The 72,089-nt window shown below is 40.2% G+C and overlaps 4 protein-coding genes across 6 annotated transcripts; 3 read left to right on the forward strand and 1 right to left on the reverse strand.

Moving 5' to 3' along the window:
- Window positions 1-4,561: 4,561 nt before the first annotated feature.
- Window positions 4,562-6,124, reverse strand: cebpb (CCAAT enhancer binding protein beta). Its single transcript, XM_040007728.1, has one exon. It carries the CDS (start codon window positions 5,941-5,943, stop codon window positions 5,065-5,067), a length of 879 nt encoding a protein of 292 aa, XP_039863662.1. The 5' UTR covers window positions 5,944-6,124; the 3' UTR covers window positions 4,562-5,064.
- Window positions 6,125-11,406: 5,282 nt separating this feature from the next.
- Window positions 11,407-20,289, forward strand: peds1 (plasmanylethanolamine desaturase 1). The gene is made up of 6 exons (XM_040007729.1): window positions 11,407-11,629; window positions 14,348-14,467; window positions 14,564-14,655; window positions 14,734-14,878; window positions 15,017-15,229; window positions 16,408-20,289. The coding sequence occupies exons 1-6, from the start codon at window positions 11,494-11,496 to the stop codon at window positions 16,527-16,529; spliced, it is 828 nt and encodes a 275-aa protein (XP_039863663.1). The 5' UTR covers window positions 11,407-11,493; the 3' UTR covers window positions 16,530-20,289.
- Window positions 20,290-24,978: 4,689 nt separating this feature from the next.
- On the forward strand, window positions 24,979-29,283 carry LOC120718956 (ubiquitin-conjugating enzyme E2 variant 1-like). Of its 3 annotated transcripts, none has more exons than XM_040007732.1 (4): window positions 24,979-25,073; window positions 26,062-26,210; window positions 27,159-27,284; window positions 28,690-29,283. In XM_040007732.1, exons 1-4 carry the CDS (start codon window positions 25,052-25,054, stop codon window positions 28,834-28,836), a joined length of 444 nt encoding a protein of 147 aa, XP_039863666.1. In that variant the 5' UTR covers window positions 24,979-25,051; the 3' UTR covers window positions 28,837-29,283. The 3 variants fall into 3 exon arrangements, with proteins under 3 accessions (XP_039863666.1, XP_039863667.1, XP_039863665.1); XM_040007733.1 differs by lacking the exon at window positions 24,979-25,073 and adding an exon at window positions 25,095-25,707; XM_040007731.1 differs by lacking the exon at window positions 24,979-25,073 and having other exon boundaries at window positions 25,911-26,210.
- A 5,714-nt stretch (window positions 29,284-34,997) lies between these two features.
- slc52a3 (solute carrier family 52 member 3) lies at window positions 34,998-45,038 on the forward strand. The gene is made up of 4 exons (XM_040008258.1): window positions 34,998-36,014; window positions 37,622-38,637; window positions 39,730-39,853; window positions 40,080-45,038. Exons 2-4 carry the CDS (start codon window positions 37,649-37,651, stop codon window positions 40,290-40,292), a joined length of 1,326 nt encoding a protein of 441 aa, XP_039864192.1. The 5' UTR covers window positions 34,998-36,014; window positions 37,622-37,648; the 3' UTR covers window positions 40,293-45,038.
- Window positions 45,039-72,089: the final 27,051 nt, after the last annotated feature.

Here is a 72,089-nt window from a genome sequence, read left to right on the forward strand (position 1 = left end):
CTTGCTCAGTCCTCTCCATCACTGAGTTAGTTTGTTAGATATATATATATATATATATATATATATAAGAAGGTAATACATAAGAATACAAAGTGCAGTGCATGGGTGAATGTGGCTCATAGTTTAAACCTCTTATACTGGTCAATAAAACAGAAAAGCTCTATATAAATGTCCTGTTTTTTTTCCATTTCCAATCTCAGAAGCTTTCGAGTCTCAGCATTTGTCACTCGTGTCAAAAGTGCCGTGTGGCATTGTCCTTCAGTAATAACTTCAGTTCCTCAATTTTGTGGACACTTTTGTAAAATCAATCCTTTTTTTAAGGAAATGTGTTGCGATAGTAGTATAGATTAATGGATACATGTTTTTTAGGATTAAGTTAGACTAAAACTAGAAGGATTGCCTAAGGTACAGATATTTCGGCAGGAGCGATTTCTCAGTATTTAAGAGTCCCACATTACTCAAACGTTGCTCAATGAACCAACTGCAAGTCAAAGAAAGTTCTCCAAACTGGGTGTTACCTGAATCTTGATTTAGTTGTACTTATGGTTGGCCGCATTGTGAAATGAAGCAACACTTTGAAACATGGGAACAACTTCTTGCAAATTTAAAGTACAGGTCTCATAATACAGAAGAAATATGGTGGGGTTTTTAATGTAAAAGTATTTTCTGTTTAGTTACTAGATAGTAAACTTTAGAAAGTGTATGAAGAGCAAGAAAGTAAAATTTTATACAGCTTCATTTGAAGGACACACCTGGAAATGAGATTCATATCAAGGGCCCAAAAGAGCACGTACTTTACACAGCTAATCAATAATGTGTGTCTCATACAGCCCTTTCATATACAGTTTGGTCCATATAGCGCCCTCAACATTGAGCCAGGAAAAGTAAAAGCTCTTTGATCTTTTGCCATAACTCTGACTGATGCCTACCCGATCTGTGACTCACTGCTTGCTGCTGTGTGGATTAAAACAGCAAAACAATAGCAGAAAAGATGTTTCTGAAAACAAAAATTCTCTCTTCACACTCGGTACAGATAAAAGATACTCATTCTCCCTCTTTCTCATTGAACTTTTCTTTCTGTTGCAGTCTTTGTTAGCTTGCAGGCACAGTGGAAGTATAACTGTTTGTTTAGTTTCATGCGTACAGACCACAGCTTCGACTAGGTGGTCCAAATTTTAAAAAAAGCCAGATTTGTTCCATGGGCATATTGTCACATGTACTTTAGGGTCACCGGGTTCAAGATACTCAGCAAAGGTGCGTCTGTTTTAAGGTAATTAACTCATTCACTGCCATTGACGTCTATAGCCGTCAATGGCAGTGAATGAGTCAATGGGTTTAACTCATTCACTGCCAATGGCTGGCAGTGAATGAGTTAAATTTTAAAAAAAAACACACAAAAGATGTGCCTTGAGATACTTCAGTGCTCATATATAGGTTAGCTATATTTTTGTACCATAAAGCTTCAATACTAAAACTAATGTTATAGAGCCACACATGCATTATCCTGCTGCCATAAATCAATAGCTGGAAATATTGGTTAACAAATGATGATCTGCTTGAATTATTTTGTTGCTAAAAACTATAGTATCCAGATGTTTTAGGGAATTATTGAGCCTTTCACGTTAAAAAAGCAAACAAAGATGAAACTACAGTTTTCAAGGTGTTGTTTAAAAGAACCCAAAAGCTTCAGCCTGATTTCTACTCATAGTCAGAAACATATCAAGCATATCATTGTTATGTGTTGTTTTGTGTTTTGTAACTCAATGACAAAGCTGATTATGATGGATACTAATATGAAGCAACATCTGCAGGCAGCAGCAACAATACTAGACTTAAAAAACATCCTTCTATCCACTTACTTATCCAGCTTGGGCGGCTGGCTCTTATGAAACTGCTGACATAGGACGAAAGGCAGGGAATGTGCTGAACAAGTTACCAGTCTGTGAGATAATATGACAGAATTAAAACTATTAATCTAATAATACGATTAATATTTTTGGTCTGCTCAGTTCTGACGGTAGAAAAGTGAAAAATTAACACAAATACTTTAACTCTTCCACAGAGAGTCGACTAGTTTTCTAGTTAAATGTTTTCACATTAAATCTGCTGCAAGATCAATGACTCAATGTGTATTGCAGCTTTTTACTCAGTCATGCACTAAAAGGACTTTCTGTAACAAGTCTCATTCACACAGACACACAGAGATTTTATCTTTGCTTCAACACTTTCTAATTCACACGAACTATGATGGTTGCATCGGAGGCAACTTCGAGTTCAGCGTCTTGTCCAAGGACGCTTTAGTGTGTGGACTGGAGGAGTCAGGGATCGATCTACCAATCCAGTCCTGAGCCACAGTCACCTCCTTATATAGCTGAACACATATCATGTCATAAAATACCTCGTTTGTAAAGGTATTTCATTCAGCAAACACTGCATCACAATCATAATCAGTAGTTTTTGAAATGTTGTTTGTTCCTTTTTGCTCCATTATAATGTATTAAATTCACTCTGACAACCTTCTGTGTGATATAAAACATGTAGTGTGCGCTTGCTGCAGTCAGCTGAGATTTTAAAAACAAATGAGAAAAAGGGATAAATTAAAGATAAATTAAATTTTAAGAGTTCTTCAAGTTTATTTAAGGAAAAGCACAATCTGTTACAACATTATAACAAATTGTTCTGAGGAACAAATAACTGCTAACATATAAGAATGACTCACATATGAGAAAAATTCTTCAATTTCACAACAACTAGTACAAAGTGAGCAGTGGGATAACAGGTGTGTGTGTGTGTGTGTGTAATGTGATTGTGTCCTGTGTGTTTGTATTGGATTATAGGAGACCAATTGGAGGAGCTGTGATGCAATGAGGAGTTTACGGTCAGACACTGCCCATTGACGGTAAAATGCGAACATGGGGGGCCGGGCTAAACACTGAAGCACAGAGGTCATCCTGTGTGGGAATTTCCCTCTTGCCTGTCAGCATGTGAGCCAGAAGCAGGGAAAGACTGAGTGGGGCTCCAGTAGAAAACGAAGGGGTCATCGAAGAAAGTATGCTGAGAATGTTTGAAGGAGTCTGTGCCAGCGCTTGCAGAGAGAACGAGAGCAACGGGAGCAAAGAGCCCTGCTGACAAACAATGGAGAGCTTCTCTGAAACATTGCTTTGTTTCTCTGATTGGCCTTGGGGATTAAAGCCAAACCACAACCACTTAAAGCCATTGTCGTGAACATAGAGTACAACAATGTCTTATTTAAATGTGGGTGTAGCATTCTTCGTGGGGTGATGTGCTGGAAAGGGAGGATATTGCACAACAGTTAAAAGCTAAACTGTTCATCATGGAGTGTGTTGAAATATCCTAAATGTCATCTCTCACTGCACACAAACAGCATCACATAGTTTTTATGCTTCATTAAGAGAAGATAAAGTGAGCTTTTCCCCTCGTTTTTCTCTTCACTGTCAGTGTAGTACATGTGTCACTTCTTAAAAAAGAGAAAACCTAACAGGGGCACTTTTTTTTTCGCTGTTTGAGGAAAGGGTTGAAAAACATTCCCCACCCTGAATTGTCATAGATATCCTTTAAAATCCCACCGTGCTCCCTTTTCTTTATCTGCTCAGTCTGGGATTTGCTTGCTTGTGACAGATATGTTTCATATTGCGCACACAGTGAACTGCCTTGTCAGGGCTTGGTAAATTCCACTGCAGACCATTTGTCAACTTATTGTGTCTGTTGTAGCTAACCTACTTCCATTTTTAAAAAAAAACTTCTACATTTTTCCTTTTTCCTGACTTGAGGGTTAAAATAAGGTTTGCGCTCGCTGCCAGCCAGATCTTGGCTGTTGAAGCGTGACCTCAGGTTGTGCGAGGAGGTTAGTTGCTGATTAATTTCCATGCAACCTTGAACCCCTCTCTGGGGCAGTGGACCCTGCAGACTATTGACAGAGCAGTGTGCTAAAGATAAAGCCAACATTTCTGTGCTGCGTGCAGTGTGACCTGGTCTTTTTTTATGCTTTTTGCTGCCCTCAGCAGTATCGTTTCATCATAAATTGCCTGGATGTATTTCAGGATATGAGAACTTTTCTGCCAATCATTAAGTAAACAGAAGCACTACAGCTTTCAGATTTACTCAAAGAGCATTTTTTTTCTTAATTTTCAGGAAGAAAAATCATCTTTCTATTTTATTTGTCAATTTTTCTCTATTTACCTTCTGATCAAACCACTGGGTGCCATTTTCTGCTTCATGAATACACCACATGAGCAAATACTGTACATATAATGTAATGTTTCTTTCTTTTTTTTATGTCCTCCATCTCCAAGGAGAAACGTCAAATTCCTTCCATGTTTCTTTTGGGGTGTATTTCAGTACGCAGGCCTCAATTAAAAGATTAGGAATATGCTTTGTCGCTGAGCCAGTTTCTTATCTGCAATATGTTGTAAGAGAAATATGTGGTATTACACAGTCAGTCTATGATGAGTGTAAGCATTAGACAAGCAAACGCCCCTTTCTGTCTGTCTGAGCCTTCACCTGCCTCAAAGGGACAAAAAAAGAAGATTTACAAGTGAAATTGTTTAAACAAAGTATAAATCTGTTTAATTCAATAAAATATCAAGTACAATTAAAGCATTTCACCTTTCAATATTAAATAATTAGACTTATTTCATTCATTGCCAATACTATTACAAAGAGTTGCATCATTTCACTGCAGCACAACTCTTCCCTTGACAACCACTGCTCCAGATACACACAAAAAATGTAGAAATTCACTCGCATGTACGTAAAACCTGCACAGAAATACTGCATACACACACACAAAAAGAAAACAAAAATCACATCTGAGAATAAAGCTAAGGTGACATGTGAAGAGTCGTGAATGATTGCGCAATACATGCACCCACTCCTTCAGTCCCATTCAAAGTGTCCTTGTAAACTGGTGGTCGCCGTCTTCACCTGTGAAGCGTACCGTTTTCAGCACAGTGGATTCCCTTTCGGCTCTAAAGTCCACCGATGATCAGACAACAGCACGGAGATCCGTGCAGAGTCTCCGGTGTGTGAATGTGTGTGTGTGTTTTAACACTGTCCGGTGGCAGAGAGCAGGTTGCGCAGGGTGGCCAGCTCTCTGGACAGCTGCTCCACTCGCTTTTGTAAACGATCGTTCTCAGCGGCCAGTTCCAGCACTTTGTGTTGAGTCTCCAAGTTGCGCATTTTGGCTTTGTCCCTGCTCTTCCTCACGGCGAGGTTGTTCCTCTCCCGCCTCACCCTGTACTCTTCACTGTCCTTGTCCAGACGTTTCTTTGCCTTCCCGCTTGACATTTTGCCGCTGTGCGATGGTGACCTGCTTTTACCTGACGGAGCAGGTGTGCCGGGCGGGCTGGAACAAGTCGAGGACGCAGTGGAGATGTTTCCGAGACTGCCACTAGTGGACTGGTAATGAATGTAGGACCTCATGTCAAAAGCAGACGAGCCGTTCTCCATCTTTGCGTCTTCCTGACTGTCTTCTCTGTCGGCGGCAACAGCAGCAGCAGGTCTGTAGCGGCTCCCGAGTTCAGGGCTCAGCACGCTATCCACGCGGGTTTCCTGCAGCTCCGGGTAACCTAGCGCGTAGGGCTCCCTGGGGTCCCTCAGGTTGTCGCACTGGCTCGTCTCCAGCTCGTTCAGTAGCGAGTAGTTCTTGTAGTTCTGCAAAGCTGCAACTCTTCTCTTGTTCTCTGCCAAGAAATCTGTGAAAACGTCCCCCTGCTGCTGCTGCGTCTGCGCCGCCAGCTGCGGGTAGTGCAAAGCTGAGTCCAGGTAAACACTGAAGTCTATCGCTCTCTCCCGCTCTTCAATGCCCAGCTCCGTCATCGAGTCACCGAGCCTCCAATATGAGCCGCCGCCGATGGGGCTGATAACGCTGTCTCTACTGTGGATAGCAAAGCTGCCCTCCTCGTAGAAGCCGGCCACTTCCATGGATCTTAACACCCGCCGGATTGCAGAAGCATGGAGGGCTGAGGTGAGACGCCCTGAGTGTTTTGGGTTGAGCTGTGAGATGCGTCTGAATGTGGTGAGTCTATAGCTCCCGTGACAACATGCAGCAAACTACTTTGAAGAACTTGTGCTCTGGGAGTGAGAGGAATTGACAGGTTCTTCCTGTCTCGAGGGGTTTTATTTTTTCTAGCGAGGGGCGGAGCTCAGGTATGTGACGCGCAACGCAAGTGGACAACCTGTGCTGTTCTTCGAGGATCTTTGGCACACTGAACTGCGCTTGAACACAATAAAAAGCAAGTTTAAGCACTTAAGCGGTTTTTTCTGTCTTTCTCCCCCTTCCCTGTTTGTTTGGTGGTATTGTAGCATTTGGCTACAACAGGAGTGTCAAGATAGGAAATGCAATCATTTGTATGATTTTAAAACAAACGAAACTTAACTTAAAAAGCAAAATAAAAGTGAAAATATTATCGCACAACGGTGAGTACTTAACCAAGAGCGCAATAACGAAAACAAAACCATATGTTAGGAATTATTTTAAACCAGTTCTGACATCGGGTCCCATCACGCCCTCTACAGTCAGATCTCATCAACTCGACAATAATGGAAAAATTCCACTCGGCATGTTTACCATTTTCTAACTTCGTGCGTAATCGTCTCATAACAACGATACTCATGAGCGCAGCCCCTGACAGCTGTTTCCTTTGAGCTGACTAGATTAAACCAGTATGCTGTTCTGTGGTAGACCCCTATAAGATGATACATCTCTTCCAGCACTGTATCAGGGTCAAGGTGGGTGTAATGAGAAATTTAGTGAATCTGGTCTATGTCTACCTATGACAGTCCAGTGGCTCCACGTCTGAACCCAGGCTCACTGCGCAAAGATAACAATTCTCCCAGAACATACAATCTAGAATAAAGCCCAACATCCCAGTGTTACCAGTCACACGTGGCCTCTGAATTGGATTTACAGTCAGCACTATCTGTTTTCTTAGACATGCAATTCCGATAAGGAAAGAATTCCCAAAAAAGGTCCTTTGATGGAGAACCGGAGATGGTGGTAGTGGTGGGTGTGTGTGGTGGGGGCGACTTGTAAGAAACCCGAGATGCAGCGTGAACAGCGAAGTTAAGAGACATAGTTATGGATTAAGTCTTACTGCCACCTGCTGGTGACAAGAGTCATTATAAGTTCTTACTCTTATAAGTTCCTGGCCAACATCCAATCTGATTTCAAGTAGACCTGAGCTGTTAAATCACTGAATAATAACGTATACACATTTTCTCTTTTTTACATTTAAAATAACTATCCGCTTGTTTCAAGTTTACTAAAATGAGATTTATGTAAAGGGACAGACTCTTACACACACCCACAGCTGAGCGGTTACTAATTTGTGAAACACTTTGGGTGCCTCTTTTTCAAAACCTTCTATCACCGTTTCCCCACATTATTAGGTACACTTCTTCTACAGCTAGGACAAATATTTAATCTGCCAATCACATGGCAGAAACTGGGCGCATTTACCGTACAAATCTCACTTGTGTCTGTTTTTCTGATTAAAGGGAACCTGTTATACTAATTCCCAGCTTTGTGTTTTCATGTTTGGACTGCTACTAGAGAAGCCTCCCTTCGCCCACTGTCTGAAACAAGCTGTTTAGCTTCCTTCTCGCTCGACTTAATCCAACTTTCTTCTGATTGGCTGTTCCTGGTAAATATTTGAATATCAGGGGTGAGGTTGTTGCGCCCACTGCGAAGACCATATAAGGATTTCCCCTGGCACTGACGTCATCAAGAGTAAGAAGAACTGTCTGAAGTATGAGCTTTTGGCTCCCAGTGACTGTTTGTGCATACACTGACCTATTTGTAGCAGAATACACACTCACTGACCGCTTTATTAGGTACACCTGTTCAACCGCTCGTTAACGCACACATCTAATCAGTCAGTGCATTTATGCATGTAGACATGGTCGAGATGACCTGTTGAAGTTCAAACTGAGCATCAGAATGTGGAAGAAAGGTGTTTTAAAATGACTTTGAATGTGGCTGGTCTGAATATTTCAGAAACTACTGATCTACTGGGATTTCCCAAACAACCATCTCTAGGTTTTAATTTTTCCTCTTTGGGGATCAGAGGGATTACCTGCCACATGTTGTTTTAAATCTTATAATGTGTCACATTATTTTTTAAATAACCAATGAACCGTTAAGACACCTTACCTGAGCATATACTGGCAACCTTATACGCAGCTGAAGCATCACAGGTGACAGATATCACTGTAACACCTGTTCCTGTTTTCAGCAGTGATGTGGCACTTGCTCAAGATTTGGGGTCAACACAGGAATACCTGAAGGATTTAGCAGCTTAACACTTCTGTTGATAATGGTTGCCAAGTTGCTGTCTGTGATTACACATAGTTGCAGTGAAGGCTTAAACGTGATGAAAAAACAGATGACAAAAGGTCAGATTTGTCAGAGTGCCTAACATACAAGACAAAAAAACAAACACATAGATCTACAGTGCATGATGTGATAATAGAATATCAACATGATCATCAAAACTGAGAACACTGGTAACATTGCTGTTTTTCACGCTGTATTTCAGAGAAAGGGATGACAAATATGACCACATTTTTCTGTCTCTGACTTTTTGGATCAACAACAAAGTTTCTGTTTTGTTTCTGTTCTAAAAGGTTTGGAGGCATCCAGCAGTTAATGTCATCAGTGCAGGTAAGATCATCAGAGGAAAATGCTGAGTACAAATGTACATCATCTGTGTAGGAATGGCAGGATATATTATGATTCCTTATGATAGTAACAAGCAGAACCATGTAAAGGTTAAGGAATAGAGGACCGAGGACAGACCCTTGAGGAACCCCAGTTGAATTTATCTTATTCTGTGGATCTAAAACCACTAACTGATCCATAAAATGTTCTATAGGTGTGAAGTTTTTATGACCTGTTAAAACCAACTGAGTCATGAAGGTTTTGGTTTAAAATTTCACGATGTGTCAAAAAAGTGAGATGACACAACCCTCTTTCTGAAAAATGAACTCATTAACTCCCTTTTACCTTCCATGTGATCAACCACTCCCCCAAAGCCTCAGGTCTCTAGCTGAATATAAATAAATGTGAGATACTGGCTCTGCATGAGTCCCCTCTGCAGTCAATATGTAATACACATTTAAAAGGAAGTGAAATGTCATGGAATTATACAGATGAGATAGGAACAGAAAATAGGAATATTTGTGTTGGTATAAGAAATATAAACCAGTTCAAAATATTCATTTTAAACTGATTGCTGCGGAGGGACATAGCAAAGCAATAAAAGCAGCTTTCAGCTACTCCGTTGCCACATAGCACCACGTGTTTGATTTAGCATAGGTTTTTAATGCTTATTTATTTATTTAATTATTACAACAACAGATGTGCTTATGGACACACACTCCAAAATGGATGGCTGTGTCTGGCTTTAATAGAGCCAGCCAAATTTTCTTGCTAAGCAAACGTGTTAACCACTACACCATTGGAGGCATAAATGTAACATGTGATATGGTTAAAAATTATAAAGATGTTGGGGCTAATGCCATTTTTTTTTATAATACGAATAGTACTTCAAACTGAGATGGTTTAGAACCTTCATTCTGAACAGACACTACTTTTGATCGTTATTCCCAGCGTGATTTTTGGAAAAAGGGCTCAAACAGACTTTGTTTGCAGCTCTTTATCAGTTAAACTCACAGATTTCTATCAGCAGGTCATTCTCTACTGGAAATGAATCTATAGCCATACCTTTTGTCCACACAACACACCCGTGTGGAACTCCAGATGCATTAGACTTGGTATGATATCTGTGTACGGATGTAGCTCATTTTATGGATTAGAACGGTAATCTATTACAGCCTGAGGTGTACTGAAAAAAAAAATTCAAGTTAGTATGCACTGCTAAGAGTTATAAAACATTGACAAGAGCCATCTGGGTCCCTCTGAGATCAATGATTAAAGAAGACACTGTGTACTCTAGGACTTCTCCCAGACTGACAATAATTGACTTTTGTGATAGCAGGTGCACAAACAAAGTTATCAGAAATATTTTATTAGACAAAATGTATCATAACCCAGTAAAAAGGAATTATATCCTGAGGAAGCTCAGGTGTTGCAGAGAAATATGTTTCACTTCCTCTCCTAAATGAGATTTACCCAACTAATGAATACATAAAGCTGAAATTTTATTTGGATGTGAACTCTGGTTTACAAAAGATATTGAAAGTGTGGACCTCATGATTCTATTTTTATTAATTTAATTTCTAGAACAACGTGTGAAGCTGGCTGCAGTCCAGGCTGCTTCAATGCCCACATTTAACAATGACTTAAATTAAATTTGAAATTATTATCAATCAATCCTAAATTGGATTCCATTATCTGGATTGTGGTATTATTAGGGATGTCTTTTATTCACAAATACTTGCATTCAATTTTTAATTTAAACCATGCATAAACATGGCTGGTTATTTTAAGTTTAATGCACTGTTTGAGTGTCTAGTTTCTTTTTTTTTGTACACTGGTTTTGTACATAAACATTCTTAGTGCCTTATTTGACTGTGTGGTTGTTCATAAAGAAAGTTGTCTAAAAACTCCGCTTCCCGTTAATTCCATTGCACAGATATTGACTGCAACTCACGTAGAACACCAGGAGAGGGCGCTCAAGATAGTGTTGAGGGAACAAGTGACTGGAAGTAAAGGCATTTACAAATACTTCTAAGACAGAAAATGCCACATATAATTTCAGTTTTCACTAAACGGTATCGATAGTGCGTTCGCGTTGAAATAAAAGTTGATTTTTTTTCTTACAGGAGAGTATAATTTGCAGATAAAATTCTAGCATTCTGTCAATGTTGCTGATTGGTTAGTTAAGGGTTTACGACAAGCTAAACTCCCTTGACGATACCCTTACTCTACTAGTAATGAATATTTGATTTAGAAACATATTTATATTAACACAGGAACTTAAGCGTGTGTAAAACAAAATAAAACAAATAAGTACTTTTTTCTTGTGGTCTCCGTGGCTGCAAGCTTCATGCCTGAAATGAAAATGTCATATACCGTACCGTAAAGTGGCACATAGTGCGGTGACCTACCCAAAGTAGAAAGAAATGTAAGATTTTTTTAAGGAATAGCTGTAAATTGTATCAGCGCCTTAAAACATTATTGGCCCTAGTGAAGGTTACTGTTTACTGCACTAAATTTGCGTTTCCTGCTCATTCTGGACTATCGCGGGCACGAGCAGAGCGGGTTCTAGACAGCACGGGTGGGGTCAGGAAATTCGATCGCGCCCCTCGCAGCCCCCTTCCCTATTGGTCACTTGGCTGCCTGTGAAGTAACCAAGCAGCCAACTGGCTGTTGATTGGTAGCTGCGTTCAACGGCTTGCACCTCATTGGCTGAAAACGTTACGCTGTCTGTGGGCTGAGAAGTTGGTGATTCTGTTGGTTCCTGGTGGTGAGTAGAGAGATTGAAGGGGCCGGGCCCATAGCGGAAAGAAATGGCGAGTATGGTTAACGAGAACGAGTGTGGAGGGGAAACACAGAGCCTTGAGCCACAGGGACCGGGCCGGGGAGCGGCCAGATGGGGTCCACAACACGCCGGTGCCCGAGAACTGGCTAATTTGTACTCGCCAGGTGAGTCGATCCTCTCCGCTGCAGCTCCGTCTAATGGGCATGTTCACCGAGTGGCGGTGTGACATAACGACGGTCTTTATTCAGTCACCAAGAAACAAACTGCTAAAACTACTAAACGAAAAGAAGCAGATTGTATTTAACTGCTCCACTTAAATGACACCGAGCAGTCGTCGGCAGTATGGGTGTATTACAGCCACGGTGCTGTCGTGACACAAGAGGAAATTATGTCAGAGTGGCTGAATTTGTTTTCGAGTGGCTGTGCTGCTTTGACATTTCGAGCATCAGGGAGAGAGGTTATAGAAGAATCCACTGCCTCTGCTTTAGGCTCAGAAACCTCGTCTGGTCACGGAGCTGCTGTGACCTTTCGTATCTGAGCTGTTGTTGGTTGCCAAGTCAGCACACACGGGCTGCAAACACAACCAAAAACTCATGCTCTGAATTGTTTGGAGAGCTCCATCGGTCACCCTGTCAAAACACTCAGTGGTGTTTCACGCCCATCATAAAAATGCATTTTCACAATGGCAACTGAAACTAGGTTTTGCATGTGACTGATTAGAAACTTATTTTAGTTCCTGGGCCACATGCAGCCCCCGTTTGATCTTAAGTGGGCCAAACTGGAAACACTGCATTAAAAACACCCAGGAAGTCCTGTGATAGTGGTCATCTGGGCCAGAGAGAAAGACATCCTTTATCCCAGTCCATTAGACATTTGCCACTCAAGAGAAGATATTTGTAATGCCTTAAGAAAAATGTGCAACTTCAAAAATATTCTGCTTTTCCACATTTCTTTGAGTCTACTGTCATTACACGCGGATTACATTTCTACACAGTTAAGTCACAGCAGGTAGCATGGTTTCTCCTGCATATTAAAAACCTCGTTACCATGTGATTTAGTTTATCTAGATCTTGATTTCATTTGATGTTTTCAAACATCAGGGATAGATGTTCACATGGACAAAAAAAAAAACCCTGTCTAGAGTCTTAAAAAATGCCCCAAAAGTAGAGGCTAATGCGTGTTTATTGGGTTATTGGGTGCTGTTGATTGCTCCTGTTTGTTTTAGGATACTTTTTCATGGCAGGTTTTGGACCTTCAGTGAGAGAATATGAGGAATAATAATCATAGTATCAGTATTCGGACTCACAAATGTCAGCAAATTCCTGGAAGGAGATTTGACGAAACTGACCAAAACAAAGGCTGATGTCCGCAGGAGGCAAGAACGTCTCATCATTTTATTTGTATCTGGCAACTGGCACTGGATACATTATTAACACATAATGCACCAACACAAATGCTGGCAAACACTTAACATAGGTAATGTCGGTTAGGCAAAAGTCTAAATCAGGCCTTAGAGAGAGGGTGAGGAGACATGTGAAGGGAGTTGGGAGCAGAGCAGCTGCTCCCCTGAAAGAGCCAGCTGAGGTGGGTCAGGCATCGTTTCCTAGGTGCCTTCCCTTGGAGGTTTTCCAGGTACGTTCCTCTGGGAAGAGACCCCGGGATAGAACCAGAATTCACTATGTCATCTGTATTGGGAACGCCTTGGGGACCTGGCAGGAATGAGATATGTTACTGGAAACATAATGATGTTCTGGAATACCCAGTGCATGTCTGGAGCCACAAAAATTTGACTTAAGCAGAACAAAGCTGATGAATGTTTCTCAACGTTAGGGCTTTCTTAACAGCTCAGCAAAGAGCACCAATATCACTGACTAACATTTCTGACCAAAAGCAATGCAAATTCACGTTAGGCAAGGAAAGTGATAAAACCACAGACTATGATGGAGCGGGTAGATAAGCTGCCATGTTCAGCTGTGTGTCTGGTCAATAACACAGCTGGCTCATGTTTCCTGCTTCGGCTGTTGAGTGACTCTTTGGTGGCAGAGTGGGTGAGATAACCACCATCTTTAGTGTTGCAGAATTCTCCAGTGGATTTCTGTTCATCATTTGTTGTGTGCATTAAATCTCATGCTTATAGTGTCTCTGGGGTGTGCATTCGACTGGTGGATGATAGGGCCACGGCAGACAAGATCTGCTGAAAGCTGAATTAATCAAATGTTTTGTGGGCTAAATTATCATCACATCATTCTAATTGTTTTTAATGTTTTGGTAAAATCGTTATGGTTTCACAAGTGGGGCATGACAGAAAAAAATAAGCACCACAGTTTAATGGAACATACATTTGTTCGGGACAGATTTATTGGAGCGTAAGCTGATGTAAATATAAAACAGCCAGTAACAATGAGGTCACACGTTAATGAGGGTTAATGCAACAAACTAGTGTTATATTTTTTAATGAATAAATCGAAATGCTTCAAAAATGTGAGTTGGTTCAAAATGAGTTGGCGCATGCTCAAAATTTCCCCTTTGACAAATATTAAAATCTGTGGGATAAGCACTAAACTACTGAGTTTTTTAAAAGGAATAAGTCCTATTCACCCACTCCTTTTACTAAGATCTAGTCTTGTGGTTTCACACTGTGTTTGCTGCTTTTTTGCTGTTTTGTTTCTAGGTCACTAAATTAGTCTTTGTGCTGTAACATGTGGACAGGTATTTCAGGCCCTGCTGCTCATTATTGTCAAAGAACAGAGGAATGCTGCCACATCAGACAAACACGCAGAGTCGTTTGCTAACCTTTGAACATCACTGGAATTTCTGCACTGAAAATGCTGCACAAGTGATTGAATTTGTCACTAAAAAGCTCCTGTTTCTTGTTCTTTAAGGCAAAAGATGTCAAGAATGGATCAGTGTCATCCTCTGCTTCTCTCTCATGGCCTTCAACCTCATTTACCTCCTTGCCAATTTCCATCAGGGACATATATGGTCCATCCTGCTGGGCATTGGTAAGTACTAAATAAAAAAAAAAAACGATGTAGTCTTCTTATGTGTTATTATTTGCTGTCTCGTTTAACAAGCTTCTCTTTTTTTCTTCTTTTCAGTGGCAGGTATCCTCACTGCAGACTTTGCATCAGGATTTGTTCACTGGGGGGCTGATACGTGGGGATCGGTAGATCTACCCATCTTTGGAAAGGTATGATTTCCCATCATTTACCTCCAAATAGTCATTTTTCAAAGGGAGCATTTTCCTTAATTTGCCACATATATGCAGGCCTTTATACGTCCATTCAGAGAGCACCACATCGACCCCACAGCCATCACCCGTCACGACTTCATTGAGACCAACGGTGACAACTGCATGCTGACCATAGTCCCTCTAGCAAACATGGCCTATAACTTTCTCACCTTCTCACCTGGTGAGTTTCGTATCAACAAAGCATTATCTCCACCGTGAAAATGCTCTAATCTGATAAAAAAATAAAACGGTTTCTTTAAGAAAAGGGCAGGAAGGCAACAGCAAACAAACTACCATGTTTGTCTTCTTTTACCTGCAGCGGAGATTTACCATATCTACCCCCTGTACTGCTACCTGTATGCACTGGCCATCTTTGTGACTCTTACCAACCAGATTCACAAGTGGTCTCACACATACTTCGGGCTGCCTCGTTGGGTCGTGTTCCTGCAGGACTGCCACATCATCCTTCCCCGCAAGCACCACCGCATCCATCATGTCTCTCCTCACGAGACCTACTTCTGCATCACTACGGGTTTGTAGTATTATTTCGTCAGGATTACCCAGACCTTTTCTCACACTACCCAACCAAACTCTGTCTACCCACTTCTACTATGTTTGCATGTTCACATGGAAGATTTGCTACATTAGGGCTTAGTCATACAGGCCCAGAGACTGGTTGTTGACCCTTTGGCAACCGCTGTGCGCTAAGGAAACGTGTATTCCCTGACGTGTAAAGGTTGCTGGCTGTTGTAGGGTGAAAACGGTTGCAAAGAGGGTGCTTCATGTCCAGGCTTGCATGACTGACTTTGGGTTGTAGTGCTTTACAAAACCTCCCAACAATGAAGCTGCACCTGTGCTGACTTACTGACAATGTGTTTGTCATGAAAACTGCTCCTTGCGCAGTTAGATTGTGTGTAAATACATGTACATTTATCTGCCAACTGCTCAAAATAAGATCAGTACTCTGTATTTAGGCCCATACTAAGTGTGTAATTAAAAATTAAAAATTGTCCTAAAGTTCTGTATTTAAACAGGCTGGGTTAATAATTAAGTTAATAATCTTTTTTTGTTCCACACTTGGGTCTTAAAAGTGAGTGATTATTTCACCTTGCTGTAATGCCTGATTTAAGGTATCTTCGGAACCTGTGGGCAAAAGAGAGGCTTTTTTTGATTGCAGCCCGCCTGTAGTCTGAGCAAGCTTTAGTAACATGTTTATAAACTGTCTGAGTGGAGAACAAAAAAGGAACTTATTGACCTAAATTCAATTTAGAAACCACTGGTTACCCAGAGCCCGGTCATTAACAGGAAGTTTTGATGCAGGTATAGGATATCCGGCTGCACGTGCAGCCCGGAGACATTGGCGGTTGATCGCAAAAGCAAAGTCACAGAGTAGCTGAGGGATTCTCAGTAGTAGAAATATCGGATATGGTTAGTTAGTGGAAAGGGTTATATTATTACAGATTTCCAGAGCTTATCAGAGTTAAAAAAATAAGAATATGTTTCAAAGGAAGAAGGTTAGGGCAGGTTTTATAGTTTTCCATTGTGTGTTTATTTCTGTTGAAAGATGGGTTTTGACCCTACATCTTCATTAAGAGTGCTTCGCTCAGTGTTATGCACTGAGTGAGTGGGTCTGACTTAAGAAAGACAGACAGAATAAGGGATGTACTTAAAGATGATTTGAGAGTTAATGTTTGTTTTTTAATTTTCCAGGTTGGCTGAACTACCCTTTGGAGAAGCTGGGTTTCTGGAGATACTTGGAGGATCTCATCCAGGGTGTGACAGGAGAGAAGCCGAGGTCGGACGATCTGAAATGGGCTCAGAAAGTCAAGTAACACAGCGGGCTAACTGCACCCTACCTCAGACAACACTGGGTCCGTCCAGGCTTCTCATCCCTTTTTTTCCCCCCCACACTTAGTTTTTCTTCCTATGGACTTACAATCTAACACTTTCTGATGCCATAGCTTTAACTATTGCACATTGTTTTTCTTTTTTTCAAAAGGAGGGCTTTGTTGGTGGAATTTTTCATCACTCTCACACAGATAATATGTAAAAAAAAAAATGCAATATATCCTTGAAACTTTATATATTTAACACAGCCCATCACTTTTTAGGGGTTTTGCTAAGGAAGAGCGATCATATACATTTGAAATCACTTTCTAAGGAAATCAAATATTTTCTCCACATAAAAAAAATCAAACTCAACAAAAAAAAAATACTTGAAAGGTTAAAAACTCTTTGCTTCTCCAGAGCCACAGCTGTTAATTTGAAGTGATGATGAATCACATTATATTTAGCTCAGCTTTATTTTCTGTGGATCTGTTTCTGCATCTCCACTTTATCAAGGATCTACTTGATGTGCAAGTGATTTTAGGCTTGAATTTTATTTAGGTCACGGTGCGTAGTCAGGCTGCAGTGATGTAGGACTTTTTGGAAGCTTTACCAATTTTGATATCTAAAGATTAAATTGATAAATATTACTGTTACATTTATTGTATACTTGCACATTTGGGTTCAGCTCAGCCCACTTTTGACACTCTTTAAAAGCGAGGTAAAGATGCGTTCAAGGATGATTAATATAAACAGTTTCTAAAACACAGCCATATTTAATTGTTTAATCTGGGGCGTGTCAACCCCCCAAAAATGACTCCAAAAATACTGAGAAACATAGACGGTGTAAAAGATGGACGTAGCCACAGCGAGGTCACCCAGAGGTCAGTGAACTGCACACTTGTTGGTTGACGACTTGTCAATCACAAATGGTCAGCTAATGGATTATTATCCTTTCTGAAACTTAGAATGAGCAAAATGTATTTAATATTTTATCTAATATGATCAGATCCATAAAAGCATTTCTTGGAGGCCATTAAAAAGAACGTATATTTAAAGCACTTCCATGTTGGCTTCATGTCCTAGGAGCTGCGTCCATCTTTTATACTTTCCTAACAAAGAGGAGATGTTACCACGAGATGCTAAAGGAAAAGAAACCCTCCCCTAAAAAAAAATCAAAAGAAAAGCTAACTGCTCCTGTCGGATCATAGTGGTATTTTCAATTTCATTTGTGGATCTTTGCATGTGATCCAACCATTGAAAAAGTCATTTTCAAGCAAAACCATTTGATTTGAAAGGCTTGTAAAAATTTACAAAACTGCAGTCATCACTGATGTTAGGTCATTATAAATTTGGGGCAAATAGAAATAAATTCGGTTGTTGTATCTGCTGGGTTAGTCTGGCCCTAAAATCAGACGATCATGTGCCCTCCACGCAAACGAACCAGTTTTCAGGAAAGAGGCACATGCAGTTTTTTTGTCAAGCTGCCTTACACGCCGCATATGCAGTACTTCTGTTTGTTTTTGGTTCAGCTGCAGCTCTTTTTGTTGTGATGTTGCATTGTTCTGTCATTCTGGGGTTTGTATCTCGCATGGTGAGACGCAGACACTCCAATGTTACGTGTCAGCTTTGTGTGATACCGTTTTCACTCCGTGCTTCTCGCTATTGCTTGTATCGTGGAAGGAGACTGTCAGGTTCAGAGCATAACATTCCCGCTGACCAACGTTGCCACCGTGTACCTTCTCGGTAACTGACGAGCAGGCTCGGTGATTGTTTCAAGGGCTTCACTGAAGGGTGACGATCTTGGAGTTTCCTTTAAAACGTCTAGATGAGATTAATTGGTTGAAAGTTTTAATGTTTCAGTCATTGATTTGTAAATGTATTGTACAGCAATTAACTATGCATTGTAATAAGAGGCCCTTAATTATATGTCTTAACTCATCTGATTAGGTTCAAATGCCTTTCTTTTTCTATAGTTTACACATATTTGCTAAATCAGAAGAACTGGAGTTTAAAAATTTAGCTACTTAAGAAATTGCATGACAATTTTTCTTTTTTCTAATTAAGATGTCACACAGACGAAAGAATGCATGCATGCATATAGCATGTCGGCTTGTGCAAGCAATGCACTGGGTCACCAGCTTTCCTTTGAGTTTGTGCAAAAGCAGTCATGAATGGGGAGGATTGCGCTCGCTCCAGAGGAAACTAATTGTACTGCTTTTAAGAAATGACCCCAAACTTTGACCAAATGGTCCCATGTCTGAACCACCAAAGTGTTATCTTCATTCCAAGGAAATCCTGGCAAAGTTTTTCAGGCGGAAATGGGAGAAGGTAACCTTCTTAGGTTGACCAGGTTAAAGGCTTACTTGTTAAGCTTAAAGTAGACAGATTAATGATCATTACAGTTACGTTTGCAGCCAAAGTTCTGCTTTATGTTACGTGATATTCCACTTTTAGAATCCTTCATACTTGATTATATAGGATTATTTACCATAGGTCAGCAGCAGGAGTACACTGCAGACTGCATCGTGCTTGTAGAGTATTGTGAGAAGCAGTTTTGTGTGCGCTTGGTAGTGTCATTTTGCTGGTAGATGGATGGTGTGACTGCATTAAAGTTTAAGGCCCGCTTGAGTTCTACTCCTGTAGTTCTTCTTGGTCAGTATTAGGCAAAATGTTTGTGCACTGTTACACTGCGGGGAGTGAACGCGTTAGAGCCTTTGCAGACAACTTTCCAAGTGGGAATCTTGGCGTTGGCTTTGCTGGATGTTTCAGTGCTTCAGCAAGTTGCTTTTTGTGATCTTATAAAGGTAATGGCAGTTTAAAGGATGCTTTGTGCTTTTATAAATCAGCAGAATAGAAAAAATTAAGGATAGAGGGTGGAAATGATAGATATGACATGTCGTCATTCATTTGGAAACTGACAACTTTATTTTAAATATGTATGATGAGCTCAGAAGGAACCCAAACCATAATAATCTTTGCTTGGAGAAAGACTGGACATCTGTTGGTGTGTACGGCTTTCATGGTGAATAACCTGGTTGTGAGTGTGGCTCTAACATGCATAAGCTTTCTTCTTACTCTCCAGATGATCTCAGGATTGTGGTTAGATGAATTAAAGTAATTGTGAAAAACAAATTCCTTTTTTTGTGAAGTTAAAAAAGGAATGAGTAAAAGTCATATACATCTGATTTTTTTTTTTTAAATCCAGAGTAGTCACATTATCGTAGATGCTTTCTGGGATCTATTGTTACCATAAATCAGTACAGTTAACTTGGCCACTTGTTATTGAGGTAGAATTTGTGATCGAGCTGTATTTGGATTTTCTGCTTGGAGACAGTGAACTTTCAGCAGTGGATTTGAACGGTGTTTTGCGACAGTATGTGGTCAATTAAGTATTTTTTTTTTTTCGCACCTGAAAAATTTAGTGAGAGCAAATGAAGATGTTAGTAAGTGAGATGGGCAGTCGGAATCTCTCCTGTAATGGTCCTCGGACTTTATTGAATCGCCTTATCCTCTTGCCAACAATGTGGGAAAAGAGTTCATTGACTGACTTTAAATTGCTCATGATTTGACTCTTGCTTCTTCTGAGGTAAGGTCCATGTGGATGTTGTTGTTGTTGGTTATGTACACCGGTGGTGGGGATGGAGTTTTAGATATCAGATTAATGCCTTGATGCCTTTTTGTTGTCTTCCAGTTGGAGGACTTACAGTGTAAATAATATACTGTATTTATAAATAAACTAATAAACATATTTCTGTGTTTTTCTTTCTGTTATCATTATTATTTTTATTTAGTTTAAGGCTGGGGAAAAAAGTGTATTATTTAATCTGTTTTAGGAACTTGTGACTATTTCACAGGGTAAATGGTTAATGGTCTGTATTTATATAGCGCTTTACTAGTCCCTAAGGACCCCAAAGCGCTTTACACATTCAGTCATCCACCCATTCACACACACATTCACACATTGGTGATGGCAAGCTACATTGTGGCCACAGCTGCCCTGGGGCACACTGACAGAGGCGAGGCTGCCAGACACTGGCGCCACCGGGCGCTCTGACCACCACCATTAGGCAACAGGTGAAGTGTCTTGCCCAAGGACACAACGACCGAGACTGTCGGAGCCGGGGCTCGAACCGGCAACCTTCCGATTACAAGACGAACTGCCAACTCTTGAGCCACGATCGCCCACGTACACAAGTACACAGAACACCACCTTCTCATACATAATAATTCTATTTTTTAACCTTGTGATGAAATTTTAAAAAGCTAATTTGTATATACAAGTTTTAATTTGAGTTATATTAGCAAATCTTTTTGCAATGCATTCTTTCAAAATGTATAGGGCAATTTATTTATTTTTTACATGGGGAAAAAATCACACCGATAAATTCTCTAAAACTTGCAAAAACTCACATATCAAACATGATACACTGAGCATTAAAGGGTTAAATCAACTGCTTGATTGTGTTTATATTTGACTAAGTAAAGACTTTCTCACCATAACTTTTTGCAAAAAAGGTACAATAATCGGCAGCATCTGATGGTCTTCTGCCGCTGCTACAGGTACTTGCATCAGTGGTTAAAACATCCACAATGAAAAGCGTATTAATAATTAATGACCCTGTCTGTACCTGGAGCCTGGCCCTCGACACATTTACTGCTAATCGATGCACTTCTCACAGACGCAGCTGTCATGTTACATTCCAGGCTTCTGTTTATTCCAAGTAAAACAAACACTTTAAATTCACTTATTCAATTAATCCTGTTCAAGCAGAACAGACAAATTATTCTGCACTCAGTTCGACTACACCATATTGAGGAGATTCTACAATAACAAAAGCATTCAGCAGTCATTTCATTAGGCACACCTGTTCTGCTGCTTGTTAATGCAAATGTTAACCAATCACATGGTACAAAGACAAATCTATTTAAGTGTGGAGACATGGTCAAAACGGCCTGCTGAAGTTCAAACCAAGCACCAGAATGGAAAAGAAAGGTGATTTAAATGTTGATGCCTGACGGGCTGAGTATTTCAGAAACTGCTGATCTGCTGGGGTTTTCCTGCACAACCATCTCAAGAGGTCACGGAGAACGATCTGAAAAAGAGAGAATATCTTTGCAGAGCTGCAATTTTCTGTGTGAAAATGCCCTGTTATCTCAGAGGTTAGAGGAGAGTGGCCAGACTGCTTTGAGCTGGTAGGAAACTAAGTCAAACAACCGTTTTATACAACCAACGCACAACACGTCAAACTTTGAAGCAGAAAATAACCCAGGTGCCACTACTGTCAGTTAAGATCAGGAAACTGTGACTACAATTCACACGGGCTCACCAAAATTGGAAAACAGAAGAATGGAAAAAGAATTTGCCTGATCTAGTTTCTTGATTTTCTGCTGTCACATGTCAGAATTTGGTAGAAACAGCTTTCAAGCATGAAAGCATGGATCCATTCTGCCTTGTCTCAACACTTCAGGCTTGTGACGGTGATCTAATGGTGTGACGAATATTTTCTTGGTACCCTTTGGACCCTTTAGAGCCAAATGAGCATCTTTAAAATGCCACAGTCTGCCTCATTATTGTTGCTGACCATGTCCTTCCCTTCATGACCACATTGTATCCATCATCTGATGTTGGTTTTCCAGCAAGATAAAGCACAAAGCTCACAATATCTCAAACTGGTTTCTAGAACATGACAATGAGTTCACTGTTCTCAAATGGCTTCCACAGACACCAGATCTCACAGAGAGAACCTTTGGGTTGTGGTGGGATATCATGGATATCATTGGATATCCCAATTCTTTGATCTTTGGGCTGAAGGAAGAACAACACAATCTCATCAAAACAATTCTCTTTATTCCATACACACTTTGAGCATTACAAACATCCGGACAGGAGGGTGTCCGCCAGAAGTGTCTGACCATTTCTCACATTCTTATAGCTCCGGCCCCCCTCCGCACTAAGCATTCACATTCACGCCTCTGTCAGTGCGACCCAAGGCAGCTGTGGCTACAATGTGGCTTGCCATCACCAGTGTGTGTGAATGACTGAATGTTCTGTAAAGCGCTTTGGGGTCCTTAGGGACTAAGTAAAGCGCTATACAAATACAGGCCATTTACCATTTACCATCTTTCTCTCTTACAGCACCTAAGTGACGGCCTTGGCTTCCTGTTTTATCTCCTCCTGATGAGATGGGGCAGAAAACCTCTACAATATATTCTGTTCTCTTTGTAATCAGAAAAGGAAGGCCATGATTCGACACAAACAGCATTTCTTATAACTCAGCAGTATAATGCATCATAAAACAGTGTAATGATTTCACAATCTTTAATCCAAGGAATAATGTGGCCTATAGCCGTATAATGATTCAACAATTCTTTGATTAGAAGTAAAAGGTGGCATAAGATAGTATAGTAATCTCACAATATGCACCCAACAAACCTACAGCAACTGTGTGATGCTGTCATGTCAGTTAGTAGGGCTGGGTTAATTGATGACAGGGTACACCCTGGACAGGTCGCCAGTGTATCGCAGAGCTAACACAGAGAGACAGACACCATTCACACTCACACCTATGGACAATTTAGAATCATCAGTTAACCCAACTGCATTCAAACTCCACACAGACAGGCTCCTGTGGAGTCAAACTCAGGACCTTCTTGCTGTGAGGCAACAGTGCTAACCACCGTGCTGCCCTGTGAATACTTGTGATCAATAAATGATCAAAAGGGGGGGGAATGTGATGGCACTGGACAGCTGCTGTACTCTGTACTGTTTTCTGAGACCTTTGCCAAGGCAAATTAAAATCTCACAGAGTCAACTTGTTTTGTTTCAGATTTCCGTAACAGCTGATACTGACATTACAACGTCACACAGTTGCTGTAGGTTTGTTGGCCGCATATCCATGATGTTCCACCACATCCCAAAGGTACTCTCTGTGAGATCTGGTGTCTGTGGAAGCCATTTGAGAACAGTGAGCTCACTGTCATGTTCAAGAAACCAGTTTGAGATATTGTGAGCTTTGTGCTTTATCCTGCTGGAAAACCGACATCAGATAATGGGTAAAATGTGGTCAAAAAGGGAAGGACATGGTCAGCAACAATAATGAGGCAGACTGTGGTATTTTAAAGATGCTCATTTGGCTCTAAAGGGTCCAAAGGGTACCAAGAAAATATTCGTCACACCATTACATCACCGTCACAAGCCTGAAGTGTTGAGACAAGGCAGAATGGATCCATGCTTTCATGCTTGAAAGCTGTTTCTACCAAATTCTGACCCGGCCATTTGAATGTGACAGGAGAAAATCAAGACACTAGATCAGGCAAATTCTTTTTCCATTCTTCTGTTTTCCAGTTTTGGCGAGTCCGTGTGAATTGTAGCCACAGTTTCCTGTTCTTAGCTGACAGGAGTGGCACCTGTTGACGTGTTGTGCGTTGGTTGTATAAAGCGGTTGTTTGACTTAGTTTCCTATCAGCTCAAAGCAAACTGGCCACTCTGCTCTAACCTCTTGAGATCACAAGGCGTTTTCACACAGAGAAATATTGTTTCTGAGTCAAGAACACCTCTTCCTTTTAATTTGCAAGCTTAGGTCAACCTTTTGACACCAGACTCCACAGCTTACTTGCTATGTAATAAGCCTGCAGTCAGTCAGTGAATGACCTAATCAAACTTGGCATGCTTTAATCTATCCTTGCTAATTAAGGGTTTCATGTTTTAATCTCTCACAGCGATCTTTTTCTTCTAATATATTGACACTCCCCCATCTTTGTTATTTTAATTGTGGCCTTTGCCTTCAGAAATACCTTAATTTTTCATTCCCCATGGCGCTGAGGGTGCTGTAAAATGGTTTCAAATCAGTAGATGTAGATGCACATGCACAATACCTATACCTACCTACCTAAAAGTAGATGCACATGCTGATGAATGACGTCTTTTTAGTTTCAAAGAGAAATAAGGGGTACCTGCATAGGCCCATCCTCCTCCTCAGTCATGCTGGATTTCCACAATTTCTGCAGAAGCACAAAACTCTGACCTAAATTACATGTATACTGATTTATCATGCAATGTGAATAGAACTAGTAGAGAATTACATGCTACATATGAAGAAAGATGATTGAAAGATATACCATAAAGGCAGAATTCTGGACAAACACTCTTGCCTTTGGAACTGGTGGATTAAAAAACCCCTGGAGCAAAAGGGCAGTTAATAATATCTCTATTTAATGAAATTACTATTAAAATAAGCACAATTTTTTTTGATGCTCTGACAGAATTAAATCGTTTAATATAGTGACCTGCCTTGGAAAATATGCCAGGTTAGATTATCTGTAAGTTAATGTGCTACTTTGACGACAACAACAACAATAGTAATAATGATTATTATTATTATAACAGTTCCGTTTTATGCAGCCACATAGCTAATCAGTTTGCTTAAAGCAACAAAGGAAGCGCCGCTGCTGTCTTCTTGCTCGCGCACGCACCGCTGGCTACAATGGTAAAAGTGCGTGCTCGCTCCCGCTGTGTAGCGACAAGATGGCGGTCGCCGCCGGATCAGGTAAAACGGTTGAGACGTATTAATCACTGCGAAAAGCTATTTTTGAACAGTGTTATCAATGAATTTTTACCGCGTACCTGTTAGGTTTTATGATTAGATGGATTCTGCATTGAGGCGCCGTGCTATGTTGTGTTATTACATAGAAGCTAAAACAAAGCTGAGGAGAATGAATAGGAAGCGATGCTAGCAGCTAAGCTATCTTAAGTTAGATAAAAGGACAGCAGGTCTCACTTCAGTGCTGTTTTATGGGCGTGGAGCCGTTACTCGCCAGCCATCAGCAAATATGAGGCATTGCAACTTGCTTATGCATTTGTGTATTCATTTATACATTTTAATTTAATAGTTTGATTTAGGATGCTGCTTAAATTACAGCATCCTGTTGTCAAACCACAGCACCGCCACCCCACCGGAAAATGACAGCCTGTTTGCGACATCAGATTATTTACAGGCGCGATGTGTTGCAAACCGGGTGTGTAGCGTTACTTAAATGTCATCAAGAAATGCGGGTGAATCCCGCAGTAAGACGGTCTTCCTGCCCGGCTGTTAAACGTAAACAGTGACTGTACGTTTTCCGAGAGCTCATGAGGGAAACATGACCTGCGCTGAGCTTCACTGAGCTTCTCTGGAGACGCCGGTGAGCTGAGCTGAATTGCTGCAGCAGCTGGCAGTGTGACTGGGTTTGTTTGGATGGCTCTGTTAAGGGTGCAGCCTCGTCGTATCTCACTGCGGAGGCCAAGTGATGCGGCACCGCCGGAGCCAGATGCTCAAGTCTCACAGGACGTGAAAATAACACCTGCTCTTATCAAAAGGCTCACGTAGGCTGCGCAGCTGAGGCGTCCCTTATTTTTTCTGTGTTATTGAGTCATAACTTCATAACTGCAAGTCATTTTGTCTGGCACACTGCTGGCAGTTTTATTTAGCTTCGTAAATCTACCTGTGGCTCTGGAAGTTTGCATGACTGAATGGCTGTGTGTTTGCCCACAAACAGGCGTTAAAGTTCCTCGCAATTTCCGGCTCCTGGAAGAGCTGGAGGAAGGTCAGAAAGGTGTGGGAGATGGAACGGTGAGCTGGGGCTTGGAGGATGATGAGGACATGACCTTAACACGATGGAGAGGGGTGATCCTTGGCCCCCCAAGGGTTAGTGGTGCCATTTTTAACACCTGGATGAGGACTTTGCAGGAGCAGGGGAGTGTTGACCAAGCCAAAAGATTAACAGTTACTTAAACCAAAGGTGTCAGGTTTGATTTGTGCATGTCATGATGTTGGGGAGCAAATCAGGTCGTCCATGTGAAGAAGAGGAAAACATCGAGACACTAACACTACTTTGCAGTGCTTTGAATGAATGTTTTTGAATTAAAACAGAATAAATGTGAAGCAGAAGCACAATTAAACTCCTGACTAAAGACCAAATATCGCATAAGTTTGCAGCATAATATTGTTTTTGACTGCTGACAGATGTCCCAGTATCTTTTTAGTTAATTTTTATTTATAGGTATTTATAAATACTTAGCACTGCTCAGTGCTAAGCTGTAAAGTTGAAATGACCTATATGAGACTGTTATTGAAAATGCTGTTTTTAAATTATTGACTACAGTCCTTTGAGGACCTCTTTCACAGGACCATGGACATTACCGTATGTTAGATTGCAGCTGGGTCAGCCAGTTTGTCTTCATCTACAGTGTATTCATTTACTGTGTGACTGGGTAAAACTGCAGCAGTGCTGTCACAGTTACAGCCTGTATGCGGGGAGCATAAAAAAAATTCTGGCATGCCACCAAATGTTTTGGCCAGAGCCAAAAATTGTAATAAAATTAGCAGTTATGTTAATTATAGCAGACATTTTTGTTGATTAGATTAAAGCAAAAGGCACAGATTTGTGTAAAAACAAGGTACCGCAGATTCTTTAAACTCTCCCCAGGGCCTTTGTGAGTCAGGAGAAAAAAACCCTACAAGGGTATTTCCTGCCTTAGTTTTCACATGATGTTGTTGCACATAGTGAACATTGTGTACTTTTTTTTTTTTTTTTGTTCTTCAAAGTTCGGTGTGCTGTCTTCTCACCTCTCCCTAACTTCCTTTGATCAACAGACAAGCTATGAAAACAGGATGTACAATCTGAAGGTTGAATGCGGGCCAGGATACCCAGAATCACCACCTTTTGTCAGATTTGTGACAAAGATAAACTTGAATGGCGTGCACACCTCCAACGGTGTGGTATGTGAATTATTTATCATTATTCTTAAGCTTGATTGGCTCATTTTGGACGCACTCTGTGGAAGGAGCATCATATCTGCTCTGTGGAGTCAGATAAACAACTGATCAACTAGCTTAAACTGGCCTATCACTGATATGTCAGGATATATGTTTCGTATCATCTTATTGTTTAATACTCTCACTTACTGTTAGAATTTTGGCTGAAATATCAATATAAGATTTTATTTACTCCTTAAAAGTCCCAAAAGGTCCAGCTCTGCAGTTGTCTGGTTATGAGTTCATATCATCTTGTTTAGAAGACGGCCATTGGTTCCATGGAACAAGACGATAATAGATGATTTACATTATGTACATCTCGATCTTTATTCAGATGTTTTAGGATTTTCCAAGAGTTTTTTTTTTTTTTTTTTTAAAGATCTCAAAACATTGGTAATATGTGGGATCTTTTTTCCTAACTTACATGAGCACCATGCAAGTTAGGAAGAAAGACGAGGGCCAGTTCAGCCTTCATTCTTATTTAAAAACCCACTTAGGGGCAGTAGGTAGAGTGGTGGCCCCATGATCGGAAGGTCGGGGGTTCAACTCCACTGAACGGCTACCTTGAGGTACCCCTGAGCAAGGTGCCGTCCCTACACACTGCTCACCGGGCGCTGCATTGGTGGCTGCCCACTGCTTCACTGGGTGAATGGGTTAAATGTAGAGGAACTATTTCCCTATGGGGACTAACACATACACACACATTATACACACATTATACTTTCAGACTTTTTTTTTTTTTTTTACTTTTAATGCCATATAATATTATAAGAGATTAATTGTCTAATATGGTCATCTCAGGCACACTGCTCTACCTTTAAACACCGACCTGCTACTCAAACCTTTTTTTTTTTTTACGTGGCAAAACGCTGGGGGCAAAGGATAAAATTGCTTGTTTCAGTCTGTGGATAAACTGAGATGCTGTACCTTGGTAATTCATTAAGGATCGCTGTGAGCTATGGATCATGCAAAGCGACACTAGTCTATTTGGAAATGGAATAGATACAAAGGTCCCCTTTTTTTGCACGTAAATAACATGACTTCCTCGCTTCTTTGTGGGTGGTTGCACTCATTTCACTTGGTCAAGCGTGTCAGTGCTCATTCATCTGTTGCTCTGCTTTTTTTTTTTTTTTCTCTAATTGTATGCCCAAGGTTAATGTGTGAAGCTTGACTTAAACACATTGCAGGTTAAAGCAGCAGTCAATCAGTTTCTATAAAAATAAAATAAATACGAATATAATGGATCTGAACAATGAAATACATTTATTAAAATTTAAATAATTTTTAAAAACATTTTGGTGCTTTAAAAAGGTAAATCCAAGATGGGGGATAATTACAATGTCTAACTGCATCCATCTCCACCCTGCAGGTTGACATGCATGCAGTGTCTGCGCTGGCCAAGTGGCAGAACTCCTACAGTATCCGGATGGTGCTGCTGGAGCTTCGACGGCTCATGACCTGCAAGGAAAACATGAAGCTTCCTCAGCCACCCGAAGGGCAGATCTACACCAACTGAGCCCCTGCTACTTTTGACTCCATGTTTTCTTTTTGTTTCCCACTTGTTCCTCTCTCTGTTTTGCTTTCATCCCTTTATCCCATCCCCCGCCATGTGACATTCCACCTCCTATCAACACCTTGGCTGAATGCACACACAACAGAAAACTTATGAATACAAGCAGATACATGCAGACGTACACACAGACACTGCTGTAAACACACACACACACACACACACACACACACACACACACACACACACACACACACACACACTTATTAAGCCATCATAAGTCATTCCAGCCCTCTGTCCTCTCCTATCACTGGAGCTCTGGGTGGACTCGAGTCTTCAGTCCACACCAGATACGATCATTCAAATACTGTACATCTTACTAATCTTTTTTTTTATTATTATTATTTGTTTAAAAATGCAGATTGTACAATAACATAAATAATATTGAGTGTATCTCGTTGTGTGTTGACTTTTTTTGTATACATATCTTCACATCGATGCATGGGTTCTTCGAGGATAGTTCTCCATCAGGGTGTACGTCTGAAACCTCTTATCCAAAACACATTAAATTTTTATTTTTATTTATTTATTTTTTCATGATGAGATATTTTATTAAGCCCGTGTTCACACGAGCTTATAAAGAATTGACTGGATCTCAATAAGTGGGTGCACATGACTGTTAAAAGAAATTCTGTCTAAGAAAGGTCCAAAGTGAGCAATGCATATTCATGCTACTATACCTGATCTTAAGCATATGTACTGTAGGTCTGCAGTTAAACCGTGCTCTAAAAATATAAAGGAAACAAGCTACCTCTTTTGAGCCTGTATAAAAAAAGAGCAACTATCTAATGTGAATGTGTCTTGCTCTTTCTCTTTCATAAATCCAAATTCATGCTTATCACATGGTTGTGGTGCTCGATCTAACTATACAGGGCGGGGCATGTGAGTAACAAGTCATGCAAGTTTACAGGAAGAGTGACAATGCTGTTTAAATGTTCTTTAATCACCTTAGCAGTTGCGGTAGAAGATATGTAGACATGTAATTCATTTAACAGGAAATTTTCCCCCTCAGGCCATATTTACACAGATACACAAGTCTTGCATTGCAATTATATTTAATATACCTTGATAAGCATGAAGTAACATCTCATGTTACTCATGTTGTTTTGGCACCTTTATGGTAATTGAAATAATTAGAAACCTGAATAATAAAATGCGCTGTCAACCAAAAATGTTCAATTTAATTAATCAAGATTAAATAAACGGGGTTGTCCAAACGGACTATTTGTTCTAATTTTGGCTAATCCTAAAGGGCCTTACTAAGCAAGACACTCAGTGTAGAAAGCTTCAGTCCCTGTTCAAATACAGTGTACTAGTGCCTCTCAAAAATGACTAAATATTATAAAAAGTTATTTTTTTGCAATTTCATGTGCAATAGGTCAAACCTTTTTTATCTTAATTTTGATCATAGCTTGTCGCTCATGAAAATTAGAAATCCAGTAAATGAGTAGTTTGAATAAATTATTATTTATACAGTATAAATACTGCAGACTAGTACATGAAACCACTATGATGAGTGACTATGCTGATTTGACAGATGTCTGGATGATGACCATTGACACCCTTAAGCCACCGAAAGTCACTGCTGAAAAGGCCGGCTGTTTGTAAAATAGTGTATTAAAGCATATTAAGGGAAAGTTGACTGGGGAAAAGACTGATGACTGCAGGCTCGAGAAGAGTTCAAGAAGGAGCTTCACAAGAAATAAACTGAGGCTCTGTATGTCCCCCAAGAACCACCATGCACAGATGTCTTCAGGAAAGAAACTACATCTGTCGCATTTCTAATCTAAAACTACTCCAGAACCAGGGACAATGGCAGAAGCATCTCGCCTGGACTAAGGAGAAAAATGAACTGGACAGATGCTTCTGATTTATAAAATCAGGTCCTAAAGTCTGGAGGGAGAGTGCAGAGTTACAGGATCCGAGGTGCTTGAAGTCCAGTGTGAAGTTTCTGCAGCCTGTGATGATTTGGGGTACCATGCCATCTGCTGATGTTGGTTGTGTTTGGTTAACTGGAGCTATAAGCCAAAAATAATCAAAATGAATAAAACAAACAAACAAAAAGCAGAAAGCCACCACAGCTCCCCACAGCTGCTGAGCTCCAGGATGGATTGACGTCATTTGCTACAGATTCTGTCCACTGAGAATTTATTCCCAGAGAAATGATTCAAAGTACATTAAATTTGTTTCTCTAACATCTCCAAAATGTGGTCTGGCTGTCAGTTTGCATAAAGGCTGAGCTGACTCTACAACTACAGACTGTAGCCTGGTTACAGGCTAAAAAAAAATCAAGCCACTAACACCTTTAAAGATGTGTGACTGGAAATGATAACTTCCTCGAAAACACCATTGTTCTCTCACTTTGTTAAACTTACAAGTGTTTTTTGCTCTCAGCTTAGAATATTTTAGCACGTCTTAGAGTTAAGTAAAGCCTGACTCTACTTCTACAGAGTGTGCTTTCTGCATTAGTTACAAGTGATAAACACACTTGAAAAAGGCAAAAAGGGACAAAAAAAGAAGCTTTGTATGACATTATATACATTTTTGGCCTTTTATACATCTACCACATAGTACTCAATTCTTTTAAGCATGTGGGTCGTGTGTGTGACCTGGTGAAGTTCACACAAAACATCAGAATGTTTGTTGGTGTCAGAAGGGCTGATCAGAGTATTAAAAAAACTATTCAGAAACTACTGGGATTTTCACACACAACCATCTCCACAGATTAAATGGGATGTTCTGAAAATAAGAAAATATCCAGTGAGCTACAGTTTCTACAGTTCTCTTAAGAAAATACCTTGTTTAAGTGGCCAAACTGCTTTGAGCTGATAAGGAGGAAACAGTAACTCAAACAACCAACTGGGCTGTGCAGAAGAAAATCCCTGAACTCGCACGTTGAAGACGAGTGTCACTCCTGCCAGTTAAGAATGGTAAATGAAGAACATAAAATGAAGCTACAATTTGCACAGACTGCCCTAAACTGGACATAGATGTTATATCAACAGTTCAGGCTGCTGGTGTAATAGTGTCGGGAATATTTTCTTGTACCACTTTTGGCCCCTTAGTACCAAGTGAGCATCATTTAAACCCCACAGGCTGCGGCTGAGCACGTTCGTCCCTTTATAACTGCAGTGTGACCATCTTCTGCTTCTAGCAGGATAACACATCATTTCAAAAATCTCCAATGATGCCAAACTGGTTTCTTTAACCTAACATTCAGTTTACTGTTCTCAAATAGCCTCCACAGTCACCAGATGTCAGTCCAATAGAGCACCTCTGGGAGGTAGTGGAACAGGAGATTTGCGTCATAGATGCGCAGCTGACAAATGTGCAGCAGCTGTGTGACACTCTCAAGTCAATATGGACCAAAATGTCTGATGATTGTTTCCAGGACCTTGATGAATCTGTGCCACGAAGGATTAAGGCAGTTATGCAGGCAAAAGGGGGTCCAACCCATAATGAGAAAGGTGTACCTAATCAAGTGGCTGGTGAATATATAGTCAGTAATATAGGTTTTAAAAACTATCAGGCAATGCCAAAATACTAAGCTCTATATTTATTAATATCTGCTAGGGCATGTATCATACAGTTTTGTGATTCCTGTGATGTTAAAAAAAAACTGCCCTTTGAAAAGCATTTATTTTGAAAAGTCTGATAGAAATAAATGCTGCTGATACAAGAGGAGTGCTTTTCTGTAGCCACAGATACTTCAATCTGTTTTTAGGCTTACCAAAAACTGTAAAACTCCACACGCATGAGAACCTGTTGTGGTTTTAAAGATGGGATGAAAATAGCAAAAGTAGATCTAAAAAGATTTAAGTGTCGAGTAAAATTAAAACAGAAAGCAGAACTGACACACATGAGCTGTGAGAAAGGAGAAGGAGAAAAAACAAGCACCTGTTTGTCTGGGCAGACTATGCAAACTAAAAGCCTAATTTTGTTTGATGAGAACTCGTTGTGGAACACTGTTTGTGCTGTTTCATGGAGACACTGGGAAAACACAGGGAAACATCATCATCATTAGGCTATTATTAATGAAATCCTCTTCTGTAATGAGAAGTCAAATGAGTCAGTGTTTGTGGTGCTCTCAGGCATCCAAACAGGTCTGAGCCGGTTATAAAACAACCTACTTGACTGTTTTGCACTAACAGGAAGTGAAACATAAGTATGTCAGTACAAGTTTTGACAGAGCCAGCACACGTCATCACATCAGTCATCTCTTAGCCCCTGGCCACAGTTCCTCCTGTGTGTAATTCAAATGCTTATTAATTGCTTTTAAGGGTCCTGCCCATGTTTGTGGTTGATTTCAGGTTTCTGTAAAAACCAGCCTCATGAAGCCTTTTTTTATCTTTTCTATCACAGACTCTGTTGCCTTATTTATAGCCTTATTTTCTTGATTGATTTTTATGTTATTTTATCATTTTTAAACCCTTTTTATCCTGTATTTTCTTACAAAATGTAAAGCTAGTTACATCTTTTACTTTGCTTTATACATAGCAAATTAACACAGTGCTCTATTATGAATAGTATTATTCTTACTGCTAATATTATCATCATTGTATCAATCCAGCTGAAATGTCGGCACTTCCCAAAAAGATACTGTTTACCAAATAAGACGGTCCATCAGCAGCACAGTATATTGATATTTTTTGGTTGATTCAACTGAATAAATTTAATTTTATAAATATTCATCCTTGTTCAGCAAGGGATGACTCCTACTGGCGTTGTTAATCCCAACATCTTTTCCCCGTTACTCCATCAGGAAGCTCTACTATTAGAGAGACTGTAATGATATTTCAAAAACATTATCTTTTAATAAATAATTTAAAAAAAACCATGACAATTATGTCATTTATTATTATAAAATTTAGTCTTGACATTAATGTAACTTTGAAATGAATGATGCTACTGATCTGTAGTGCCATCTTCAGCTCTACACTTTATTTCCTGGACCACATGCAGACCTCTGTGACATCAGTGGCCTGAACTAGTAAAGCCAGCATGATAGCCTTTATATGAAATTGTCCACCCCTCTAAACGCCCGCTTACTTCAAATGTGGGTGTTACATTTACAAGAAGAGCAGCCTGAGATGTCTGAAGAAAGATTTTAACCATGTGTTTCAGCGAGTCTACAGGCACTGCTTGCAGCTGAGCAACACAAACAGCATTTACTGTGTTTATGAATCAGATCTAAATCTCTCCATGACCAGGAACAGAAGTGCATTTTATTTTTAAAAAAGGAATAAGCAGCTACACTGCAGTTTGGCACTTTGTAAAGATATCCAACTGGACCCTCTGACAGGCACAACACGATAAGTTGTATATTATACAGCTAATGTTTGCATACTCACTCTCTAACCTCATTTGATGACCACTAAACATGCAAAAAAATCATCATGTTTAAAATAAAACAGCTGCAGATGAATAAAAACAGAGTAAACACAAATTTGCTCTTAAGTATTGAGGGCAAAAAAAAAAAAATCCCATAAATTAATACATTTAAATAAATTAATGCAGAGATAATGCAAACATGATTCAAGTTTTTCCCTTAGCAATACTACTTTCTGTTATTGCTTTTCATTTGACTGAAGTTATTGTGCAAACATCCAAAATTTTGGATGTTTAAAAAAATATCACCAGTTTAATTTATATTTCTTGCTTTGTTTGGACAGCAAGAAATGTGTTATTTAATAGTTTTGATGTCTTAAAAATAGATGAATAAATGTGTCCAGATTCTCAGTTGGTTACAATAAATTTTAATCTGTCACCCTTCCACTGTAAACATTAAAAACCTACTGATTATAATGAAAACTGGATCCATGTGACAGTATCTGAAACAGTTTAACTTATTTGCATAGTGTCACTAAATAAATACAGATTTGATTTAGTGACACTGTGATGTGTTACGGCTCAGTCACGTAGTGTGAAAATGGAAAGCAGCCTTTTTGTAAATAGGAAAATATTAGTGATTGCATTTAATTTTTTCTGCTGTCGGCAACTGATTGCAATCAGTTTCAACAACAAAACCGGTGACCTGGAGGTTGAGTGTGTACGCTCATTTTATATAGTCATAAAAAGTCTGGTCATGCTGCAGACTCCAGTCAGGACTCCAGTCCAGTTTTCCCTAATGTGACTGTAGCATTAGTGAGTTAAGCTCAGTTTACCAGAACAAGGTATTTTGGCTCTGTTTTACAGGAGGACCATGATGTTTTAATACCAAATAGACACAATGAAGTGGCTACTTTTCCAGAATAATTTGGTACCAGTGTTTTTCAAAGGACTGATTTGTCAAAGCTAGGTGGCAAACCGATTTATTTGACACTTGTGACCAGTAGAGGGCAATGTAGTATTAATCTAACCTGACTTAATTCGATTTCATCAGTTCAGGGTGATATTTAACAGTTATGTGACCCTGAGGGGGGAAATATGTTTCTGTAGAGTTGGTATTGGAAATATAAGACCCCATAAACCTCATATAGTGTTTCACTTTGGGCTACAGGTTGGTATTGTCAATTAATATGAGCCTTGCTTTTGAGCTTGTCTATATTTTGGCAAATTGGCATGTAAAACAAGACGAATTAGATATTAGGAGTTCTTTTTTGAGACTTCCTCATGAATATATCGAACAAAAATGTCTTGTAATTTCTAAGCAGGTTTTTGGAGGCTTGTTTGCATTCACTCTAGATATAAAGGTAATCCTGGAAGTTTAAATTCACTCAATCTAAAAAATGCAACTATGTGTCTCTTTTTAATTATGCTGAAGGCTGAATTGTGATTCTTTTTTGGCACTTTGGTATCTTCCATTTAACTTTCAGATGTTAAACTCCCTCCTGTAGCTGCGTTTGAACAGTCAAAAACAATTATTACTTTTATTTTTTTATTTGTCTTATTCTTTTAGCTGTCTGTGCGAGCTCCTCAAAGTGCTAAAGACTAACTTGACCTTAATAAAGGAAGACACTACCCCCTGTTATCTGGTGGAGCTGATCATTGGTGCAGGAGTGGACTCTGACCTACACAGCAGCCACACGAGTCCCACCAGCATGTGCTTACGCAAGACCAGTCAGTAATCTTTTTGTAAGATGACAGCAAGTCCTATTCAGCGCCTCCGAGGATTAAAACAACTTGTAAGTACATTTTTGTATCTAAAAGGAAGTGCATTTACTCGAGAGCTCAGTACTGAGTGCGTGCAAACACTGTAATTTCTGTTTTTCTTTTAACCTCATTATCTCAACTGACCACACCACTTAAAGTACAGTATAACACTGTGTTTGTCAGCAACCTCAGTGTCAGCTTCTTCAAATTCTGTTTATCACAAGACTGCCTTCTGACTTATTTCATCATGAGATCAGTTTGAAAGCCACACGCATGCACAAAGACAGAGTGAAAATGTGAAGAGGAAGAGATGGGCAGGCACATATGGTTTGTTGAATTCCTCGACAATGTCTGAAAGTAATGTGAAAATTGTACCAGCCACAGGTGTGAACCCTTCATAATGCTGAAAAGGTTGTTATTTATTTTCGGTAATGACTAACTACGACTACACTGTATCGCAGGTATCAGTGGGATAAAAGTATTTCTGTTTTATGCTGATTTACATTTGTAACATGAGTCTACATGTATTATGTTATGAGAAGAAATAAAGAAACAAAATATAGCATCAGAAATATAAAATACGATCCATTTCAGCAAATTAATTACAAAGTAACGATGAGTTGCTTCAGCTTTACTGGCTACAACAATAAAAGACATCTCAGGCATGAAAGTCTATACAGGTGAGGAAAGCATGACTGACAGTGTGGTAGACAGCGGGACCACAGGTACTGCTTGTCACATTACTTAGCTTCTAGTTTACTTATATTGCCAGCAGTTGCTGTACGAAGGAGCAGGTGGTTTCTGTTTGAGATCTCTGTCTGTTGGTACAGTTATCATGAACTCAATATCTCGAAGAACTTGAATGAATTTCTTCACATGACATTTATCTTAACTTAAGAATGAGCTTATCAGATGTTAGTGGTCAATGATCAAGGTCGCTGTGACCTCACAAAACATGTTTTTGGCCATAGCTCTTAGACTGTGATGGCATTTTATATGTAAAAGGTCAAAGGTCAAGTTTAGACCTCAACTTCCCTTGCTGGCAGAGGCATAAAACCAGAAGGGAGTAGTTATAATTTGTTTCAAAAGAATTTTTTTTGTTTCAAAAGAATGCCGACTATTATTATTATTATTATTATTATTATCATTATTATTATTCTTATTATTATTCTTATTATTATTGGTATAATCATTGGTATAGACCAGGGGTCTCAAACTCAAATGAGCTGTGGGCCACTGCTGTCATCTCAGTGGAGGGCCACTTGAGTGTTCAAGTAGTACAAACAACAAACAAACAAGAAAACACCCACAAATATTTCAGAAAATTTAGTGTTTTTTCTCTTTGTTTTTTAAAATGTCAAATATTGTATAACAAGACAGAACAACAAATGTGAATGGATTTTTTTCCTCATACTTAACTAACTGAAGCCCTTTATTGAACTACCAAATAAACAAATCCTTCCTAACAAAAAAAAGTAACTTCAAGGGCCAAACGGCATTATATTTCTTCACATCAATATACAGGCCGCGAGTTTGAGACCCCTGGTATTTACCCTGAGTTTGGGAACACCCAGACACAACAGCATTACACAGCACTTTTCTTACATACTGATGCATCATTATTAATTTATTTCCGCAGACTTTTTCACACTGATCCACCTGCAGTATGGCTCTGCTCGTCCACTTTCTGGCCTGCGCCTTTGGCGTTGGCTCCTGGGTGGCTGTGAACGGACTGTGGGTGGAGCTGCCGCTCATTGTCAACGCACTCCCTGAAGGCTGGGATCTACCCTCCTACCTCACAGTAATTATCCAGTTGGCTAACGTGGGACCTCTGCTGGTCACCCTGATGCACAAACTGTACCCAGGGTGTCTTAAAGAGTATATTGTCATTTACTCCATCCTCTCCATCGGTGTCCTGTCCTGCATCCTGCTTGCCTTCTTCTGGGACAGGACCACGATTTTTATAGGGGCATCACGTAGCACAGCCTTCTTTATCATAACTTTCTTCCTTTCTCTGGTGGACTGCACTTCTTCAGTTACCTTCTTACCTTTTATGATGCAGCTTCCAGCAAAATATATTACCACTTATTATATTGGAGAGGGGCTAAGTGGTTTCATTCCTGGTGTAGTTGCTCTAGCTCAGGGTGTGGGTATGGCCAAATGCGTCAACTCTTCTGAGACTGCAGGAAACCACACAGGATCATTACATACGGAGTATCTTCCCCCAAACTTCTCCACCGAGGTGTTTTTCTTCATCCTAGCAGCCATGATGTGCATAAGCATGGCTGCTTTTGTTGCACTGAACAGACTCCCTCGGACATACGAGCTGTCCACTGAGAACCTTGTGCAGGATACAGTAGTGTCTGTCAGCTCCTATCTGGATAACTCAGGGGCTGATCTTGATGGAGGAAGCGTAAAAAACAATGGTGAGGCGGTTGCCCAGGGCAGACATCTGGTGGCAAAACCTTCCGTGTACCAGCTGACCTTCATTTACTTTCTGGTGGTGTGGGTTAATTCTGCAACCAACGGCCTGCTTCCCTCTGTGCAAACATACTCCTGTATGCCATACGGGAACCTGGCCTATCACCTCTCTGCAGCTCTGGCATCAGTGGCCAACCCAGTGGCCTGTACTCTTGCAATGTTCATCCAAAACAGGTAATAATATTTTATTATTGTAAGTCTGTATGAAACCAAAAGTGAAGTGTCCTGATGAACACCGAAGCAGTTTTGACTTCCTCTGTTCAGGGTAAAATCTGTACCAAATCAAAAACACGTGAATCAATTTGCTATGTTGGTAAATAGTTTACAGATGCATTTACTGAACATAACTCATAACTCATAAACGCTGGTCCCCTGGCCTGCAGGTTATGGGTCCACAGCTTGATCTGCAATAGACAGTGGAAAGTATATAATGGACACTGAAGAATGGCCATCTAATTTAGGGTCATGGGAAGAGCAAAGTCTATCCCAGTTGTCACAGGGGTAGAAGCAGGGTACACCCTGAACAGGTTGCCAGTAATTTGCAGGGTTGTCACAGAGAGACAGATGACCATTCATGCTCATTCACACCCAATTTACAATCAAAAGTTAGCCTAACATGCACGCACATGTTTTTGGATTGTGGGAAGAAGTACCCACGCAGAGCTGGAGGGGAACATGCAAACTCCACAAAGAAAGAAAGCTGGCTGGCAGACTCAAACCCAGGAGCATCTCACTGTGAGGCAGCAGTGCTTACCACAGCACCTGCAAAAAGTAGGTCAGATTGTAAAATGAACCTACTGCTCCTCTAATCTATGACGTCAGTAAACACTTTCCTTATTATAGTCTCAATCTTTAGTCACATCTAAGAGCATAAAGGTTGTTGTGACGATTACAGTTACAAAAGGCTGATTAAGCATGTTTACTGGGTATGATACTACAGCACCTTAGCATTGAAGACAAAGACACTTTTTTCATCTAATTTGGATTCCCCAAATCTTACATTTTCTAAAGAGGAGTGTAGATTTTATCCCCATCATGATTTTTGCAAGCTCTTTGGAAAAGAAGTGTTTACCATACAGCAAGCAAACTCTACTTTAGTGTATTTACAGGTACCTGATTGTTATTAACACATTTTTCCCCCCCACTATCACTCAAATATTTGCTTGGGCACAAGGTCCATTGAATTATTCACTTGAAAGACAAGTTGCCTTTGGATTCCGAGAAATTAACTAACTGCTGCTGATAACAGACGTCTTTTGCGCCCAGGTCGCTGGTCTTTCTCGGCCTACTGGCGGTGGTGGGGACAGGATTTGGCAGCTATAACATGGCCATGGCAGCTATGAGTCCTTGTCCCTTGCTTCATGGGTCTGCAGTGGGAGAGGCGATAATTGTGAGTGAAACGCAAGCATGTTCTTTAAGAGAGGTGTGTACAAAAGTACAAAACCTCCTTCATAAACGTCCTGAGCGTTGAACTCTGCTCACTCATAACTTATGATGAGGCAACATCATTACTCAGTGTGAAATCAGAGTCTGTTTTTTAGTCACAAACACTGTTAAAATAATGATTAACATCCAAATGAGCTGCTGAGTCTGTGTTCTTGTTTTACTCTCACCAGGTGCTCTCATGGCTCTTCTTTACTGGGACATTGTCTTATGTCAAAGTCATGGTGGGTGTCATCCTGAGAGACCGGAGCCACAACGCTTTGGTCTGGTGTGGAGCTGCGACACAGATGGGTTCACTAGTGGGCTCCGTCATTATGTTCCCGCTGGTTAACATTTACCAGTTCTTCAAGTCAGGAGACTTCTGCAACACCGAGTGCCCTCTATGACTGATGACGAGCTGCAGACTTTGTTAGATTAATTTAATCTTTTTTTTGCAAGAGATGTAGATGAAAGGCGCTCTCATGACTATAAACAAAAAGTGAAGCCAGAACTGTTTCTGGCATGTCACTCCCTCACTAACAAACATGCTGCATCTTGTTTTTAATCAAGGCACAAATTAACACACAAGTGGTTATGCAGTCCTGTGAAAAACAAAATACACTCTATGATTCAGTTGTTTGTATGACCACCTTTAGCGGCAATAACTTGAAGTTATTGTTTTCTATATGACTTTATTGCTCTCTCACACCGCTGTGGCCCACTCTCCTTTACTGCCTTGCTTTAGTTCATTGAGGTTTGCAGGCATTCATTTATGCACAGCTCATAAATCCACAGTATTGCAATCAGGTTGAAGTCTGGACTTTGACTGGGTCATTGCAACACCATGATTCTTTCATTCTTTCTTCTACTCTTGTGGATTTGCTGCTGTGCTTGGGATCATTGTCCTGTTGCACGACCCATTTTTGGACAAACTTTAACTGTCGGCCAGGTGGCTTTGCATTTGGCTCTAGAATATTTTGGTGTACAGAGGAATTCCTGGTTGACTCAGTGAGTGCAAGGTTCCTAAGTCCTGTGGCCTCAAAACAAACCCATATAATCACCCCTCCACCACCGTGCTGACAGCTGGAATGAGGTGTTTGTGCTTATGTGGTAAATGTGATTTCCGTCAAATGTGGCGCTGTGCACTGTGGCTAACCATCTTCACTGTGATCTTGTCTGACCAAAAGACATTGTTTCAGAAGTCTTGTGATTTATTGCAACTTGGCAACCTTAAGCTGTGCTGCCATGTTCATTTTAGAGACAAGAGACTTTCTTCTGGCAGCCTTCCAAACTGGCCATACTTGTTCAGTCGTTTTCTAATTTTTTATCGTCATGAACGTTAACATTTAACATACTAACCGAGGCCTGTAAGGTCTGAGATGTAGCTCTTGAGGCTTTTGCAGTCGTTGGGCATTGCCGTCTGACCTTGGGGTAAATTTACTAGGACATCCATTGCTGGGAAGATAGTGGCATTGTGCTAACACACACCTGAATGCTCCAGACCAGCAAACTGCCCAAACATTAGCTTTTATAGAGGTGGTCACACTTGCTGCATTTGATTAGCAGCACCTGGCTGCTTCACATCATCTTAATTCCTGGGGTAGCAGTAAAGGTGTGCTTAGCCCTTCAGAGAGTCCTGTGAAAACTTATTTTTCCCCTCACATGACTATAGTCCTTCAAAACATCACAACATGTCATTTTTACATTTTTTCTTTGAGCTGGTAAAACCGACGTGCTTGTCAATGAGCTTCAGAGGTGAATTCAGCTTCTACCTTTTTCCAGACATACGACTGGTTTAAATTTTGCATTTTTTTTTTGTTGCTCAAATGATATTTACTTTGCAATGTTGTGTTTATTAAAACACGTTTGGACTTACACTTGTTACAATATTTGGCCACTAGATGGCACAAGCATTCTTTTAAGACATGTCGGTTCACAATCTGCAGACACAGAGTGACCACAAATCCTTCGACGTGAAATACAGTTTACTGGGTGCTCGAAACAATAAAAGGGGTTAAACAGATTGAAAGCTCATATTTATGCAGCTATTATGCGGGATGTTTTGCTTTTTAAATCACCCATGTATAAAATGAAAATCTCATAAAAACAGGTGGTTGATGCATTTTATTATCTGTGGAGATGATGGACACACTGACAGGACATGGACGTCTATTTATAGAACCACACTACTAGTGACAGCTTGAAATAATCAGCAGGCTGTTCTGGCCAGGACCAATGCAGTTCTGGTCATTGTAAACAATGGAAGTCTTGCAGAAAATATGAAACAGTTATGGTTATTTTGGGCACTAATATTTACATATTTTCATTTTATCCTACTTTAGACTTGCACTAAACGACATGAGAGAAAAATACCGTACTTTTTTATTCTATTACATTTACTTACAAGTTACCACAGACATGTGAAAGTATAAACACGTGACTAGCATTCAAAATATGACGAATGACTGAACCATGATTTCCACCCACCTGTTGAAAAACACTTTATCGTGAGTAAGGTCAGCTCAAAGTCAAATGGCTTCCCCTCATAGCTTTTCAGATGGTTTTATTTAGATAACAGAACAAAATGTTTAAAGCTGAATACATATTTGTGTTGCAGAATCACTTCCTTCCTTCCTCTCTAGTTAATTATCTTACTTTCCCTCATATTTATGTTCTTCCCCAGCAGCAGGGCCTGACCTCTACAGCAGGGTAGGATCTAATGTATCTAAACATTTAATAAGATAAGATCACTTGGATCCACTTTCTAAAACAGAAAAACACTGCTTACACACTGTTGCATCAGTATTATGATACATAATAATATATGAGTCACTGAGGCTATTTTTAATTTAGGTATTAAGTAGGATTTTCAATGGAAGTGATCCACTGGTAGTGGGTGTTTTTGCAATGATATGTTGGTGCTATCTCCACTACTGAAATAATTTGCACCCCTAAAAATGAACAAGTATCAGTTAATTGGTTCAGGGTGTTAGTCGGGATTGTTGTGCATGGCTTGACTAACTTGTCTAACTAACCCTGGATCCATATCTTAGTCCAGGAATTTTTTCAGGGATTTTAAAAAATCATTGTGATATAGGGCAAAATTTTTCATTTTGCACCATCTCACAAATATACCAAACTAAAATGAGAGGAATTCGGCAATGTCTTCAAAAATATCACTAATCCACTAATCCAGGCCCAGATATCCTTCTGGATCCAAGGACTCAATTTACGCATGCTATGGGGAGAATTTGAGGGAGGTGGTTAGTCCAACACTGTTATTTTTAATTAAAGGAAAAATATTACCATCACAAAGGATATTTTCATTAGAGGTCTAGCAAATTTTATTGTCCCCTTGCTATTATACATATGATGAATGTGTGAGTCGTGCAAAGCTGCCTTTCATGTACAGCGATGCCCTTTCATTGATAAACATCAACTAGTGTTTAGAGGCAAGATTAGCAGCCATGAGAAAGCAAACATAGAATGATCCCATCATTCCTATCCTAAAGATGCTGGTGCAAATCCTCTGAGGAGTATGAACGGATGCTGGTCATCGATGGGAACCGCAGAGTGGTTTCCCATCAGCAGCTGTTCCTCCTCTCTGCCCCCCATGCCCTTCAGAAGGAAAGCGAGAGGTTCCCTGGCCTGGGTCTGGGGGGAAAAGCCAGGGCGGTGGAGGAGGGCTCTAATTACTGATGCTCAGCAGGGGCCGATGGCTGTTGCTCCTGCCGCTGGTCACTTGGGAGCTTCCCTGACCCCGACACTGAGTAAAAACAAAAAGATAAGGAAAGGAAAATGGGGCCACAATTAGCCCTACATAGCCTCCAGGGCCCAGGATCAGTGGAGGAGAAGCACAGATGGGACTTTCTCACTTGGATTTGCTGAATCTACATTGCAGTACGTGTAAGCTGTGCAGAAATCACTGCAGTCAGTTGCTGATGCAGATTTAGAGGACGGGTTTGTATGAAATCTTAATCACGTCAAACAATACATGAGATTTATTGTTTTTGTCTTGAAATAAAAAATCTGAGCATGACTACAAAGTAGAAGTGTACACCTGAAGACTGTGCAAACGCTGTTCTCTCATTGCTAATGTGACCTTGAATGCTTGTATGTAATCAAGAGGATTTTCTCTACGCTTCATTAGCTAAATTCCCTGATTGGCTCTGGGCTTTTGTGTCAAGACAAAACAAAGCAGCAAAGAGAAGTGTATCATTTTCCTCCGAGTGTCAGATGGTCCCATCGCTCCTCCAGCTGGTCAGGAGGGGCTGTGGCCACCTGGATGCTGTGTCCCGGTCCTGTGAGATCCTGCAGTCTCTGCCGTGTGAAGACTCCACTTACTACGCAACTGAGAAGTCCATCTGCTCAGGTCGACACCTCCCAAAGAGTCCCCCTCCTCCTCGACACCGCCGCTACCACGACCACAGCACCCCCTTGGCTCTCCTCCCTCCAGCCAGCCACTGTGCCTCTCAACTAAATGAGCAGCGTGTCAAATGGAAGGAGGATTTACCCTTCCTTTAACGGGATAAGAGAATGAATTCACAGCAGCATGATGCAATGAATGGATGGAACCACCTGCACTCTTGCAGCGTGGCTGCTGAATCGACAGATATGTCACCTGTATCTGACTTTGCACGCGCTTCTCTTCAGCATTCACTGAAAAGCGCGTTAGGCTTCTGTGACGAAACACGACGCAGAAGCACGGCCGCAGAAAAAGAGCGTAAACTGCTTTTTTAGGTCAAAAATAACAAAAATAATGCTCAGAAAGTGTGGAAATTTGCTCGGGTGCACCTGGGGGCTGACAGATTTTGGCAGCTGACGTTCAGGTGAACAGCTTGTGGGCAAACCAATTGCTGATGCATGCAGACAAGCACGGCTCTGACAGCAACTCACAGCTTCTCCCCCATCAATTTCCACACACACTCTGTTTAATAAATGCTGTCCATTTATTTGAAATTGGATGTGACAGCCCTATGTCATTTCACTATAGTGTCTCAGAGCAGACAGTGATGCGCACGGGCCCACTCCTCGTTTTCTATCAGCAGGTATTGATGTTGCTTTAATGAAGTGCCTAGCACTCCACCCTAGGAAGAGACAAGTCTGTCAGCATATGTAAATGCTTCCTGCCTGTCATTGTTGTGGAAGGTTCAGCATAGGTCAGCATAGATTCCCCCTCTGGGAACCCTTTGTTCTGGGGCCCGACGGTGCCACATGAGGGGACCAATTACAGTGCTGCACAGCAGGACGGGGGTGCAAACTTGTTACCCTGCTGTAGTGAGCTAATTATTACCTCTACACTGTGGGTAGTATAGAGCCAGTGCATCATGCATGAGTAACAAAAGCAGGCTATTCTCTGTGTATGCGGCTTTTAAATGAATGGTTTACACTTCCCATATATGATAAGGCATTTCTCTTCTGTGCATTCGTTTGTATTGAAAGCACCATCATCACATTTTGGGAAAAGGTCATCTTAATTTTCCAGCCATAAATAGCTAGTGAACTACTTAAATCCCAGCGGAGGGCCTTTGCATTGACAATGCAAAGGCAATTTACAGGCTACAGTCTGCCAACCACATAACCTTGATTTGGTGTCAAGAAATGATTTATGAAAATGCATCCTGCTCTCTGTGTCCCGAGCGAGACCTGGCTGGACCCAGAGTGTTGACACAAAGCCCATATAGCCGAGCAAACACACTCGCTGAATTATCATTCATATCATAACATCTCAATGGGCTCTGGTTCCCGGTTCCTGATGAGATACTGGCAGTCTGTTTCCCATTAAGGAATGCAAGCGATATGCCAGGTTTTTGCCGAGCAACAAAATATTTCAGCTGACATGCAAAATAGCACTTTATCCCAGTGCCAGTGACTGCAAATGTATGTCAGATATTTGATGGAAATTGACAATGAGCAGGTCATCCTACATGCATAAACACACCTGGGTTGTAAGCATATTTTCAGGAGTGTTTTGGTAAAGTAAGGGGTATATTTTGGGACAAAAATACTAAAAACACCTCTTGATGCATATAGACACCATCCTCTTCTTACCATTAGCTCCCTCCCCTTACATCCAACCCATTCATCTCCTTCTCCCCACCCCCAGTGACCAGTCGAGCCCAGCTGCTAGGGGCTACCAGTCCCCCTTCGTGTGTGGGGCCAGTCAAGTGGAAAATGGCTGCTACCGAGAGAGCCCACTTTAGAGAGCCATCATCCTTTGAAGGGGCATGATGGCCTTTGACAGCCACAGTGTTAACACGGAGCCCACATGAACACAGCACTGCTATTATCGTGTTTACTAAGCAAAAGCAGAGGAGAAGGGATCAAGGGGAGACCCTGTTGGTTGATGTTTGAATCCAGGGGTAGCAGCGAGCTCATCCCAGCCGTGCCACAGTGGCACTGTGGGGAAACATGACATGGGATCACTCACAGTCAGGTGGAGATTGGTCATTCAGCATGTGCGTTGTTGTTTGGCATGTGCATTGTTCTCTGGGAACAGTGTGATTGTTATCGAGCCATTTGCCTGTTTCAGCCAGATTCTGCAGCTAAAATAACTCCTGCACAGTTGTTCTTATTTACTTTGGCACAAACATCAAATGAAAATCACAATTCTCAAAGGCTCAGCTCACTTTATTTGAGCCAATCTTGCAATTCTTGTTCCTTTTACACATTGTTCAGGTACATTCAAGTACAGATACAGTATCTTCAAATGAGCCAAAAATATTTTGTGCAAAAACATCTGATATTTATAGTTTAACAGCTCATATCTAATGTGTTGGTGCGCTCAAGCAGAGTCATTTAAGTGCTGGAGAGACTTGATTTTAATATCTGAAGAGTCCTTAACTGCTGGAACTAGTATTTGTGAATTTATTTAGTCTGATGTAAAGAATATGCAACTTTTCCAATGAGAAATTAAACTGGACATATTATGCTCGTCCTCATTTTCTGTTTAATATACACTGTTTAAAATATTATAGATAAGGTCAATGCATGTACAACTCACCTCTGTGAGTCAAACGGCATTCAGACTGCTGTAAAAACTGTAAAAAGTTTTATATATATATATATATATTTTACCTTCAGCTCAGAGCACCAGCATCCATAATATGGTTATTTGAGGCACACAGCTCTGACTCTGAGCACATAAATCCCTCCCACCTGCTGTTTACACCTACTGTTTACAACGGGCAGCCAATCACATGAAAGCTTGTTTGAACGGCGAGGATGGGAGCTAAAACAGGTTGTTCATTGACAGTGAATTAACTGATAATCTACTCCTAATAAAGTGGGTCAAGCCCCATAGACTTCTATGTTAAACTGCCCAGCTGTACAGAATAAACGGACAGTTTGTTTTAATAGCTAATTTTCCTAACTTTCCCCTAATGACATGTAGATGCCAAATTTTCCTATAACTTAACTCTGCTTTGTCATCTAAGTTAATCTAAGTCAAAAAACTGTTTTAACTCAAAAGCCTGTTTGAGTTTATTTCCTCTAGGTCAGTTCAAACTGGGGGTATCTGTGCAAAAATCCATATTTAGAGGGGATGAAAATGCATTTACTCTTTGAAATTTAAAGTAAGTGGTGACCTTTTGCAGAACAAAACAATATAACTATGTTGTGGGGTTATGGGAAGCACAACAGAAAATGTGCACAACCAACTGCGAGAACAGCAATATGGTCATTAGCTGATGCAGTGTGCTCTAATCCACCTTTGACCTTATGCAGTGTGTGCAGCCCAATTTATGCATGCAGGTTGGATCAGCGGCAGATAAAAGCTGAAATCGTTTCATCCGGCTCTGCTCTCTCTGGCGCCGCTCCAGCACTGGCTGACTGCTGATGTATGGCTGCAACTCGACCAAGCCGCTCTCACAGCTCCGGCACATGTTGCTGGAGGACACACGTGGAGTTCAGAATGAGCAACAGTGATTTTAACTGCAACAAATGGTCGAGGTATGTCATTATCCAGATTTTTGGTGAGGGGGATCATTACCTGCCACAGATGCCACTGTTGTTTTGTGTCTCCATTTGTCCTGAGGCTAGCAAACCCTGATACTTGAAAAGAGCAGGAGGTGCCTTTGTGTAGACGCGCACCTGATCTTAGCAATCAATTGGCAGCTCTACCCCTCACACAAGTCTCCCAGGCTCTGCCTCAAGGCCGTCCATCTGTTGCTGTGAGGATGTGTGGCTGCAAGTGCCTGCGTGCAGGTCGGCATCTATCTGTGTGCATGCATGTTTCTGGAGGAGGAGGTTATAGAAAATATGTGATTTGTGGTTTTGGTTCTGTTGGAACCTTTGCTCTCAGAGGTATATTTCTTTTACTCTCTCTGTGGTCGTGAAACTGATATTTAAAGTGGAAATGGGTGACAAGCCTATACATGGCAAGATGCTCGCTGTGTAATTAGTGTAAGCAGAGCCAGGGGGAAGCACTTAGATCTGTACATTCTAATAAAATTAGCATATTGAGGCTTTTATCTTCCCGATAACCAGATGTAAAGATATACATGAAGTATAGAAGAAAAAACTGAGGTAAAAAGGACAAAAAGATTCAGTCTTTTCAACATGCTTTAACAACAGATTTTTATTTCCTGCTGAGTTTGCATGAAATGACTGTTTGTGAACGCCATATCTTCTCTGAAAACATTAGAAAAGCTTTTTGATGGTGGCACTGAATGTCTTTAGCATTAAATACACCTGTATGTGTTTTACACAGAGTGCCTTACTTAGTTGAAATTCAGTGAGGAAAGCAGTGGAGCAGAACAAATGATCATGACAGAAAGTTGTGCTATCCTTAAATATGTGACATTTTGAATGGTTGTTTTCTATATTAGAAAGGTAAAACAAGCACCCATAACCTATATTTTACAACTCTGCAGGAGTTTTCAACTCATATCCACTCTGGAAATCCCACTGAGCATCTCTCTGAGGCCAGGGCTCTTGCATCCCATGGCACTTGTAACATCTTTTTTGCAGTCCAGGAAGTTGACATGGAAAAAAATTTATGATCTGTATTTCATTCATCCACACTTGATGTTATACTGTGATACAGCAGTGCAAAAGGTCCTTGGCTTGAGTCAGCTAAACAATCATAATGTTTGGTGACAAAGAATATAACATCCACACCTCAACAATGGTTTAAATACCACAAAAATTAGATTTACCAAGATAAGCCGCTATTCTCAAAACAGACACTTTACCAACAGTGACAAACATCAAAATTTCACCTGTGGCACTATGTGTTTCCAGATTTTGGATGTGCATTGGAAGCAAGCAGACTTTCCATAGAAGCTGTATTTATGAAAGTAACCTCAGACATGTTTGGAGTAAACACATCTTCGGTCATCAACATTTGAAGAATCCCAGTTCCCTTGCAACACCCACACCAGTGTTTTCATTGTTAAAACTGTGTTTTAAAAAGTATTTAAAAATACCCAAAGCGTTAGAAAGTGTTATAGTGCCATTTGGAGTAATGTTTAATTTAAAAAAAAATTAATATAAAAATATAAATATTAATACACAAGCTAAAAGTCTGCATGGATTCTGATATTCGGTATTGGCTGATATTAAAAATAAACGCAGAATAAAAATGCTCCATCTAATAAGAATGAGAATAAACAGAAATTTTAACAGGTTTTCATTGGGGGGATTAAACCTTCAAAAGAAAGTTACATTGTATAAACAATTCAGCCTGGTTTCGTTCTTTACATTCACACTGCTCCACCTTACTTGATGTTAATGTATGTGGACGTATGTGTCTGGTTTTTCCAAAAGCATTGCAGCATTGAAGCTGAGCTGGGCATCTGCAGAACAGTTTTTATTTTATTTTTTTTAATGCAAACTCTTGGTATAAAGCGCACAAAATAACATAGATATAGATCTATAAATACATAGATATCCATCTTTGGAAGCTGATCAGACACGTGAAGGAGACGAGGTAGCCTTTGAGGAAGATGAATGCAGGACATATTCATCTCTTCTGCACATGTTAAACTCTTCTGATTAAGTGCATGTGCAACTGCACATCTGACTATATGAAATGACCTGACCTGAAATCTCCAGTCAGAATAAAACAAATGTGTGTGTGAAACCACACTGTGTACTTTTTTATTCTAATTAATCACTTTAAAGCCTTTATCTGGAGGGGGGGGAGCTTCTCTTTACTGGGTGACTCTGAGAAGCATTACACTGAATAACATCGGCCTCCAAAGAGCTCACAGGAACATGATTTTTGATACCACTGACCTTGCAAATATCGAACCTTTCAGATACATAACCTGATCCAGGGTTGCTCTGGGTTGGGTCTGTTCATATTTAATGTACATAATATATAAGAAAATTATGAATAATTGATTGATACCAGAAAGGAAGCATGTGTTGTGCTGTTGCCTTGATCTGTATGGTTTCCCACTTTTATCTCTCTGCTGTGACAAAGCAAAATGTAAGATTTGTATTAAATATAACATATTGTGTATAAAATTATTGCCTTTTAACTGGTATCAAAGGACGTGTTACTCATTTTGTTGCAAATAATGAGGGTTTAATGATTTACTTCATTATATCATGCAGATTATTGATCCTTCTTTTGCCTACACTGCTGCTATGCAAGTGGAATAGTTAGAGATGGAAAAACAGTAATTTGTCGTATGTATACTGGTGCCCCCTCTCTGTACGCTCCCACTTTAATGTGATTTTGTTCATTATAGGGATTCAGTGCTGGGGAGAATGTCATATGCTAAGTTAACCTCTGCGTGCCTCAGTGGCTCACCGCCAGTTATGAAAGGACACCAACATAGACACACTCTCTTGGATGACGACAACTGGCAAAGTCCCCAACCTTTAAAAAAACTGGAGCCGATGCTGGATGTATCCCATGGTGTGAGTGCACTCAATAAATCTGCGAGGGGCTGGTTCAGACTCCCACACGTCACCATTCAGTGTCCTTGAAAGCAGCTAATGCCATATCAGTTCAGCAAACACAAGATCCATCCGCTCTGCCACAAGTCAATGAGTCACTGAGAGCACTTTTAATTGTGTGGATAGCCGGCGATGTCCATTTCATAAATATATTGAGTAAAATAGTCACAGATCATTTTGAACTGGCCCTGAGAGCTCGTCTTTTCATTGGACAGCCTACTGTGAGGACGGCCAACAATCCCATTGAGAAATTAGCAGGGTCCCCTGTGTTTTCCTTTCCTTTAATGAATAATTCAGCTGTCAGGGTGAAAGCAGGGCGAAGAGACCTTGTCACTGGCGACTGACTCAGCACTCTGTGGCCTGAGGGTGACACTAAACCTGAGCTTTGCATCCGGTGCCCTTCATAACAGGTTGTAGTGCTACAGTATGTCTCCTGCGCTGGTGGCCATACGATCATCCAAATGCAGAGGAGGACAGGAAGCTCTTCTCAGCACGCATCTTTCTACTCATTATCAGGCTCCATAAAAGTTCTGCAGATCACATTAGTTTCTGTTGTTTTAGGTTTAGCTTTACAGTGTGGCTTTAGCTGTGGTGGTTAGTGTTAAATGAAAACTGATTGCAAGTTAATTTACCTAATACACCAACTATAAAAACACTGTAAAGATGCAGGACTTTTCTTGTAGCTGATGAAACTAACTGTAATTGTCATTTGTCATTATTTTCCAAACTTTCAAGTGTCAGATGCTGAAACCATGAAATATGGCAGTGCATATACTTGCATGCACTTGGAGCATGCAGTTGTTCGTGTACTTTTCAGGATAATAATCAGTGTGTGAAATAAGTTCATAGATATTGCTGCTAAACACAGTAAAGGTAGTGGAGCAAAAATGGTTGGATGCTATTTGTTTTAAAATACGGATAGTTAGATATCAGCTGAATATCTCTGTCAGTTTGGATCAGGGATGTTACATGTCTGCAAAGATGGTATTAATGATATTAGTATGTTGTTGGTATCTGCTGCTACTAGCCTCATTTGGTGTGAACTGAATTGCTTTAACCAATGTCAGAGACTAGCTGTTGTATCAAAAGTGTACAGCTTAAATGGATTGTGAAGTACTGTGCGAAATACAGATGCACCACCATACAAATAAGATGACAATAAGCAGTGCTATTTGCAGACAACAGTAAAATAAATGACTGGGTAATTGCAAACAGGTGCGACAAACTAGGCAAAAAGCAAGGAAAACCAACAGTAACAGGAAGTGAAAGTACAAAGCATTGCAAAATAAAACAGGAAATGACCTATAGACAACCAAAATCCAAGAGAGCTAGCAATGGCAACTGATCGCTACATAGTGCAAGATAGTGACCACTGAGTGAGAAGCAGTGCTCCACACGACCTTCTGACTGCAGCTAATGGCGATCGTAATAAACTAAACTAAACTAAACTATCTAGGTGCTCACAGAGAACGTCATGTAACTGCACATGATAGTGGAGATGTCATTACCCACTCAAAAAAGTGTAAGTATGGACATTTTGAGACACAGCTTTTTTTTTTAAATTGATGAAGGTGTCAGATCAGAAAATCCTCAGATGTAATGTTTTAGCGTGCATTTCTATTTTCAGTAGCCTCGCTTGTAATTTGTCTGTAGTACTAATTGGCTTAACTTTTTTGGTAAACTGGTTAGACCAGGGGTGGGCAATCTCAGTCCACGAGGGCCGGTGTCCCTGCAGGTTTTAGATCTCACTTTGGGTCAACACACCTGAATCACATGATTAGTTCGTCACCAGGCCTCTGGAGAACTTCAGGACATGTTGAGGAGCTAATTTAGCCATTTAAATCAGCTGTGTTGGTTTGAGGACACATCTAAAACCTGCAGGGACACCGGCCCTCGTGGACTGAGATTGCCCACCCCTGGGTTAGACACTAACCTGAAAAATCCGTATGTTTCCATTGTCAGTGCGATCATACAAGTGCAGTGCTGTCTTGCATAACCACTGTTAACTCTCAAATCTTTGTAGTTACAGTGATCAAAACATACACAATCTAGCTAATAGTCAAGATACAACATTTTTTCCACATAACTCTTTAGCTCAAACTAATGTTTCTGTTCTTACTTCTAACAAAAATCGTTAATTTTGTCCTTACTGCTTTTCCTTTCTTTCATTTGGTGCAGCACGCCTGTGGCTGTCTCCTGCATTTACAGCTAGTGGAAGAGGAAGACATTTCAGCACATTTACAAAAGATGACTCCACAACCAGGACACACAATCCCCCTTGGGCCTTGTGCATTTGCCTCCTATGGTCCAGAGACCTCAAAGCAAACATCTGTTATCCTGTAGAAACAACCTTTGATCCCAGAATGAAGACTTTCTGACAAATTAATGAATGGAAGCATCATTAAAAACAGAAAAGTGAAACTGTTGTTATTGATTGGGTGTGCAAGCGTAAGGTTAAACATGATTCATTTCTTCAGCCTCTGCTCAAACCCAGTAAGTGCTACAGAGATAATATTACACAGCACAGTCCTCTGTGAATCAATTACTTACTGTCTGACTGTCAGCATAAAGATTGTGTGCAGAGCTCCTCCTATGACAGCATCTCTTTCTTTTATTTATCCATTTAAACTGTTAAATTATATTTTCTTCATGTTTTATTTAAATAAGTCACTTCCAAGGATACAAACAACTGCTCATAAACTCGGTGAAAATTAAAATTTTCCCATTAAGCAGTACTGATTTATATTGTTCCTGTTGGTAAACCTTCAAGGAAAACAAGGAACTCAGTGGCTCGTAAAATAAATGTTTTATTTCCCTACACGGAGGTTTAAATCCTCCGTGGTTCCAGGGATTAAAATATGCTGAGTCTAAAAAACACAAATTAGCATAAAACCTGTAGGTTTTTGACCTGAGCTAAAATTCCCCACAGGTGGCTATTTATTATATTTACACACACACACACACACACACACATGCATGCAAATACACACCTACACACACACAAAAGGCAGAGCAGTAATGGCTATAGCCCTAAAAGTATGTACGGTGACTGAACAGCAACTGTAATTATTTATATAAAATGCTGTCTGTTGTACATATTAATAATGTACTAATTAAGACCTGTTGTAGTGTGTTTAGAATCTGTGTATAATAAAATGCTTCACTTTTGGGAGTAAAACACTAACACAACACAGCTTAATGTCTCAGTGGCAATAAAAATACAAATTACATTTTTAGTTTCCCACAAGAAAAGTTCAGTTAAATACCTTTATATTAAAATGTGTTTATTAAAAGACCTTTCATTTCTATTCTTGTAATAGTATAATTAGATATTTAACATAAGTTTGTTATCAGTGTATTTAATTATTTGTCGCTGCACCATCCTGGAAATAAACATATTAAATCACATTTACCAACCTGCTGTCATCATATAAAAGCTGCAGAAGAAACATGCTGTTGCCACTAACAGGCAGCTCCAAAGTGTGCATTCTCATTAATTAGCTGATTAAAAAGCTTAGACTGTTCACGCTGCACACATATAAAGTGCATCATTGTCATGCAACAGGTGCCAAGTGGGATCAACACTTGCAGATGTATTAAAGCCACTTGCAGCTGTGTAGTCGTCATTCATGTGTCTAAACTTGAGAGGAGCACAATGTACGGGCCTCAGAAACCCCAGAGTTCATACTGAGGATGATGAGATGAAATAAAATGGTGAGACAAACCAGAGACCACCATCAATCTTCATTGGTAGTGCCCACTGTGTCCAAGTCTGAAGAAGGTGCATCAGATCAGGAGCAGGCTTGTCATTTTTTGACACCAAAAGATTAATAAAAAATAAGTATTCCTTGTTGTGGTCATTATTTCTCAGCTATCTTGAAGGGAATGTCAGCCAAATTTAAACCAGGCATGTTTTCTGATGAACCTTTGGATCATGCCTTACTCCCTATCTGCTGATGCAACTGTCAAGCTGGAGGTAGGTGGAGGTTATTCGACATCGAGGAAGCTATAAGCACTGTAAACTTTAATTTTTGTTTATTGTCTGTCATATACATGACGTTATAGAAGTGGATACACTTATTAAACATGGCTGTTTAAAAATAATGAGGTCAGAGTAAATACAAATAATCCCTGTGAGCCAAAAGCTCAAACAGTTTTTTGGACTCATACTCTTGGTATGATGTCAGTGAGAGGGGACATTACTAATTTGGTCACCTGAGGCACATAGCCCTGGCTGTGAGTACAGGAGATACAGCAACCTTCTGCCTGCTCAGACCTTCTGTTTGTGAAGCTAAGCCAATCAAAAAGAAAATTGGCTTAAAGGTAGGAGATCTGAAACACCTTGTTTCAGTGACAGTGGACAGTGTGCAGAGCTGCACAAAGGCCTAGTATAAGATACATAATGATTATAGAGCAGAATAGGTCCAGTTTAAACTTAATAGTGCTACTATTGATTACATGTGTGCCTTTCATTTTAAGTAGTTTAGGTCTTCCCGTTATTTATAGTTTCCATTCCCTTCACCCAGCCCAGGTTTTAAACATTAATTGTGTAGTATAGAACGAAGATGAGATAATGGACCACGCAGTGGTGATTATTCCAGCCAGTCAGCAGTTCTTTATAGCGCCGCCGCTGAACATGTGCTGTTTGTGTGTAAAGAGAAAATTAAGTGCTCCTTTCATTCATGTCCAGATGCACATGGATGCTTCAACAATTCTCTGATTCTTCAAGTTTTGATGGCTGGTTTGACAGTCATTGTGAGCACAAATTTCCATCAACAAAAACAAACACATTACTGTCAATCTCATGAGAAAACCACAGTGCCAATCATCAGTGATGTAGAGAGAAAGATTAAGTGACAACAGCCTTCTCCCAGACATAAAAAAGCCTTTTATTGAGAATTCAAACAGGTGTCATACTGGTTTCTAAAAGGCAAAACAAATGACAGACTACTGAGCCGTAAATAGCACAGCAGACGATGGGAGATTGGCCATATGTCCACTGTGTGTGCGAGCGCCAGCTACACTGGCTTGGTTTGAGATTGGATTCTTTTGGGAGCGTCCCAGTAAAAGCTCCTCTGGGATGGTGAGAGATTCATCTACAACATCCGTTCACTCAATTTTGGTCAGCTGAAATGCTTAAACTGTGCACTTTTCTCCTCTGAGGTTTGCATGTATTAAAATGGCTATTTTGTTGAGTGTATCTGTCACTGCTAACTGATTAATAGAAACACTTTTGGTCCACAATGTTTTCAACACTGATATAAGTTTAAAAATCATATTTATGTGCCTCATTAGCCTTTTTTTGAGGTCCCTTTAAATTCAGTACCAAGAGAGTGCAGGGTCTGGGGACTTGTGTGTGCATGTGCATGGGTGTTAGCCAAGGATAGAGCATTCTCCGAGGAGGACGCAGCTCCATCTGGGCCAGAGTAATTGGTCTGCTATTCATATTCAGCAGTGTAATAGCCTCTAGCTATTCATACAGTCACACATGAACTAGTTACACTGAGGACAATCAAAAGATGGGTTGACCCAAGTGTCAGACCTTCATGAGGGGTACTGGGACAACATGTTGAGAAAATCTAACCTGGTTTGATGGGATGTATGAAAAGATAAATTATTTTAAGACTGAATTCGTCAAACATTATTCACAAGCTCCAAATCTGCAGCATTTAGCAGGAGATTTATAGTCTCTGTGGTGGAGAAATGCTGTTAGACTGTGCTAGTTATGAAGGCTGAAAAAGAGTGCCGGATCTCAGCAAGTCAGTGAGTCTTACATCATGATGAACAGCCATTAATAGATCCTGCTGCACTTCGAATGAAAAAAAAAAAATCTGCCCTCCTTTCCCTGAGAAAGGCCTGCAGCAGTCCTGCTCTCTCAAATGCATGCAGTGAATCATCAAGTGCAGTGGCAGATTATAGCAAACTGTTACCATGTTGAACAAATAACTATTTTAAAGTACCAAACAGCTGAGCGCATGTTCATGTATTTGTGCATAAACATTTCCTTGGCAGTCGCAGACCACAATAGAGCCTAAACTGGATCTATTTCAGCCTTAAAACCATTCCTCACCACCATCAGTGCAATGAACTGTAAAGCCCCCTGCTGTAAAAGAAAGGTGGAGCTGGTGTTTTTCTTCTGTAAAAACACCTATAATTACCTGCGTAATGGAAGAAAGCCCCCTTCATCATCTGATCATTCCTCAACAAGATAAATATGGTGGTCAAGGCATTTAGAGACAAATGCTATCCTCTTGGTGACGAGGGTTTTGAGAGGTGTATTTATCATGGTTTGAAGTGGTGTCTGAGTCCAACCAAAGTACTGATTATTCAGAGTGAAGAGGAGCTGCCAGCCCATTACCTCCCAGGAAATAACAATATGAACACCCGCCTCCCCGGCCCTTCCCTATGTAGTCTGTCAGAGCTTGTCAGCTGCAGCACCATTCATTCAATCTCAACAAGCACCAGGATTCATTCCTCGTCCTGCGCTATCTCTCCCTCCTTTCACCCGCACTCTCCCTCACGCCGCCTCGCATTACCTCCCAATGTCTTGCAGGTTGCCCCCTCCTCCTTTCAGCCCCACCCCACCCGCTCACTTCCTCCCATTCTGCAAGCCTCCGCTGCTCCACCCCTCCACCCTACTTGGTCCTGATGAGCCATTGTGAGATTCAAGCAGATGGATGGGGAACAAAGGGGTGAGAGGGGGGCCCCCTCTGCCTGTCCCCCCTTGTATCACTGCCAACCAGGCTCTGGGTAATCTTCTCAAGCTTTCACGGCAGAGCAATGAATAACCTCAGCCTCCACTCTGAGACCCAGGCTCTGCCGCAGCCGCCCACCTCTTATCTCACCCTCTGCAGACTCGCCAGGGCCGGCTGCTCTCCGGATAGCATCTCTCACCCTCGCTTTCTACTCACTGTCTCTGCCCTCCACACCCAATCAGGGTATTTTTTTTTTTTTTTTTGTTTCTTGGGGCGTGTTACAAGGCCCAAAGATTAATTGGGGCTGTGGCTGGATGACATCTGGTCCCAGCTTCATAAAAGTCTGGGTCCTCGAGGTCTGCCGGGTTTATAATGAAGTGTATATAAGTTAATTTTCTCATCAACAGAGCATTAATCAGAGCTTTTTCAATGACCATTTCAATGCTGATTCTGGCGGAGCTCAGGTTACCGTTTGGTAAATTTGATTACTAGAACTGGAGCAGAAAAAATAAAGCTGACGGGAGCTTTACTACAATAATAAAAAAACAATCTCCCAACCTGTTTGCTGGGATATATCTAGAAATATTTTCATAGTGTCAACAAATCCTACAAGTATTGTCTGAGTAATAGTTTCTTTCTTTGCACCACAGACCTTTTCAGCTGAAGAGTGTTTCTACTGATACAGTTTCTTCAAGCCGAATCAACACAAACACAAAAAACAACAACAAACTGAACATTTTAACATTCATGAAGGTTTAACTTATAGCAGCGTGTTTTTCAAACTTATAATGAATGGCAATTTTGGCAGCTAGCGTATGATTGAAGGCCACAAAAGAAAAATGCACTCAAACACATTAAGTTAGTGCTTTTAGTGTTGTGTTCAAAGAACAATGGATTTTGTTGGTAACTGTCATTTTCAATGTTAGGAAGGCTCAGTCTGCTAGTATGCTAAAATGGAAAATGGAAACTGAAGAGAAATGTCTCCTTAGTCTAGTTTTGTCCGGCCTTATTTAAAATATGACATGAACTGCTGATGCTTCATTTGTCCTTGTCGCACTTTTGGGCCAGACAAAATGTTACCAACGGGTGCCACTGGCCCACAGCCAATTTTGGCCTATTTAACGAGGTATTCATGTGCAATAAGTACCACAGCATTAAAGAAAAGCAAATTAACAATACACATTGATGAACATCATACTGGGGGTGTCAAATCTTGCCATCCTGTCAGATGCTCCCAGCATTGCAAAGACATACAAAAGGTGTTGTTTGACATCAGTGCCTTGATGCACTGAATGCAGCATTATTAGCTACCACAAGATAACTTCGCTTAAACAGTGATAAAGTCTATATTAGAATGTTAGGGATTATCGTGGTAGAGTATCTTTGTGCAGTTTGGAGGCTTTTATTTAGTTTATTTTACTACTTGGACTTTATTTGCTCTTTTTCGTTCACTTTTTACTTTCACTTGCTGCAGTTTAGATGACAAAAATTACTTGATTAGACTTTAGAAAAGATCATGGTATAATAACTGACTGAATGCATTCAAATGTTATGTCAAGAAATCCTTAACGTTTGAGATGAGGTGAGAGGAAAAGATCTGTTTCACTATTGCAATAACCCAGTGCACCACACCAGAGATGGCAAAGGAGGTCAACGTCATTTTCTTGACAAAATAAAGGTATTTGGTGCTCTTTGAAAACAGGATAACATAAATAAATTCAGGAAAACTACTGATAGTCCCAAATGTATTTAAGCCATTCATTGCACTTCAAATTAAAAAAGTTCTTACATTAAATACTGGGTCAGTGCTATTTTGTTGTTACTCTATTCATGGATTTGCATCATTCTTTAAAATGCATAAACCTGCATACTTCTTCATACAGATTCTAATGATATAATAATAATTGTCTACTTGTATCACAGCACTTGTGAGTGAACTAATCTAGATCTGAGCAGAAAGCTCTTCAGACACTAATAAGAGCTTCATGCTTGAGCCTCCACACCAAGAACAATCCACCTGTTCTGCTTTAAACTGCTCAACCACTCCACAGCTTCCTTGCATTGCCCTGTTAAAATATTGAGTATGTACTTAAGTGCTATTTGGCCAAGTGTCATTTAGGCTAAGGGGCTCTCCATCCACAAAAGATGTCTTGAAGAGACTGGATCAGAGCTGGTAGCGAATCACAGAGGAATACACAGGTGTTAAATTATTTACTTGCTATGAAATATTTATACTTTTGTCCCACAAACTACTAACTACGACTATGAAGTAGGGCTGTAGTTACAGTGAGAGCAAAAGCAATTTTTTATGTGGCATATTTCACTAAGATAATAAAATGATGAAGATTATTAAACCAACTCATAGTACAAATGGGACATTTTTATGTTTAGGCGAACACGCAGAGTGGAAGTAAAGTATGCGTCGCTGACATTTAACTAATAACACAGCATTTATATAAGCTCAGACTTTAACACGTAAACATCCTGTATACAGTTTATAGCCCATCAGGCACTTACTTAGTCTCTTTCAAATGCAACATTTGGTTCTTCTTTTGTATTGAAAAAGATTTATTTCAGCATAAAAACAAAGCCCGGTGTGTGTGTGTGGAGGTGATCAACTGAAAGCAAACTGTCTGTAAACCTTCCATTTTGCTCTATAAACTGTGATGACATTATCTGATTAAATTATAGCTGCACTCACTTTCAGAAACCACTTGCCTGAATCTACAAGATTAGCCCACGATTAATGTTGGACACTTAATCCTTTAGTCAAATTCAACTGTTCAGAAAGACTGAAGCGGGGGAACACGTTTACTTTCTCCTCCTCCTACACCTGCCACCTGCTGTCGTATTACAAGGCTACAGAGTGGAAAAGCAGCCTGTTAAACTACATAACTACACCGTGCATGTTTGCATCCTTTGTCCTTTCAAAACAGATAAAATGTTGAGAGCATTAAAGTCTGTCGTGGGCCTTTACGCGATCTGAAACACAGAGCAACTGTGGTCCTGTGCAAAACACTCAAGGCTTAACAAACAGGAAGTGAAAGCACAAGAAACTGTCAGGGAATTTATGAAGGGAAGAAGAAATGTCTTTACAGAGGTCCTGACCCTGCAACAGAGCCAGAGTGAGTCAGACTGGGTACAAATTATATTCCGTCTTACTGGGTTTTTGAGGCACATCCACAGTTCTCTGTGTGTGGTTTTTACACACAGTCCAGGAATCAGCACAGGGAGATCAATGGCCCACTTTTTACTCACACTGTGTGTGTGTGTATATACATATATATGTCAAGCATATATCTAAATTGTTTGTATATTGAGTGCTTTAAAATATGAGTAACCAAAAATTTCAATACTCTGTCTGAATGCCTCCTGTGTGGCACAGATGGTGCTGCTGCTGCCGTACAGCTAACAGAATGCTGGGTTATGAGAACCTAGTTTGTTTCTATTGATCAGTAGTGTAACTTTGTCTTTAATGCAATGAAAAGACAATTATTTGATATCATTTGTTTCATGGAACTTTAATTAAGACACCTAGTTAGGTACGGATTGTTGTAATGTTAGATCAAATGTGTGTCATACGTGTTTTGTGAACTTTCCAGGTTTATAAAATCCTTTATCAGAATATTATATAAAATTTTGCAGTTTATGATGATCTTAAATGTTCAGGAAACTGTCCTTCCTCTGCCCTTTGGTTTGCTTTCAGTCTGAATGCACCACCATATGATGGTAGAGGGCAATGAATCTCAGCATAAACATAAACACCAACCTATGTAAAAGTTTATGCTGCTTTTAATGCAATGTTTGGAATTTGATTCACACGTATTTCCATCGATGGTGAGCTTTATCAGAACTTCACCTATAAATATAAACAGCAAACAATGCGCTTGACTTAAATTTGACTGATATCCTCTTTAAAGCAGACTGCTTTGTCAGAGTTGTAACACTTTGGTTTTCTATTGTACTTGTGTCTTTGCAATGTGAGCTGGATGTCCTCCACAAAGCTCAGGTCGTTTCCTCTGAGCGTCCTTCCTCAGACGCCTCAGGACAGTGAAGTAGAACTCTTTGTTACCCCTCTGACTCTGGGGGATGAATTCATGCTGCACAACCCTGTGAAAGTCTTAAAGGCCAGTGCCTTCAGGCTTGAAAACTGGCCTCTTCAACTGTTGATTAGTCTCCTAATTATAGCTGGAGTCCAAGCCCTTAACCCTAGTGATGATCCTCAACATTAAAGTTGGGTCACTGTGAAAGAGAATCTGATGTTTGCTCTCTGTGAAGAAATCTATAATATATAATCACTGCTAAAGAGGTGAATGCCCATATTAAACATGGCCAAAGTAGCAAATAACAATGTAAGCTAAGTAAAAGTAATGTGCACGGGACAACCAATCGGAAGAAAGCTGGCTCAGAAGGAGGAGGAGGAAGGGTGCTAAAACAGCTTGTTTCAGATGGAGTAAACCTCAGTAAAAGTGGCTGCACCAACGCATGTTACAAGATTTTTTTTTAAAAGGTTATTTTATACTGTCATTCATGCAAAGCTACTCTAATAGGATCCAAGAATAACAATACAGGGTCAATAGGTGTTGGTTAGAGGGTTCAAAGACAGGACACAAAGGCAGACAATGTTTACTGTTGCAACAAACTGCAAATATGCATAAAAATCAAAAGTGAGGAACTGGAGGAAGGCAAGTGGAGCTCAAATAGACAAACTCACAAAGGCAACAGAAAAGAGACATCTGGAAACATTCTTCAGAGATTTTGGTTCATATTGACAAGATAGCATCAAATAGTAGCTGCAGATTTTTGGCTGCACATCCATGATGTAAATCTTCCATCATACCACATCCCAAAGGTGCTCTACTGGATTGAGATCTGGTGACCTCACTGTCTTGTTCAAGAAACCACATTGAGATAATTTGAGCTTTGTAAAAAGGCATGTTATCCTCGTGGTGGTCACCAGGGGATGGAAATGGACAACAACAGCACTTTAGGCTGTGGCATTTAAATGATGTTCAGGTCCAACAAAGGATTTGTGCCATACTATTACACCGCCAGCAGCCTGAACTGTTGACACAAGGCAGGATGCAAATATGCTTTCATGTTGGTTACACTGAATTCTGACCCTACAAAAATCCAGATCATCAGGCCTGGCAACATTTTCCAGTCTTCTATTGTCCATTTTTGTTGAGACACAGGAAATGAAATGAGACACAGGTGGAAGCAATCAGGCGCAGGTGAAAACAATGAGGGCAGGGCAGACAATGACAAAGATGGGAAAGGACCAAAAGCAAAAAGTAACAAACAAATAAAAAACCCACGAGAAAACGAACCCTGAACCTAAAGCAGATAAGTAAAACCAAAACACAAATAATTAATAGCGAGACTTGAAGAATAAGGATAAACACGATGTGAGAGAAACACAGACGGAAAAAGAAACGCAACAAAACCAACAAATAAAACGTGGACCACAAAACACAACAAAGACATTACAAAAAACTGGCACCATGACATGCGGAGCTGAAAGTGAACAGGTCTCCTTTAAATGTTTTTGTGAATGCAGGGTTGACGTATTTGTGCACAAACTGATGAAAAACCATATATGGCTTTGTAAGAATCTTGACTTGTTTCATCTTGAAGCTTTAAGAAGATGAAGCTGCTCTCCTGTAACATGAAATAACATCACAACTCAGTGCTAACCATGTTACACGTACAAATCTGCTGGCAATGCTTTTCTTTTATATGCGTGTCGTGAAATAGCTCAACACAGGTTTTTCAAAACAACTCTATTTTTATATTACCTGTCAGAGGAGTGTACATTCATGTGTCACATAAAGAGAGCTATCATCAGAGCTTTATGGATGTTTATGAAAGACGATGAGGAACACAGAATTGTAGCCTTATTTAGACAAAAAGGGTTTGCTGGGATATCAGACATCATCAAGTGACACTTTAGTCACACACTGAGCAGTTGTTTATACATAATTCCTTTGTAGTTTCAGAATCCCATTCTGCGGTTGATCATATTCTCTTCTATTTGTGATCAGACGCTGACCTGTTGTGCAGAGATGTGCATATTTACTCTATTCATAGGCTCCACGCAGCACACATGCTACAGGCACATATTCATTACTAAGTAGCCTGTGGCGACTGTCATGTGCAGACAATGGTAGGAGACAAAAACAGTCTAAGGAATCTTCCACACTTGTAGTCACACTGTGGAGATAGCACAGCCAAGGAGCAATTTATTTATCATATTCACATAATCTTATGAGCGTCGTATGTAAAATCACAGATAAGCCTCCTTATGTCGCTCAGATATTACTGCAAATGAGCATGTCTGAGAAATGTAACACCTTGCACAGACTCTTGCATTTTAATTTCTGTGGCATCTGTGACCGGTCCGTCTTGTCCCTAACCCCCTCGGGGGACCCCCAACCTATCTGCTGCAGATCCCCAAAACCCTGGAGGAGGGGAGGGAGGGGGGGCGAGCAGGGACACATTTGATTGATGATGGTGTGAATTAAACAGAAAGAGATGGAGAGAATCCTTTTATCAGGCCAGAAACACGAGTGGATTAAAATGTAGTTGTACAACCCCTCTGTATAATGCAGCAGCCTGGCCGCATATCACAAGGCAGCAGAAGCCAAGATGAGAGCTGCTTGTTATTATTGTCACCACCACGACATGAAACTTTGCTGAAGCAGGGAAACGGGGCAGAAACACGGGACTCGGGGCTGAAATCGAAGCTGAAATAAATGATGAAAAATGATTATTGTAGCTTTTGCTAAATATTTGGCAAAAAATCCCAACCAAAAACCTGCTGTTCTCTCCATTTTTACAGCTAACAACTGGAAATCTTTGAGTTTTTGGCTGAAAAGACAATTGAGCAATGGCCATGTGTCAGTGTTTTCTAACATTTAATTGAAAGCAAGACTGAATAACAAATGGTAACTCAATTGATCATTAAATTGACCTTTTCCTTACAACATTTTGTATCCTTTTATATAAAACCTCAGCATTTTCATAAAAGTTAAATTATCTTTGCAGAAGCAGATAATACGGTGCTTCTATTGCAATGAAAGTACAAAAAAATTTTAATGCTCAATCCTCTGATGACTTTCTTTGGTCTATAAAAGTAATATGCACTTCATCTGATGTAATCATGCAGGGACAAGCCCTTGACTGTCCTTAAACAGCATCACTGAGTCAAGTCCTCCCTGACCAAGTCTGAGACTTTAATGGACCTGCAGCGAATCTCCGTCTGTGCCCGACTTTCACTGCTGCTCTGCTGATGTTTTGTGCCACTGCATAATTTATTGCTCTCTTTGCAGGCCTCTTCCTGCGCGTCCCCTTCTCGTGGTGCAGGTGAGAGTTCAGCTGTTTGGTTTAACACATCACTGAGAAAGGTCTTAGACCGGGCTCCATAACAGCAGACCCCACATGTGACAAATGCAATTAGAGGGAAATATGCAATTACTGCAATCCCCACTCTCTCATGCGGCCAGACAAGGACAATTTGTCAATGAGGCCCCAGTGGTATCTCCTGAGCTTGGATAGGGACCTGCAGGTACCATTGTCTGTGCCTCCTTCTCAAGTGCTGGCCTGTGATGTTGGACTGCCTTAAGCCCCTGGGAGGCCTGGCAGAGGAAGATGTATGGCCAGAGAAAAGATATAGTGTTCAATAATCAAAAACAAACCCCTTGTCTTTGACTCTTTCTGTTAGGGGCTCTTTTTCCCATGGACCACAGAGAGGCTGGATTTAATAACTACTGTCTGCAGAAAATGTTACAAGGAGCAACAGATAAAGTATTCATTTGTTTGTTAAGGTCCTGTTTCAGTCAATTCAATTATTACAACATGCCATATTTGTTAGCCTGTTATTACAAACTAGACAGTTCTGTTAAAAAGCCACTAAAACTAAACCTGCTAACTAACATGCTAACAAGCGTCCATATACTCCCCTTAATTCGTGCCTCTGTTAAATTTGCACCAGTCAGTATTTAGGCTTAGGGTTAATAGTTAAGCTAGTCCTTAGTTTAGTGTTTTTATGTCCACCATTGAAAGAATTGTGCAAAAACCTATTAAGCCACAACCCCCTTCTGTATTTTACCCTTGGATAATCACATTTGCATTCTGAAAGCTTTGACTTTCATGTGTAGAAACAGCAACAATGCTACAAAAAAGGAGATGTAATAGATAAATATGGCCTTAAACTACTTCTCATTAGGGTTACCATCGGAAAATGACTTTTTAAACTAAAGCAGGTGGCTTTATTTTGTGGACAGCAAACATAAATTAAATTAACGCTGCAACCATCCTGATGTCACTCATTGGTTTGTGAGGCCCTTATTGATCTTGCAGCCTCAACGTTAGCTGCCATGTTGGATCTTTGGAGCCTAAAACATTTGGATCAGAGTATGAAGTGGTGAGTTATGAGCTTCGTCCACATGAGTGCATCGCACAGACACAGAAATCTCCTAATTAGTTTTAAGTTTACGTTTAACTTTCACACAACAAGCCATACTGCTTCTCATATAATAAAATTAAAATACTCAACACAGAAAAGTCTTGGGACCTTTTTAAGTTCCATGACTTGAAATAATGGTGGTGGAGCCAAGCAAACAGCTAGTTTGCTAGCCGTAGGTGTTGGTAGCCACCTGTCAAGCAATCCCCTGTAGAGTTGTTGCAAAGAGGTGAACCTGTTACTGAGACCAGACCCAGCTTTTGTTGGAGGTTATAAACCTGCTTTTTAATAGAGTTTATTTGGACATGTTATCATAGAAGTATATAGGGCGAACTCTCTTTTGGAGCCAGTTGTGGAAACTGCAGGTTTCTGCACTTTTCCCAGCCTCCTAGTTTGGCTACTTGGCTACAGCCTGACAATATGTTATGAAAAACAAAACAAACAAACATGATGATGATGTCACCAACTCAAGTTTTAATTTTCTAAATTTTAATCCTTTTATCGTTCCAATTATTTTATCATGACATCAGTGCACTGCTATTGCTCAATATTACTTGTTTTTAAATCGCTCTTTTTGATGTCCCAGAGCAACCAGAGGTCCTGTGGATCTCACAGCAGGCCAATCGGCTTGACCAGTTCACCTGATACAGATAACAAATAAAGCGAGTGGTTTAATGTCTGTATGTGGCTGCAGATTGAAACAGCAAAGCACTGAACACTGGCTGACATGTGAAGCAGACGACCTGCTGCATGCCTTTGTGCCCTCTTTGAATGGACATGATAGATAGAACTGGAGCAATGGAGGCGAAGACGATGACAATTTGAGCACTGACCTGGTTTTCACTGTAGTCATCATAAAACACAGAGCCAGCATCCTGGGGACATGCAATAACATCAGGCCTTTGGTGTAATTCACTATCTCAGTGTGTGGCTATATAGCAAAACCCATTACATTTGCCTTGTAATTTGATGTCGCCCCGGCAAGGGATTCAGGTGACTGCGACCCCCGTTAATGGAGTTCCAGTGATAAGGACAGGTCTGTTTATTAGCCACATGCGGTCAAGCATGGCAGGAACAGCTGAGCGCTGGCAGGTGTCAGGCCCTGCGAGGGCTCAGGCACCGCTGGCAGGCCTCGGCGCTCATTTCACGCATGTTATTGTCACACTAGCTAGGTTGAAAAAGGAGGTCGCTGGGTGCACAACAATATAAGTGCTGAGTGATGAGGTTTCCTCAGAGTCACAGTGGTGTGTACGACTGCCGGCAATCTGGGTTGTTTGTGGAAATCAATGAGTCATCTGGAGTTTTGTTTTCAGTCAAGACGGAGGAGGAGCTTTATTCACGGAACATCAAGATTTATTTTCTCGTTTCTGGAAGCCACCTAATTTCAAAAGACCCCTTGGAATTTACAAATTTACACTCTTGCACAATACCAGAACGTAGTAAATGATAAGTGAACATTAAGACAGAAAAACAAAAAGATCACCCACTGAAAGGTTATCTCTTCCTGAACGCGTGCTTGCAGACATTTACAGAGCCTTGAGGAGAAAATGAACTTCAAATTAAAATGTCTATTTGATGCATTATCCTAATAGGGACGGATGGGGAAAGAGAACTCTGCGGTGCTCTCATCCTTCAGCCTGAGGGGACAGACTTGGAGAGTTGTCATTACCAACTTAGCCCATCAAAATGAGCCTGTTGGGAGGTGGATTCACAGAGATTGTCTGCTGTTTTGACAGGTGTCTGTGCTGGTTAATTTATCAGGCAATTACAGAATAAATGGAGCTATCTTTACATGGGAAATATGATTGATTCTATAAGAATTGCACAATAATTTAATTTCTTTTAAGAGTTAGATTGTTGGGTTTTGACTTGAGTATTGAAAAGAAAGCAACTTAACTGTAGCTTTAAGTATGTAAATACAGGTATATTTTATGGAATATATGATTTATTATGTTTCTATACTGATCTTAATTTGTTTTCTTATTTCCAATATTGCCTTTTCCATAATGCTGCACTGTAGTCAACTCCACTTATTTTCAAAGATGCCAAATAAATACATTTCATTTAATATTGTTCACACAGATCACGTAATTGTTAGTGTAAAACGATTTCTTATAGCCTCAGAAACCGGAAGCTCTTGATTACTGTGATCAACAATCCAAACCCAAAGACGTATCACATGTAGGAGAATACAGGTGAATTACCATATTATTACAGGAGTACTCGTGGCTACAGCTGGAGAACCTTTCAAAAGGATTTATATTGCTATACTTTGTTTTCCAATGAAAAGCAAGATTTTGTTTTGTGTTGGAAATCTAGTGAACCAAATCGAGCCCAAACTCTCTCCCCACCATCTCTGCTTGATTTGTTTAGTTGAATTCACATTTTTTAAAATCTTGACTGAATATTTTTTAAAGTTCACAAACGTAATCTACACTTATAATGACAACATTTTAGTTAATAAAGTTCATTAATTGCCAGATGTTTCCAAATTCATGAAATAATCGTGTGCAAAATAAAATTTGGGGATTTACTCTTGCGCAGTAGTGATGCTATCATGCTGATGAAATGTGTCTACAGACACACAAACACAAACTCAAAGGTACTAAAAAAATGCCTTTTTTAATTTAATTAAATGTGGCATTCCTCAAAGGTCCACTAAAGCTTCCAATACATACATGTTTCACCTCAGCGAGGTCTTTCAAAAGTATGTCAAATGTTTGCCTTTTTGCACAAATGTCGGTGGATGACGCCCAGATTTTAACTTGCATTAACAAATATAACAATGTAAAATGTATTATGGTTGCCTGTTAAAGTCAATATTGATTCTAGAATTTTGTTCACTTTTAAACCATTAAAAAGCTTTTCTCTGCATTAAATCAAGACCCTGACTTGACTGTGATGGGTGATGCTGCTGGACGGTTCCAAAGCCTTGGCTAGCAAACAAAACTGACCAGTCGTCTCCCATTAAAGTCCCCAAAACTCTGGGACAGAGTGCACATTGAGATCATACTGGCAACTTCTTTAATGTGACTTAAATCTGTTATTAAATCACCTGTATTCATTTTTTATTTGATCTGTCTAGCTTTTCCTTGTTATTTGCCTGTCTGCATAGCTTTGATTCTTTTTTAATAATTTTAATGCATTTTATTTGGGGCACTTATTTCCAATTCCATGTAAGAAGGACTTTCTTAAGAAAACTAGCATATAAAAGCAAGACTTACTACTAGTAGTTCCCACTAAAGTAGTTGTCTTCTTAACATTTTGCTAAGAAAGACGACATTCACATGCACATTGACAAGGTTAAATGAATGACGTATGTTTTAGGGCTTAAAAATCAGATAATTCTCACATTTAATAAGTTGTATGTTGGAATTTTGGACATTTTTACTTGAATATATCAGTAACAGGTTTTTAGGAAAATCTTTATTTGCTATGAAATTAGCTAAGTGACTGTTTAAGTAATCATTCAGGTTCCAGACTTAAAAATCTCTGCACTTTACAGTCTGTGCATCACAGCCGTTATTGATGGGCCAGACAGCAGACGGGCAAGCAGCCTTTATGCAGCCTATATAAAGTGTGACCCAGGAGCCAGGGCTTTCTGTATGTGTGCCAACGTGGACGTGCTTCCAGCAATAGTCATGTTTCTGCCAGCTGCATCATCTGTGCCTGCACAAAAGCGTGCCCTTTGAAAAGCGCTCAACACACACAAAAGCAGTGATGCGTGGTGCACATGCCTCAGTGTGCAAACGTGCATGCTCACATTGCTCTTTGCACAACTTCAGATAACCAATAAAGCAGAGTGAAAAATATAAAGTGGGTACATTTCAGGAGGTTCAATTTGAGTGTTTATTTTTTTTTAAACACTTCTTTAGATTAGATTAAATTGTTGCACACGTATTCAAAGAGATGTATTACTGAGGCTGGTTAGAAAAGATTTGAGGTGAAATCTAAATATGTAGCAGTAGATTGAAGCAGAAGCAACAGAGCTCATCTGTCCTCTAGCAAGAGACTCACTGTGAGTCATACCAAGTGCACACATCACTGTAGAGACACTCAATTATGATTCAAATCTCCATAACGGGGCAATAAAGCCATTTGTCATGTGACCATCTGCAGTGCATCTCCTCTGATTCTGCATGAATATAGTTAGCCCCTGTGAAAGTGCAAAGAGTGGAACGTGTGGATTTATTAGTGCCAGACTCAAACTGTAATCACCACAGAATCAGTGCTGTGCTGATAGATTAATTTCATTTTCTGTGAATTTCTGAAAATCTCCAGCAGCTTAGAAACAAACCCGAGCCCTGTAGCCGGCTTTGTTATACTTTTTTCTCCTTTAAATTTCCAACAAAGTGTGAAGGGAGAGAACAACACCAGTTTAGTCCCAGCACCGTAATTATCGCCTGTTTTCGTCTCCCAGGGATGTTCACGGACAAGGGCCTCATAACAGGTGACAGAATGCCTGCCAGCCGCCCCCGGTTCCCCGCCCCCACCCCAGAATGGTGACTATTATAAACCAAAAACGTATGCTCTCAATATATATGCAAATGATGCTTGGTCCCAAGGTGAAGTTCGCAGAGCAGCAACGCTGCTTGCCTCTGTTTTGCTCATTTGCAAAAATGTTGAGAGTAACAAAGACCACAGGAAATTGAAAAATTGTTACTAAGTATTAGAAAAAGCAATCATTTTCCCCAGGCAGCCTAATCCTGTGGAAATTGATCTCACCTCTCTCCCTGACACAGTAAGAAAAACACATAAGTTGAAAATGCCTGCCTCAGTGTTGCCTAGTGGAAAATTTGTTTGTTGCAGATTTCTTTTATTTATTTATTTTTCTCTAATATAACTGCACCGTGGCGGGATGTCAGGAACCAGTATCTTTATTTGTCCCCTTGGCTGCAAACAGGTGTAGAGGATCTTCAAAAAGAAAATTAGTAACCCATGTGTAATTGTTTTCCAGACTTGCTCCTTCTGCCGGACTGCTGTATTCATGCTGCGTGCGTGCAAATCCGTCCATTTATTATCTAATTTTAAACAGGCTGATATCATCTCACTAATGCATTGGCTCTTCCTTTGCATGGAAGTACAAATTAGAAACGACAGTCTATTACCCACTGCTCTGACCTTTGTGATGGAACATAATGTGAAAAGACCTACAATACCTGTATTTGAGGGAGGGCGAGGACACAGTGGTGATTAATTAACCCAATTAATTTAGACTAAGATTATCTGTACAATTATTTCTCGATAAATCAGAGCAAGGTGTGATGATGACGATTATAGTTAAGGTTTAATTACTGCCTTAGAAAATGAAATTGCTTTACTAAGAACACACTTACGCATTTTGCAGAAGAAGAATTGCTCTACCACACAATTGTTTACACAAAATGTATTCATTGTTAAAGACAGATTAACAATTTAGAAATATGCTTATAGGATTTCTGCAAGGATAAGAAGATCAATACGACTTCTACCAATTAGAAGGTATTAAAATCCACCAACCAGCACCTCCAAAACTCACAAATTTACCTCCTTTATGTGGTTTATTCAGACTACTACTTGGAGAGCATTATTAACTTCCTGGAGTCTCTGCTGGTTGGCACATGCCACCTCTTATAGAGTTGTTAAGTGTCATTTTTATACTTCAGTTTTAGCATGGATTAAACACAGTAAAGAAGACTAATTAGTGAGGATTTTTAATCACTTATACAGAGCCAGCAAAGCTGTTTCCTGTTTCCAGCCTTCACAATAAACTAAATTAGCCAGCAGTGTTTGGAAAGTTACTCCTGGAATGTAATTCGTTACTCATTCCATTTTGAAAAAGTAATTTTGCTCATTATATATATATATATATATATATATATATATATATATTTTACTACTTTCGTCACTTGGCCATTGCCAGTCACAGTGTGAAGTTTCCTGCCCGGCATCAACAAGTTGTCAACCTGCAGCTTGGATTTACTGACAATCAACAGACTAATATTGTTGTTAGTGAAGCGCTGAAATTCTCACACCATCCTGAGAAAATCTAGTTTATTCAGGAGGTTTATGATATCAGCAGGGAATTGACAACATATAGGACAACTTTGAAGTCAGCCCTCTCTTTGGAAACACCTCCAGCAAACACACCCTGG

This window comes from Simochromis diagramma, unplaced genomic scaffold, assembly GCF_900408965.1.
Source record: "Simochromis diagramma unplaced genomic scaffold, fSimDia1.1 OVJJ01000545.1, whole genome shotgun sequence".
Classification (NCBI taxonomy): Eukaryota; Metazoa; Chordata; class Actinopteri; order Cichliformes; family Cichlidae; genus Simochromis; species Simochromis diagramma.

Excerpts from the sequence above, each read along its gene's own strand:
- slc52a3 (XM_040008258.1), top strand. The coding sequence starts at position 37,649 with ATGGCTCTGCTCGTCCACTTTCTGGCCTGCGCCTTTGGCGTTGGCTCC. Across the intron at positions 38,638-39,729 it reads GCAATGTTCATCCAAAACAG|GTCGCTGGTCTTTCTCGGCC; the intron begins GTAATAATATTT and ends TTTTGCGCCCAG. Across the intron at positions 39,854-40,079 it reads CAGTGGGAGAGGCGATAATT|GTGCTCTCATGGCTCTTCTT; the intron begins GTGAGTGAAACG and ends TACTCTCACCAG.
- LOC120718956 (XM_040007731.1), top strand. The coding sequence starts at position 26,028 with ATGACTGAATGGCTGTGTGTTTGCCCACAAACAGGCGTTAAAGTTCCT. Across the intron at positions 26,211-27,158 it reads TGATCCTTGGCCCCCCAAGG|ACAAGCTATGAAAACAGGAT; the intron begins GTTAGTGGTGCC and ends TTTGATCAACAG. Across the intron at positions 27,285-28,689 it reads TGCACACCTCCAACGGTGTG|GTTGACATGCATGCAGTGTC; the intron begins GTATGTGAATTA and ends TCCACCCTGCAG.
- peds1 (XM_040007729.1), top strand. The coding sequence starts at position 11,494 with ATGGCGAGTATGGTTAACGAGAACGAGTGTGGAGGGGAAACACAGAGC. Across the intron at positions 14,468-14,563 it reads GTCCATCCTGCTGGGCATTG|TGGCAGGTATCCTCACTGCA; the intron begins GTAAGTACTAAA and ends TCTTCTTTTCAG. Across the intron at positions 14,656-14,733 it reads ATCTACCCATCTTTGGAAAG|GCCTTTATACGTCCATTCAG; the intron begins GTATGATTTCCC and ends ACATATATGCAG.
- cebpb (XM_040007728.1), bottom strand. The coding sequence starts at position 5,943 with ATGGAAGTGGCCGGCTTCTACGAGGAGGGCAGCTTTGCTATCCACAGT.